Source organism: Micromys minutus, assembly GCF_963924665.1.
Source record: "Micromys minutus genome assembly, chromosome: 4".
Taxonomy (NCBI): domain Eukaryota; kingdom Metazoa; phylum Chordata; class Mammalia; order Rodentia; family Muridae; genus Micromys; species Micromys minutus.
In genome coordinates, this window is record NC_137973.1 from 45,068,269 (window position 1) to 45,140,357 (window position 72,089).

Below are 72,089 nucleotides of genomic sequence, written 5' to 3' on the forward strand. Positions count from 1 at the left end.
TGAAAAGCAACTATAAACGGTATAAAATCAATCAGGATCTGTGAAAGCAATAATTTGTGAATATACAAGCTTTGTTCATTTAAGAATAAATACTGAATGTTTGAAACATAAGATCATCTTGGTAAACCTCATTGTTGAAGCTTGATTTCTTGGGCTATGTTCCAGGTATACTGAATGAACTCATCACAAGAATTAGGTTTTTATAGAAGCTAGGCAAAATATAATATGATTCCACTATTCTCACTAATAATATTCATATTTCTAAAGATCAGTGATAATTTTAACTATGTTTAAAATTGTCTAATAGGTCAATTGTTTAAATTATCAAACAAATTATATAATCAAGTTTCAATATCTGTTTCTGATTAATTTATATTCTATAACCACAAGTGTGCTTTTGTTCTTATAATCATTAACAAATGGAGTAATATTAAGTACAAAGACATAGGATGTGTATGTAAGAGGACAAGCACAGGTATGATTCAGCATATATGTGGAGGTCAGGTAACAACATGCAGAAGTCTATTTTCTCCTTTCTCTATGAGCTCTAGGTATCACACTCAGAGTTCGATTTTGCCCAAATCATATATTTATCTGATAAGCTGTCTCTGTAGCTATGAGTGAATTTTTGTACAATAATAAAAAATATAATTTTACTATTTTGCTTAGGACTAGAAAAATGTATGGAATATACATATTATTGCTGACAGCATCATCATACATTAAAGCCAACAAATATATAATTTCCAGTGCTGTCTTCATTTGTGACAGTGGCCTAATTTTAATGAAGCCAGTTGCATGTGGAATGACAATGAAGTCTCCTTCCTTTTCCCAATAAAGTTCATAACAGGCAATACCTTTTGGGGTTGTCTGTAAGTAGAGATATCACATGAAATTTCAACAGCAATATGTGAGATTAAAATGAAAAAAGGGTAGTTTTGAAATTAACTTTAAAAATAGTCTTTGGTATGAATATTTGATGAAAACTGGTTCCGCCAATTAGCTCCTGGGCGTGCAAATTCCTGATAGCCGCATGCTGCCTGAGGCACACATGACTCTCAGACTAAGCAGCTCTGCAGGAGTCAGGAGACAGCATGTAACAGGAACACAGATGAAATTACAAGAGCTTACACAGTGAGTTCTTTTAAAAATTTGTCATAAGATTGTACACTCAATTCTCCATTGCTGGATCTGTGTAATTGCCTGGAAACCCATGTACAGGAAGACTAGCAACAGATGTTAGTATTTATTCTCACCCTATGGATTCTGTCATCTGAATTTATTATTTCTTCTTTCAAAAGTTCACTGGGGTTTAGATTAGAAAAGAAACTCAGAATTCTGTCATGGCTTTGAGTCTTAAGTTCACAGGATGTGGAAAATGACTGTCTCTGATTGGAACTTTCCTCAAATCAAGATATCTCAAAGGTCATGTGCAGGAAAGGTTTTGTTTATTTGTTTTGTTTTTGTTTTAACCCAGAAGCATTCTACAGTCAGAGAAACATTTCTGACCTTTTATATACATTTTCCTTGAGAAGTTTCATGCTTAATTAAAAACTTGGAATTTTGCAATATTTCAATGAAAACAGGAGAGCTGTCCTGTGTATTTTTTCAATTTTGTATAAAATTCATTCTCATATTTTAGAAACTCAGTTTAGTGAAAGTCAATAACACACTCAGACTACCTCCAGTGTTTAATCTTTCTTTTGTCATTAACTGTTACATATTATTAGAGATTTTTATTGTTTTATTTTAGGTAGTTCTCACTTACATACTATTTTGTTTAGAACTTAGGAATATAACCTTTATTTAATATACCTATCATTCTAAATGTAACATAAAATACTATGTTTTATTTTTTGAGATATTATCAGTGAATTAAATATAAAAAACTGTATTAAAATGGTAAATATTAAACCTCACATGACAAATATTTTGGATTTATGTATGTATCTGTAATAATTTATAATTCTTAATGTATAATTTTAATTTATTATTATCTGAGGAAACATTATGAAAATCATAACTCTACAATCATAAAACCTTAATTGCATCTAGGCATTCATCTTCTTTCAATAATTTTCATTTTTATTAATTTATTTTTTTACAACTCAATCACAGCAGCCCTTCCCTGTTTTCTTCCCAGTCCCTAGTTCCTTCCTTTTCTCTTCCAATTCTTTCTCCATTTCGCCTCAAAACAGTAGAGGACAAGAGGAGGATTCCCATGGATATCAAAGTCCTTAGCATATCAAGTTGCAGTAGGACTAGGTATATCTCCTGTTGAGGACAAACAAGATAGCCAAGGTGGGGGAAAAAACAGGGAGGCCCTGTCAGAGGAAGCACCTGTATTGCTATTAGGGGTTCGACAAGTAGACCAAGCTGTTCATCTATTTTGTATATGTAAGGGAGCTAGGTCCTTCCCATTCATGCTTTCTGGTTGACAGTTTAGTCTCAGTGAGGCCCTATGGGTCAAAGTTAATTGAGTTTGTAAGATGTTTTGTAGTGTCCTTGACATCTCTGGCTGTAATAACCCATTTTTCCTATTCCAAAAGTTTCACAGGGTTCTGCCTAATACTTGGCTATAGGTCTCTCATTCTGTTTTTATTAGCAGCTAAGTAATGACATTCATGATGACATTCATGCTCAGCTCCTCTCTGAAAATACAGCAGAATATATTTAATAGGGTCAGGGCATGTTCTTTGCTATTGTGTTAGTCTTAATTGGCCCAATATTTTCTGGCCTTATTCTAATTATCTGCTCTCTTTATCCTTCAACTATAGTTGGCAGGACAAATTGTAGGTCTAAGGTTTAGTAGCCCCATACCTCCACTGATAGTCTTACCTGCTTACAGGAGGTGAACATTTTAGGCTCTATATCCTTAGCTGGGGGAATCCTCATAGATTCCTGAGATTTTCCATTGTTAGGAGTTTCTAGCTCCTCCTAGAGACTCTCCCTCTCCAGTTCTCTCTCCCAGTGTTTGCTCCACAAATGATACCTCCTGTTTTTCTCCCCCATCATATTTGCAACACAAGATCCTTCTTCCTTCTACCTATGAAGTCTATTTTATTGCCTCTTCTAGTGAGATTTAACCATTTTCCCTTTAGCCATTCGTTTTACTTAGCTTCACTGTGTCTGTGAATTGTAGCATGTTTAATCTGGTAATTTGTTCTATTGAAAGCACCCTTCGCCTTAAAAAATCAGTTTTGTAAAATCCCATTTATTAATTGTTTATCTTAATATCTTCTTTCAGATTTATTGTATTGGGTTTTATGTTGAGGCATTAGATCTGCTTGGATTTGTATTTTGTGCATGGTGATGAATAGGGATCTATTTTCATTCTTCTACATGCAGACGTCCAGTTAGATGAGCACAATTTGTTGGAGATGCTTTCTTTATGCATTCTATACTTTTAAGTTCTTTGTCAAAAACAAAGTGTCCATATATGTGTGGGTTTACATCTGTGTCTTTAATTTGTTTCTATGGATCAATCTCTTTAACTTTATGCCAATAACATGTTACTTATATTGCTATTGCTCTGTAGTACATCTTGAGATCTAGAATGATAATCATAAACCCAGAACTCCTTTTATTGTACAAGCCTATTTTATTTATCCTTGGTTTTTTGTTTTCCCATATGTTTCCACTTTAACCCTGAGTAATTTTCTTTCATGGTCTGAAAAGAAATGTGTTGGAATTTCGATGGAAATTGCATGGAATCTGTAAATTGCTATTGATAAGATGGCCATTTTTACTATGTGAATAGTACTGAACCATGAACATGGAAATTCTTTCAATCTCCTGATATATTTTTCAATTGGTTTCTTCAAAGATTTGAAGTTCTTCTCATATAGGTCTTTTACTTGCTTGGATAGAGTTGTGCCAAGATATTTTGTCTTGTTATATATTGCCTCTATTATGTTTAGGAATGTGCTTTGTATATCTCTTTGAGATTGTTATCATGAAGTAGTCTATGATTCTGCACAGGGTCTTACAGCATCTAATGAAATTATAATGCTTTTTTTCCCTCACTTTACATGAATGGATTTTCATAAGTTCAGCCTCCTCTTCTTCTTGGGGTGAAGACTGCTTGATCAGGGTAAATAATATTTTTCATATGCTCTTGGGTTCATTTTGTTTAGTATTTCCACACCAAAGTTCATAAGTATACTTGGTCTGAAGTTTTCTTCTTCTTCTTTTTTATTTTTTTTTTGAATTTGTGTAGTTTAGATATCAGGGTGACAGTGGTCTTGTAGAATGTGTTTGGCAGTGTTTCTACTCCTTTTGTTTCCTGGCAAACTTATTGAGCATTAATATTAGTTCTTCTTTGCAGGTCTGACGAGTTCTGAAATAAAACCATTAGCCCTAGGCTTTATTTTGTATCTTGATGGAAGTATTTTAATTACTGCTTCTATTATTTAAGGCCTATAATTATTAAATTTGTTTTATAACTATAACTATTAAAATTGTTAAATTGTGTAAGTAGTACATGTTAAGAAAATTTATTTGTATTTTATAGATTTTCTATTTTTTTATCATAAAGTATTTTAAGGTAGACTAAAGTTACTTTTCTTTCTTTTTTTGTATTTCCTTGGTGTCTGTTGTCATGTCCTTTTTCTTTTCTCATTTTGTTAGTTTACATATTCTCACAATGCCTTTTAGGTAGTTTGTCTCTCTTGCTAATTTTCTTTTTAAAAATATGCTCTTGGTTTCATTGGTTCTGTATATTAATTTCTTTGTTTCTAATTTATTGATTTCAGCTCTGAGTTTATTCCCTTACTTGTAGTTCTTCAGCTTCATGTGTTCTGTGAATTGTTTGTTGTGTTTTTCAAACTTTTGGGCTAGTATTCTCTTGTTAGTGAGTGCATACCATGTGTGTTCTTTTGTGACTAGACTTCCTCAGTCAGGATCATATTTTGTACTTCTATCCACTTACCTAACAATTTCATACCGTCATTGTTTTTAATAGGTGGGTAGTACTCTGTTATGTAAATGTACCACATTTTCTGTATCCATTACTCTGATAAATGATATTTGGGTTCTTTCTAGATTCTGGCTATTATAAATATGGCTAATATAAATATAATGGATCATTTATCCTTATTATATATTAGAGCCTTTTTTGCATATATGTCCAGAAGTGGTATAACTGTGTCCTCAAGGATTACTATGTCCAATTTTCTGAGGAACTGCCAGAATGATTTTCACAGTGGTTGTATGAGTTTGCAATCAAACAACCAGTGAAGGAGTGTTTCTCTTTCTTGACATTCTCACCAGCATATGCTGTCACCTGAGTTTTGATCTTAGCCATTCTAACTGGTATGAAATGGAATCTCAGGTTTGTTTTGATCTGAAATTCCCTGATGACTAAGGATGTTAAACATTTTTTTATGTGTTACTCAGCTACTTGGTATTTCTCAGTTGAGAAGTCTTTTTTAGCTCTATACCCCATTTTAATAGGATTTTTGATTCTCTGAAGACTAGCTTCTTGAGTTCTTTGTATATATTTGATATTGGCCTTCTATCTGATATAGAATTGATAAAGATATTTTCCCAACTCTTTGTTGCTGTTTTGTCCTATTGACAGTGTTCTTTGCTTTACAGAAGCTTTTTAATTTGATGAGGTTCCATTTGTTGATTCTTGATCTTGGACCATAGGCAATTGGTTTTCTGTAAAGAAAATTTCCTTCTGTGCCTGTGTATTCTAAATTCCTTTCTACTTTACCTTTTGATAGTTTTAGTGTATCTTGTTTTATTTGGAAATTTTTGATCCACTTGGACTTCAGCTTTTTACAAAGAGATAAGAATGGGTTTAATTTACAATCTTTTACATGCCAACTGCCAGTTAAACCAGCACTGCTTGTTGAAAATGCCATCTTTTTTTTCCATTGATTTTTTTTTTTTAATTTCCTTTGGCAAGGGTCAAGAGAACATAGTACTCATTTCTGAGTCTTTAATTCTATTCCATTAATATACCTCCCTGTCTCTGTAGCTATACTAAGCAGTTTTTATCATGATTGGTCTATAATACAGCTTGAGGTCAGGGATGGTTATTCTCAAGAAGTGCTTTTATTGTTGAGGGTAGTTTTCACTATTTTGGTTTGTTTGTTTGTTATTCTATATGGATTTTCAAATTGCTCTTATTCACTCTAGGAAGAATTAAGTGAAATTTTAATGGGAATCGCATTGAATCTGTAGATTACTTTTGACAAGATGGCAATTTTTACTATATTAATCCTGCCAATCCAAGAGCATGGGATATCTTTCCATCTTCTGACATATCTTTTTGATTACTTTATCCAGAGACTTGATGTTCTTGTCATACAGGTCTTTCAATTGTTTGGATAGGGTGACACTAAGATATTTGATATTATTTGTGACTGTTGTGAAGGGTGTCCATTCACTAATTTCTTTCTTCACCTGTTTATCCTTTGAGTAAAGGAAAGCTACTCATTTGTTTGAGTTAATTTTATATACAGCCACTTTGCTGAAGTTCTTTATCATGTTTAGCAGTTTTATGGTGAAACTTTGTGGGTCACATAAGTATACTATCATATCATCTGCAAATAGTGATATTTTGCATATTTTCCTTTCCAAATTGTTTCCCTTTGACCTACTTTTGTTTTTTAAGTACTCTGGCTAGGACTTCCAGTATCATATTGAATTGGTGTGGAGTGAGTGGGCAGCCTTGTCTAGTGTCTATTCTTGAGTGATTGCTTCAATTTTCTCACCATTTAGTTTGATGTTGGCTACTAGTTTGCTGTATATTGCTTTCACTGTGTTTAGGTATGGGCTTGAATTCCTGATTTTTCCAAGACTTTTATCATAAAGGGTGTTGGATTTTTGTCAAATGCTTCCTCAGCCACTAATTAGATGATCATGTGTTTTCCTTAAATTTTATAGTGGATTCTGTTAGTGGATTGTTGTATATTGATCAGACCTAGAATCCTGGGATAAAGCCTACTTGTTGTTGGTGAATGATGGTTTTGTTGTGTTCTTGGAATCAGTTTGCAAAAATTTCATTGAGTATCTTTGCATCAATATTTATAGAATACATTATTCTGAAGTTCCTTTTTTGTGTCCTTGTGTGGTTTAGGTATTAGAGTAATTGGGGCTTAATTGCAGGGACAACAATGTAGAAGAGCCTGATAAAAATGAGATCCAATAACAGTCCCAAATTGGGATCCAGCTCAAGGGGAGGACCAAGACCAGACACTATTATTGAGGCTATGATATGTTCACAAAATTGTACCTATCATTATATACCCCCCCGAAAGATACAACAAACAGCTAAAGTGTTAGATGTAAATATTTATTCCCAACCACTGGACAGAACCTGATGACTCCAGTGGTTGAATTTGGAAAATACTGGAAGAAGCTGAGAAGAGAGACCCTCTATGAGCATCAGCAATATCAACTAACCCAAACCCCGAGATCTCTCAGACACTGGGCCACCAACCAGGCAGCATGCAGGAGCTGATATGAACTCATACCACAATACATATGCAGCAGAAGATTTCAAGGTTTGGGCTCAGTCAGAAAAGATGCGCCTAATTCTGAGGAGACTGCTGGATGGAGGGAATCGCTAGTTCAGGTATGGTGACAGCTAGGATAGTAGGAACATTCTCATGGTGATGTGTGTGGAGATGTGGAATGTGAAACTGTCAGAGGCTGGAAATCTGAAATAAAATTTGGACTGTATAAAAAATTAAATAAAAATAATTAAAATTAAAAAATTAAATAAATGAGCTATTATGCTACAAAAATGAAGGATAAAAATCATCTGAGCATATCTAATTTTAGAATTAAACCAATTTGTTACCTTTTATTAAAATATCTCAAACATATTCAATACAGGTAGAGCTTATTAATATAATAAAGGCTGCATATGACAAGTTACATTTTATATATTTTTCGAATTTCTGAAAAAATTTCATAAGTCTTAGCACTTAAATGATACCCATTCCTTAACATATTTTATAGCATATTACTCTAAACTTTGGTCCATGCAAGTAGGCAAGACTGAGGAAGAAGTTTTAACATCAGAAAAATAATTCAATGTTTATTGGTGTTTGTGACAAACCTTATCACCTAAATTCAATCTAAAGCACCATGTTGTAGAAGAATAAAACTCTTAAATCCTATGGTCTCTGCTGATATGATTAAGGTTCAAGGTAATAAATAAAAATACAAACACAAAAGCACTGGTTTTTCAAAGTTATTTTTTCCTAAAAGTTTTAATAGTTCATGAAAATTATTTCATAATAGTAATGCAACAAATATAGTATACAAAATAAAACCAAAAGTATTATAAAATACATACTACACAAAATTTTTCTTCTTGTGTGCTGTGTTCTAAATGTTTATCATTAAAAATGAGTTAGAAGACTAAGAGTAACATTTACTTTTAAGTTCACTACTTATCCTCAATGTTGACATGTTACATGTAAAATTTCAAGTAAAAATATCTATTAATGTCATTAGATAAAGATAAGTAAATGTAAATGTGTTGTGCTAAGAGTTATTTATGCTAATTTTTCAAGGTAATCATACTAGACAAAATTAGTAGAGCAAAAATATATAATATAAAATGTGGTATGTTGCATATTATTTGACAACAAGATTAATTATTATTGCGTATCACCTCATTCTATAGCAAAGACAAACAATACTTGAAATCAAATACATGACTAACAATATAATTTTAAATGTCCTGATGTCTAGATACAAGTATTCCTAAACTGAGGTAAACAAAATAATCAAATATTAGTATAGTCAAAGCCTAATTCTATGCATGCTATAAAACCTCTATAACAATTAAGTACTGACAAAATTATTCCTATAATGTTATGCCAAAATGTCTTTAAAAATCTGTAAATATATCCCTCTTTTTTAAAAATAAAGCAATAAAGAATAATTTAATAAATAAATAAATAAATTCTTTATAATTAGTGTTTTACTCAATACCTATGCAATAGATTTTTTAAATATGCTTTTGTAGCAGATTAGTAGATGACATATGTGTTGTTGAGAATTGACTTAGCACAACCATCCTAATTCCTTTTGCAGGAATGACTTGACTTCAGATTAAAGATATCTATTTTGCAATACATTATTTTATTTTCAAAAATAATAATGCATATGTACCAACACATGCAATAAATAGTCATTTAAAATATTTTCAAACAGTAATAGTTGTAAACAGCTTACATTTAAAGGTAAGTCTTTTTTTTTTTGGTTTCGTTTTTTAAAGGGTGTTATGTAGATTTATGTTAAGCTTATACATGATTGGACAGTGGAGAGGTAGTTGGAAAAAGTTTAGGAAAATGGAAGAGGAAGGGATTCAAGAGGAAGCAAGAAGGATCTGGAGAAAGCAGACCTAGATACAGGTAGATTTAATAGGCCATAGGTAGGTATGACTATTTTAAGGGTTTCTGCAGGTCACTTCATTTCATATAGAAGGGCAGTTTGTATCTTTGTCCATTAGATGTAATCTTATTTTATAGAGGGATTGTGGATTGAGAATTTGATATAAAACTGTATAAAAAGGTATTGGGTCTTGGAATATTGTTTGTCTCAGTTGGCAGAGTGAACTGCCTGGGAAAGAAATCACGTGGAGAGTACAGCTTGTGGACGCTATGATAGAGACTATCTGCTTGGCTTCACACTAGAGAGGCGTCTGTAGAGTGAGACCTCAGGGCCATATAAAGAGATAAGTCATTTATTTTAATATTTACTGCAACACAAAAAATATTATATATATTTATTTATGTTAATTTATGTTAGTATATCTTTGTTAATACATACCATGTGCATCAATTTGCTTGTAGAGGCCAGAGGTATCCTCTAAGGGTAGAGTTACAAGTAGTTGTGAGCTACCACTTGAGTCCTGGGTACTATACTCCCCTGCTGAAAGAGGATTCCATGTTTTTAAAAGCCCATTCTTCTTTCCATTCCCCATGCTAATATTTAAAAGTTTCTTAGTGGTTAAAAAGATATACTTCACAGCACCAATATCAAAATATGAATAATTATAATGACTAATATTTAAAATGTAGACAAGTTAAACTTAATTGACTAGTATTGTGGCTAATTTTTTAATACTTTTTGCTTTTTTAAAATTATTCATTTTACATCAAGCTCACTGCCCCCTCCTCCTCCACCCCTTCCACAATCTTTCCCTGTTCTCTCCCTTCACATCTCTTCTCAGCAGCAGGGAGCCACCTAGGTATCCTCTACTCTAGGACATCCCTTCAGCAAGGCTAGGCACATCTCCCACTAATAGAAGAACTTACTCAAAAACACTGACAATAAATTTTAGAACAGCTCCAACTCTAGCTGTTAAGAACCCACATGAGAACTGAGATTCACATCTGTTACATGTATATGGGGAGGCCTAGGTCTTTATTCTATGTTCAGTGGTTCAGAGTCTGACAGTCCCAAAGATACAGGTCAATTTACTCTGTTGGTCTTCCTGTGGAGTTCCTATCTCCTTTCACCCCTGCAATTCTTCTTATTCTTTAATGAGTCCCCAAGTTCCAACTGGTCTTTGGTGGTGAGTATGTTAATCTGTTCAAGTCAGCTGCTGGGTAAAGCTGAGGCCAGTTTTACTAGACCTGTGTCTGCATGCATAACAGACTAATAGTGTCAGAAATTGGTCCTTGTTCATGGGATAGGTCTCAAGTTCGGCCAGTTTTTTTTTGCTGGAAGTTCCCTCATTTTTTTCTCCATCCATTTTTCCCAGAATTTCTTGTAGTCAGGATAAATTTGGGGTTAAAAATTATTTTTAATTTATTTAAATTTAAATTTTAAAAGGTGAGTTGTTGTCCCTCTATTTCCACTGGGGTTCCTGCCTGGCTACAGAAGGTGGGATTTTCTGGTTCCATATTTCCAAAGATAAGAGTCACAGATAAGTTTGGCTCCACTGATTCTTGGGCACACCTCCTCTTATCCTAGATTTTTGTCATATCCTGGAGATGTCCCCATCTACCCTTCTCCAGTCAGTGACAGATTTTCATTTATTCTTGTGGTTAATGGCCATCTTTCCATCTCTCCTGTCCGTTTTCAATTCTTTTTTTATTTTTAAAATATTTTTTAATATCTGTAATGAACAGGAAAGTCCTGATTCATAGGTATTATATCACAAAACAAACATTTAAGGAAGAGCACGTAATAATGTTAACACAGAGAAGGAAAAACTAACCTTCTCACACACCAGATAAAAAATTTGTACTTTTGAGAAATGTGTGTCTATATGTGCTTGTTTGATCTTTAGTAATAATAATTTACAATTTCACAGCACATTATGGGGTACTGAACACTGCCTCCAATTTCCCATCCATACACTTTCCCACTTAATTCCCTCCCTACATTGACCTTTTATGATTAATTCCCACTTCTTTCAGGAAGTCCTCAATTAGGTCCTGCAGGATAAACTTTTGCAGCTACATAGACCCGAGTGTTTATATAGAGGTGGCCCTGCTATTCCTGCTACATGTCTTGAGGTATTCCCACATTTCTGAAAATATACCTCCTCCCACATAGAAGGGGAGACAAAATAATCATCATAGGAGACAGAGGTAGGGAGGGAAATGGATGACAGAGTGGAGAGGAAGGGTTAAAAGTAGGCAGAATGGGTATAGTGGTAGAGACAGGAGAGAAGCCCACTAGGCCAGAAGAGTTAATGGAAATGTGCAGCTGCAGGAGTTGGGTGTAACACCTAGTATATCTCAGAGACTATGGGTGTGAGAGGTTCCCAGTATTCAACTGGGATGACCTTATCCAAAATTGCTAACAGTAGGGAGATAGAATCTGAAGTGACCACCTCCAAACAAATAAACAGTGTCCACAATGGAGGGATAAGTCAACCTACCTATCTTCCTTTTTCACCCCAGAATTGTTTTATTCTGAAAGAAATGGAGGGACAAAAATATAGCAGAGACTGAACAAAAGGCCATCCATTGGCTGTCCTAACATGGAATCCATCCCATGCCCAAGTACCAACCTCTGACACTTACTGATGCCATGTTGTGCATTCTGACATGAGCCTATTTAACTGTACTCTGAGAGCCTATGCCAGCAGCTAACTTAGACAGTTATAGCTACTTACAACCAACCATTTTCCCGAGGTCTGGGACACCTATGGACACGTTAGGAGAAGAACTACCAGAGTAAATTGAAATTGCAACTCCACTGGAAGAGCAACAATGTCAACTAACCTGGATCCCTGGGAGCTCCCAGAGATGAAAACACCAACCAAAAATATACATGGACTAGACTGTGACCCCCCATCTCATATGTAGGAAATGATTGCCTTATCCGGTCTTATTTAGAGAGAAAGAACCTAATCCTGTAGAGATTTTATGTCTCAGGTAAGGGGTATGCTGGGGGGGGGGGTGATTGAAGTTTGGGTATATGCATGGGTGGTGGTGCATCCTCAGATAGGCAAAGGTGAGACGGAAATAGGTGAAGAACTCTAGAAGGGACTACTGAAAACAGAGCAGCATAAAGAATGTAAATAGATAAAATGTGTTAATATAGAAAACAAAAAGTACTAGAGAAAAGTCTAGAGAAGAATCAAATGCACCAGAACAAATAGAAGGAGAGAAATAATCGAAAGCCCAGATAAAATCAGTCAGTTACAAAAAAGAAAACAGACATAATATGCAGTCACTGATAATTGGATACTAACCCCAGAAAGCTCTGAACACCCCAGAAACAACTCACAGACTGTGTGAAGTTCAAGAAAAAAGAAAAGAAAAGAAAAACATTATGTTTACTCCTTAAACACCAAAAAAAACTTTGAGTAATTCCAGGTTGCATCCTGTTTTACATGTACTTTATGCTCATTGTAACTAGTAAGATATTAATGCACACTATCAAACCTTAAAAATAAGGCCAAGCAATGTCAAAAATGTATTCATATACTTTTATGCAAAAATGCTTAAAATTTATACATTTATCTTTATTTTTTTAAATAAAGTTCTTCAATTAAAAGAAGAAAACAATACAAAAAATTAAGGAAACTAAGTGCCTGCTTTTGAGAATCAACAAGATAGGGAAATCTTTAGTGAAACTTATTTAAAGACAAAGAGAGTATCCAAATAATCAAGATCATAAGTGAAAGTAGAGACATAATAAAAGACAACAAAGAAATTCAAAGAATCATTAGGTCTTACTCCCAAAGTGTATACTCCAAAACTGAATAATCTCTAAGAAATGGACAGTTTTTCTAGACACATACAATTTATTAAAATTAAAGCAATTAGGTAAACTATTCAGACAACCCTATAACTCCTAAGGAAAAAGAAGCAATCAGTAAAAGTCTCCCAACAAAAATAGTTAAGGGTCAGATGATTTTAGTGCAGAATTTTACCATAATTCCAAAGAAGAGCTGATGGAAATGTTCCTTAAACTAATCAACAATTAGAAACAAAAGTAAGATTACCAAACCCATCCCATTCAGCCATAATTGTTGACCCTCAAAGATTCAACAAAGAAAGAGAATTTCAGATCAATTTTTCTTATGAACATTGATGCAGAAAGTACTGTATAAATTACTGGCAAAAAATAAATAATCTACCATCATCAATTCAACTTCATCTTAGAGAAGCCAGTATGTTTCAATATAAGAAAATTAATTCAAGTAATCTATCATATAAACAAAATTTAAAAAATACAATGATGTTTTCATTAGATGCTTAAAAAGACTCTGACAAAATTTAACATCTATACATGTGAAAAGTTCTAAAGGTCATGGATACAAGGCACATGCCAAAACATAATATAATAATATACTGCAAGACAATAGCAAACATTAAATTAAAGGAAAAATTATTATAGCTATTCCACTAAAGACATGGACAAGACAAGCTTCCTATTCTCTCCCTATCTATTTAATAGAGGGCTTGAAATTCTATGCAGAGCAATAAGACATATTAGCAATAATGAAGGGAGATCACAGTATGCAACTTGGAAAAGAAACCAAAGTATCATTGCATGCAGATTATATGGTAGCATACATACATAAGCCATCCCAATAATTCAGCCTGAGCACTTCTACAGCTAATTAAAACCTTCTGCAAAATGGCTGGATAAAAAAATTTACTAAATAAAAATCAGTAGTCCTACTATATACAAATGATAAGTGGACCAAGGAAGAAATTAGAAAAATAACATAAATTATAATTTCCTTAATAATATAGAATTTCTTGATGTAAATATAACCAAGCAAGTAGAAGACCTATATGACAAGAACTTTAATTCCTAAAGAATTATATTGAGGAAAATATTAAATGATGGAAGGATCATCCATAGTCATGGATATTTAAGTTTAATGTAGTGGAAATGGTCTTCTTACCAAAATGAATTTATGGAATTAATGCATTTCCGATCAAAATTAGAACACAATTCTTTACAGACCTTGACTGAACAGTTATCAACTTCATATGGATAAACACACAAAAAACAAAACACTCAGGTTAACTAAAATGATTCTGAAGGATAAAGTAATATCTGGAGGTATATCATGGTATACTACAAAAATGTAATAAAAAATCTGCATGCTATTAGTATAGGGATAGAGAGGTGAATTAAGGTAATGTCAATGAAGACACTGAAATAAAACCAGATAACTATGGACATCTGATATTTGACAAAGAAGGCAAATGAATATATTGGGGAAAAAGTATCTTCGACAAATGGTGTTTAACTGGATGTCTGCATGTAGAAGAATACAAATAAATCCATATAGATCACCCTGCAAAAAACTCAAGTCCAAGGGAATCAAAGACCTCAACAAAAACTGTATACCCTGAATTTAGAAGAATTAATTTAATCCCTTGGTACCTGACACAAATTTCTGAACAGAATCAGTGGCTAGGGTTCTTAGATCAGCAATTGAAAACTGGGACCTCATGAACCTGAAAAACTTCTCTAAGAAAAAGGATATTATCAATTGGACAAAATGGCAGCCTATGAAATTGGAAAATGATCTTCACCAAACCTACACCAGACAGATGTTTAATATGCAAGTAATATAAAAACTCAAGAAGATAGACATCAACAACCCAAATAACCCAATCAAAAAATGGGATACAAAGCTAAACAGAGAGTTCCTTGAAACAGAATCTTGAATGGCCCTCATAGAAATGTTCAAAGTCCTTAGTCATCAGTGAAATGCAGATGAAAACCACTCTGAGATTCTATTGTACATCCATGAAAATGGCTAGTATTGATAACTCAGGCATCGGCAGATGCTGGTGAGGATGTGGAGAAGGACGAACACTCCTTTATTGCAGGTGGGTGTGCAAACTTGTATAATCAAGTTGGAAATCAATTTTCCACTCTCTCAGAAAACTAGGACCCAGCTCTATCAGTTTTTATCATGAAAAAAAAAAAGATTCTTGATTATATCACAGGAACACTTGTTCAACTATGTTCATAGCAGGGTTATTTATAGAGCCAGGAATTGGAAAAAAAAACAAAAACAAAACAAAACAGAGTTTCTCAACTGAAGAATGGATAAAGAAAATGTGGCACATCTACACAATGTAATACTCTTCAGCTATTTGCAGGCAAATGGATGGAAACTCTAGAATGCCCTAGACACTAAGAATGTGAGTCTCCCAGGATCTACTGGGGATAACATTAGCTGAAATATCCAACAGAGATAAGATGGAACCTAAAGAGACCACATCCAATAGATACACATGTCCTACTAGTTGAGGGATGGGGCCACTTACCCTTCTCAAAAATTTTGACCCAGAATTGTTCCTGTCTAAAATTAATGCATGAACAAAAATTGAGCAGAGACCTAAGGAAAGGCCATTCAGAGACTGCCCCAACTTGGAATCTATAGGTACCAAATGTGGACACTATTACTGATGCCTGGCATGGCTGTCTTATGAGAGGTTCTACCAGTACCTGACTGATAACATGTAGATACTTAAACAGACAACTATTGGACTGAGGTCAGAGACCCCTATTGAAAAATCAGGGGCAGGAACAAAGGGTCTGAAAAGTGAGAGGTATGGGATAAGGATCTTGTGGAACAGGGGGGGTTACAACACTTAATATTGGAAATATAAATAAATGAAGTCATTAATTAAAAAGTAAAGCCTAAAAAACTGATTATGTCTACATAATATATGAGATATAGTATTTTAATATTCTCATTTTTGTAATATATGCATAAAATTATATATTAAATTATAAGAAATAACAAATTTTTTCACAAACATAGATTAAAATTTCAAATCTGCAGAAAAATGCGTGGGTGACATTTTCAACAAACTCTATGTTAATAGATATTGGCTACTATCAGAAGATGTTTCTAATGTAAAGCAAACATTTTTATGTGTATATAATGCATTTGAGTTTTAAAAACTCATAAGGTTGTCTTTGTATATGCAGATGAGCAATAAAAAATTTTATATAGAAGCATAATTAATAGGGTGTGAAATCATGAATGTCACTTTTAATTTGTGACACTAACCTTATAATCTTAAAAAATGACAGTACTCTATATTTTGACATTGTTATATTCTAAAAAATTGTGCCAAAAGTATTGATTTTATAATATATTATTCAAACTGCTGTCAATAATACTAAGCACTTACAGATATTATTAGTCATCTTTATTAAATTATTTGATTTATTTTGTTAATAACAATAAAATAATGTCTAATTAAAAAATGTTTAACAACATATGGTTAATTATGAAAACAGGCTAAAGCAAACAGAAATATTTACATAGTGCCAAGATTTGTGATTCTGAAGAAGTCAAGCTAACACAAACAGTGGGGAATTCCAACAAATATAGTAAATAAAATAACAATTTTTCTCCTATATTAGCATGCATTTCAAAATGTAATAAATAAATTGATGTTGACAATGTATGATGAAACATTGCTAACAAGGAGCTGTTCTTTTGGTTTGCAAGGTTTTTTTCTGTGTACTGCTAATTGCACTGAACAGAAATTATTTACAGACTTCCATTCCATTCTTAAGACAGTCAAGTCTCTTCAATTCACACATTCCAATTTAATTAAAATACAGCTATACAAATATTTTACAGCATTCTCCAAACAATATTTCTCCATTTATTAATAGAGTTAGCAGGTTCATTAGGAAGACATTGTTATTTTCCAAGTGTGTTATTTTCCAAGTGTGTTTAATTGATGTTATTTGTTTCTTGCTGTCATGGTGTAAAAATATGCAAGATGAGCAAATGAAATGGAAGGAAGGTTTATCTTGTTCACTGTTTCAAAGGTTTCAAGTCATAGTTACACTGCCCTGTCACGACAGAATCTTGATGACACAAAATATTATGCCAGGAATCACTGAGGAAACCTGAACCCCTTACTTCGCAGTTTCCAAAAACATAATTACACAAAGGCAAAGGAACTAGAATCCCATATCTTCTCCAAAAGTATGCCTTTTATGGCCTTCATTCATTTTATTAGCTCCACAAATTGCTACCACCTGGACACTTAGCCTGTGACCCAGGTGACATCTGGAATTTTTGAAATGTATATAACATTCCGCTTCTATTTCTCGAAGGTTCATTATATCTCACACTGAAAACAATATTTTGTTTTTCTTTAAGATTACATGAAATTTTTAAGAAAATGGATGCATCCAGAGAATATTATCCTGAGTGGGATAACCCAGTCACAAAAGAACAGACATAATATGCAGTCACTGATAAATGGATACTAACTTCAGAAAGCTCTGAACACCCCAGAAACAACTCACAGACTGTGTGAAGTTCAACAACAACAAAAAAGAATATATTTTAATTAAAATAGAACTGTATCACATCCCCCTATCCTCCCAACAGCCCCTCCTAGTTTCTCTCCTATCCCCTCAAATTAATAGCCTCTTTTCCTATATTATTGTTACATATATATATATATGTATATATATATATATATACATATATATATTTGAAAAATAAATAAATAAAAATATTAAAACAAAAAAAAAAAAAGATTACATGAAGTTACCTTTTCTATTATTGCTAAAGCTCAAGATCCCAAATTTTCTTTCATAATCCATACTGGTTCTTTGAACAATGAATTATGGATGAATGGGAAGATTATGGGACCTGACTACTACCTGACATCAATTAGTGGCTTCTAATAAGTATAAGAGTCATTCATTACCTTTAGATTTTTTTAAACCAAGTTAACTCACCAATTGCTAATGTAGACTTCCTAACTCATGGTCATAGGCCTTGTTTAGCTCATTGGACAGAGAAAAAAACAAAGTTACCAGTGTTGAATTAAGAAAGATATGGATGACTGGGAAGTTAATATTCATTGGAGGTAAGAGAAGTTTGAATGCATGCTGTATTTGTTTAAAAATATCAAATAAAAATCATATGTAGTTATTTATATATACATATAGGTAAGTGTGTGTCTTAGTTAGGATTTTTCTGCTGTTAACAAACATCAAGACAACTCTTATAAAAGACAAAATTTAATTTGAACTTGCTTAAAAATTCAGAGGTTCAGTCCATTATCTTAAAGCTGGGGGAGTGGCAGCATTTAAGTATGCATGATCTGGTAATTGCTGAGAGTTCTACATCACATTCCATGATCAAACATGGGAAGACTGACTTCAAAGTACCATGGTCAAGGGTCATAAAACCCACTCCCACAGTGACACACTTCCTCCAAGGCCACACCTCCTAATAATGCCACTCCTTGGGCCAAGCTAATAAATCTTTAATTAATAAATGTTTAATTTATATATCTTCTGTGATTAGCATCATTTTATATATTAATTATATTATAAATATGTGGTATATAACAAGTTAATAAAATGGAAAGGTAGAAAAATAGATAAACAGCAAAATAAAAAATGTAACAAGATAATTAGCAAAAGCATTTTTTGGTGTGCATCAATAAACATACCTATATGAAATTAATTATGTTATACATCTTATTTCAATGAATTAAATTTATTACTAATTCTTTCAGAATTATAGGTCATCATTAGTTTTAATGATGCAATTCTGTACATCTAAAGACAAGGAAAATACATTTAAATTGAAAGGGGCAGAACCAACTCTGTGAAATGGTTTGCAATACCAAGTGTGTTAAAGATTGGTAGGTGCATTAATTCACTCCTTCCCTTTCAGTTTGAAATTTATGCAGGCATCCACTCATCTGTGGCTTCCTAATCACTGTTCTGTACTTGGCAAGTTCCACACTCATGGCTATAATATTGGAAAAGGAAAAAAAACACATCTCACATTTTGAAATTTTTCTTATGGTTGGGAAACATTGAAGGGAGCAATTACAAGAAATGAATAAAATGTATTATTTAGTGGAGATATTTATGAGAGTAAGAAAATAAAAATGACCTATAAGAAACGTGGGGGAGAACTTAAATAACATGATTCACACAGCCTTTAATGAAGATGATCTGAGCAGTGAATAGGGGTGATCAAGTGGGTAAAATAAAGGACAAAAGAAATAAGAAGTGTCTTGCTCCCTTTCCCAACTTCCATCTCCCACCTGAGAGAGCACCTTTATTGAGGCAGTGGGAGGGAAATGGGGAGGGGGATGGGGTTGACAGAAATGGGTAACACCTGAAATGTAAATACAGAGAATATCTAAGAAAAAATAGTGTCTTGTAGGAACATTTGTAATAGACTGCATGGTGAATGTGGGGATCTCCTGGTGAGGCAGCTTTGGAGTGATCTTTTCTTCAATCCTTGTTCCTCTATTTGACCTTGCATTTCTCCTATGAGTGCTTTGTTCTCTTTTCTAAGAAGGACTGAGGCATCCCCATTTTGACCATTTAACATGAAAGCTGTGAACAATCATATTTGGAGCTAGAAAAACAAAATTCCCCTTTATTTTGTTGATTTTTGTGCGATAGATTAGCTATTTAAGTATCAACTTTAGAATATTGTTGAATTCAAGAGGCTAGGATTTTTGAGTAGAGTCAGTGTTCTGTCTTCAGCATTAATGTCATTTTTAGATCTTCATTTCATTAGCAACCTCTGTTTAAGCCTACAAAAAGTGATATAATATTTAACTTAAAATATTCATGAAGTATCTCTATTTCTCCTAGACTCAGATACTTAGTCTGTCTATGTTATTTTCCAGAATGAATGAGGCTCATATCTTTAGCTTTAGAAGGTAAATCTTATTTTTTCTTTTTTAATGCTTAAATACCAATTTATGTTTGATATATTAAGTGTCAATATGACATAGTGGAATCCATCTGATGTACTAGGTGCCTCACCTGGGGATCCACCACATAGGCAGTAACCAAATTCAAGCACTATAATTGATCCCATAAAGTACTTACTGGCAGGAACCAGACAGAGATGCCCCCTCGGGGATTACCGCTAGATTCATATAGATACATCTGAGCATGCTTGCAGCTAGCTATTCTGAACTTGGGGATCCCAATGAGGTTGTTAAAGAAAGGACCTAAGGAGCTGAAACAGGTTACAACCTCGTGGGAAGAATAATATTATCAACCAAAGAAACCCTTCAAAACTGCCATGGAGTAAAACACCAAACTTTTGTGTACTTTGAGAGACCTATTGACCTAGTTGCTTATATAGCTGAAGATAGCAGTGTCTGGAATCAATGTAAAAAAAGAGACCTTTGTTCCAAAGAGACCACATTTTCCCAATGTAGGGAAATGCCAAGGCAATGGGGTGGAGAGGGGGATCAGAAAGGAGTGCACCTTTGTGAAGGCAAATGGAGAAGGGGATGGGAGTGAAGCAGGGTAAAGGGAGAACATCTCAAAAGTAAATACAGAGTATCTAATAAAAAAGAAAAAAAGGAAAAAAATAAATTAAATTAAATATCTACTGCAATATCTTCTAAAGAAAGAATCAAACATATGTTAATGGGGTAAAGTATATGACAGCAACAAAAAAGTCTTTAAATTTTCAGATGAGTGGCTACTAAAACAAAAAGACTGACCTTAACACAAGTGTTCTTTGAGTATAAAGTCAAATAAGACAGCTAAATAACCCCATGATGCTTTAGAAAGCTATTTTCTATGTTAATCTCTAGCTTCTATTATAATTATGGTATTAAGTTTTTCTTTTAAAATTTCAACACCATAAATTAAAATCAATAGCTATAAAATGAGAATAAATGGACTCAACCTGTTATGTATCTTAATCAACAAGTATTTAATGAATTGTGTAAAACATGAGAGGTACTATTAAATATTAATATTTTAGACTATTTCATAAAATCAGAATGTGTAAAGTGTTCCTTTAAGCATATTTGGAGACTGAGGAAGGGACATACTCCATAGACCACATGGAATTGTGTGAGTAGCTGATTTTAGCTTTGAACTTCTCCTCTTGCTTCAATCAAGTAAGTTCTATAATGACTGGCATGTACCACTTTTGCCATTTTTAAATACTACTGTTTAAGGAAATAAGGCCCAAAGGTATCATTAGAACATATAATCACAAGACAAAGTTATACAAATATATTAAATAATTAGTGCTGACATATCAGCCAAGTCAGTATTTATGAAATTAGTCTATAGTATTCCTTAAACACAAATAAGAGTCCCTTTTGGTTAAAATAATTATTTTTTGAAGCCTGTTTGGGCCTTCACTGGTTCTGTGTATATGTTATGGCTATTAGCCAGGTATCTTCATGGGATTCATAAGAGCTGGATGGACGGTATCCCTGAATATTTATTCTGCTCTTAAGGCCCTTTTCTCCTATTTAACATAGATTATTCATAAATGTTATATTGAAATTTTGTTTTTACAAAGGTTTTATATCCCCTTACTCTATTATACTAGGGTTAATGATATTCAAATATTAAAAGGCAATGTTTTTTATAACAGTTTGACACACGAAGTCTATCGTGAAATATTTTATTTTAATATTATGACTGAATCAAGAACTAATTTATCCACAACCATTTTCAGTTTGTGATGCCATTTATAACCACTTTTTTTTGGATGAATTTTGGTCTGCGGTGGTTTTTTAGTTAATAAAATATTTTATGAATTATTTGAGGTATGGTATCTACTTTTTAAATCCATTGCTTATTACTCGCAGGCCTTTTATTTTGATCCTTCCAGTTTCCTGAAAGTAGACTTATTAACAGTCCTCCTATGTTAGAGAAACAGTAACTGGATCCTCATTATTATTCTTTCCATGTTAAGTTGGGAGAATCCTCCCACTACTGAAGTGAGTTAACATGCAAATAGTTTTCCATCTTAACTAGGACACATATGACACAAGAAAGCAGGGCATGCTGAAGAATCTTCTTGAAAATGGATTTTCCTTTGCTAATATTAAGGGCCATTTAAAAAATATTTTTCCTTCCATGTTATAAAAGATTTCATTCCTTTATTGCAAACCTTTAAGTAGAGCTTAATATATTTTGATTTCATATAAGTCAATAAGTAAATTCATCCTACAAGACTGTTCATTGGTACTCAGACATGTATTCTAGAATGTGAAAGACTTTGTTAACTATAGGTGTTTTTATTGTAGTGACCAATTATAGTGTCCCTGCTTAAGACAGAATAGAATGGTTGAAACTAGCAAGAAGTTCTCATGAAGTATTGAATAAATACCAAGGTTTCCTATAGAAGTTCTCTCATCTAATAGCTAAGTAATGAGCAATAGTATTGTAAATACATGGTCATTACCATACTGTTTGAAGTATGAATATAAAGATTTATACATTCAGATAAGTCAATGTTTACACTCAGGTTTCACAGACAAATTTGAAGATCTGGGACATCTTAGAAAATAGGCCAAGTCTCATTCATTTTAGAGACTTGAAAATGAGAGTTCTCTTTTGTTCTTTATGCTGTTCTGATGTGTCTTTTGTTTATGCCTTTGGAGGATAGAAAGCAAGGTTTCAGGTCTGGGACAAAAGGAACTTGTTTGACTTCACTAAATGAAGCATTTGGAAGACAGGAGAGACTGCTCATTGGAAACATGAAAGGTTTATGTTAGTGGCCTCTGTAGGAGCAGGAGCGACAGACACCATGGAGTCCTGACAATAATCAGTTTCCTGGATGCTTACCTTAACTTGGAGTTTCAAAACAAAACTTCAGGCCTAAAAATATTCATGTGTACCTAGAATCATAGAAGGAAACAAAATTCAGTTCCTGTTTCCATTCCTGTCTGCAACTTTGGTGGCAGTTCACAACCTTAGGGCTGTCTTCAACTGGGTACTATACAGAGTTCTTGCATTTCTTGGTAATATAAACGTTTATTTTAAAAAAGAAGAAGAAAGAAGTAAAGAAAAGGATATGGAAGAGGGTGGTTGGGAGAGGGAACATCTTCATGGAAGCAAGGGGAAGTGGGGAGGGAGAGGGAGGGAAAGGGATAGCATTTGTAATGTAAATACAGAGAATACCCATAATTTTCTTCTAATTTAAAAAAAGGACAAAAAAAGGACGTCATGAATTTTGTAGTCAAATGAATGGAACTAGAAAACCCTGCATGAGTTAACACAGACAGAAAACTTTCATGGTGTGTACTCACTGATAAGTGGATAGCAACCAAGTAGTTCAGGTTCCCTGTCATATACCACAGAGATTGTAAGAAGTTAGTAAGAAGGGAGGCCCAAGTGAGGATGCTTAAAATAATTTAAAGCTAGAATAATTCCTTTAAATATAATTGCAAAAGTTGTTTAAAAATTAATCTTTAGAGCTAATTAAAAATATGACACACAAATATTTTTAACAGATTTTTCAAGTAAGAAAAATAACTTTAATTAAAATTGGACCATTCAGAAATATAGAAGTTTACATATAAGAAAATTAAAACAGTGACCCTATGAGCAACTCTCCACTATGTTCTAAAAGCATAGACTCAAAAAAATCACAGAAATAGTGTTCTATGTTTAATATAGATTATTAAAACAAATTTATATATATTTATATTTAAGCAGAAACTACTTTCACACATACATATATCACATATTTATGAAAAAATATTTTTTAAATTTTAAGAAAAGTAAAAGTGATATATAGTATAAAATTTTAAATGATTATAATTATAAAATATAAGTTCTCAAAATATATTTTAGCTATTTAAAAAGATCATGTCTAGTGACAACTATCACAGTGAGAACACATTTTAATGTTATCATGGTTATTTCTATAAATTTCTCTTTGAAGTACAGAATGATTTGTTTCTAATATATCCTTTTTCTAGCTCCAAGGTGATGAAAAGTTACAGCAAATATATTTAGGGACCTAAGATCCAATATTTGGTTTTAGTGTTGGGAATTTGACTTGGTTAAAATACAGGTACTTCCATAAAGTAGCAAAGCACTGAAAATGCAACATGTCAGGCGCATAAAACATTTCTTTTTTATCAGGGAATTATAAAAATTACTTTTTCCACAAATACAAACTTTCCCTCGATAAAGAGCTGCCACTGCGGTTCTCATGCAGGACATGCTCCAGAGAGAGAGAGAGAGAGAGAGAGAGAGAGAGAGAGAGAGAGAGAGAGAGAGAGAATTTAATATACAGCTTTTATTAAAAGACAACTGTGGTTTAATATCAAAGGTAATATATGGCTTCCGAGGAGGCAGGAAAAATCTTCATTTTCATGGAACTTTTCAGATATATTGTAAGGACATCCATCTCCCTCTGACTTCTACTGATGTCCAGTCCCATGTAGGAGAGACCAGTATGATGACATCACTTCTTTTAAAGCACAGTCAAGTAAAAGTGCTAATATTGTATTAATTTCTCCTACTGTTTCTAAATATCACCACTTTTTGTGCAGGAGAAATGATTCTAATTATCTATACCCCTTCATATATATCTCATTAATAGATAAAATACTTTACTATTTCCAAGTGAAAAAATGGACATTTTGAAACTTTTATAAAAGAAGTAGTTCATTGACAATCATATTAAAATATGAAAAACAATGTAAAAGCATACTTAGGATCATCATGTTTAGAAAACATTAAACTGAAAAAATTAACTGAATCAATTCTATGAAAATGCATGGTTTAAACAAAATTGAGATTATTAATAACTATTAAATAGTTGAAAGTTATAAAGTACATAGGTATTGTATATAATATGAACAACCATATGATCGATATTTAAGTATAGTATTTATTCAGTCAATATGAAAATACAAATTTTGATTTTATATTTGCTAAGGAATGCATATTATATATTTCATTCTTACTTGTTTATTTGTTTTATTATCAAAAGTATCCACTAACAAGAAAAACTTCATGCAAAACATTTAAAATTTATATATTATTTTTAAAGATAAAACATTTTAAATAAGTCGCAAATAAAATAGCAATCAGTCTGTAGCACAGTTCATATTTACCTCTACTATTCAAGAAATCTAAATAATATATACCCTGGTACAGAAAGACTGAGACCCATACAGAATGTGAATTGTGGATAAATCCAGGATTATAAAATAATCAAGAAAATATAATTATCATGCAGAACATGATTTCAGGCTCTTTTCTCCATTGAATTCTGAATGTGTTCATGAATCACAAATCATTTTAAGAAGAAGCACATGTGCAGATCAATTTGAAGAACTAATTTATAGTATCATTCTCCTCTGAGAAGGTCAAAGAATCTTGTAATATATGATACTGATTAACACTCCAACCATAGCAAACTAAAATTAAGAGTATTTTACAATTTAGTTTTCACTAGAGTTACACTTCCCAGCCTATAGTAAAATAATAAAAGAAAAACAGTGTCATAAAAGATGTTTAAAAATTAGGGAGGAAACTAATTAGTGCATCTTAGAGTCATTGGAGAAATATATCTATGGCAAGCATGTACACACACATGCACATATACACACAAGTGATTCATCTTAAAGGATTCCCTTCTGCAGGATTAATGAAAAAGCAATCCCAATACTTGCAGATGCAGATATAAAACCCAAGCAGGGTAGACTGCATAGTTGTATTCTTTGTGTTAAAATGTAAGAAAATGTAATAGAACTTCTGAGTTAACCTTGACTACCCAGATTTTATCTTTTGCCTTTTTATTTATTCCTCAATCTTACAATGCATCCCTACCACAACCTACTCTCCCTCCAGTCCTCTCATGTTTCCCCCTCATTGTCTTTCTGTCATATTCCTTTAGAAAAGACAAGATATCTCAGTGCTATTCACTGAACATACCATAACAAGACTCAGTAAGGCTGGGCACATCAACTGGATGATGTAACCCAGTAGAGGTGAAAGGTTCCCAAGAACAGGCTATCGACTCAGAGACAACTCCCACTGGTAGAATTCACACTCACACACACACACACACACACACACACACACATACACACACACACACACACACACACACACACACAACTCAAGCTGATAGTCAAAACATATATGGAGAGGACATGGTGCAGACTCATGCATTGCCTTTGTGATTATCACTTCAGTCTATGTAAGTACCTTTGAATCCAGCCTGATTATGTGGGCCAAGTTCTAATTGTTTCCTTTACCAATCTGGCTCCAACAATACTTTCTCCCCTTCTTCTGTGTGGTGTGTTAAGTATATCCGGTCTGGCTGTGAGTTTCTGCACCTGCTACCATCAGCTATCAGAGGACATCTCTTTGATGATTGGAGTAGGTACTGCTCTGAGTAAAGCAACATTTAGAAATCATTTCATTGATTTTTTTTTTTTTTTTTTTTTTTTTTTTTTTTTTTTTTTTGCAGTTTCCTGGTCCAGGCCATCTAGGCAGTGCAGACATGGGCTTCATCTTATGGTATGGGCATCCATATATACCAGTCATTAGTTGGTCACTCCCACAAATTCTGAGCCACTATTTACCCAGCACATATTGTAGAAAGGAGAGTTTGTAGGTTGAAAGTTTTGTGGCTAGGTTGCTGTCTTGGTCTTTTAACTTGGCTGGTAACAAAAGATGTCTAATTCATTCTCCAAAGCCTCAGTACTAGTAGTCATCCCTTGGGGAGCCACCTTAGGTTCCAAAATGTTTTCACTAATCTAGGTATGCATCTTGCCCACTAGATGTCCCCAATTTCAGTAATTTATGTACACTTTTCCTCTGTTCCTCCTGTACCCACCCTCACCTGCCAACAGTCCACCCTCAAAATCCACTCTATTCCTGTCCCAGAGCCCCTACCTATAGTACCCCTTGTCAATTAGCATGTTTGTGTCTCTGGATTATACCATGATTATGCTCTACTTAAAAGCTAATATTCACTTATAAGTACTTATTATGTTTGTCTTGTTTGATCTGGGTTCCCACTCCCAAAGTGATTTTTATTTTATTTTATTATTTTATTTTATTGGGTATTCTCTTCTAGTGTCATTAATTTACCTCCAAATTTTATGATTTCATTTTTTTCTCTAACAGGTAGGTTTTAACTCCGTTCAATAAATAAACCATCATTTATTTATTTATTTTTTGGTTGAGAGACATCTAAGTTGTTTCTAGTTTATGGCTCTTACAAATAAAGCTGCTATGAATGTAGTTGAGATAGTGTCTCCTTTTGTTAGGATGGAACATATTTTATGTATATACCCAAGAATTGTATAACTGAATCTTCAGAAAGACCTTTTCCCATTTTTTGAGAAGCCTCCAAATTGATTGTCATAGTGGTTGTACAAGATTGCACTCCAACAGTGGAGTTGTGTTTCCTTTGCTTGGTGATGCCTTTATAAAAGAGAAGGAAGCCCTCTTATGCATGGGGATCAAACTGTTTTACTTAACATACTGTTTGAAATAATTTCACTCATATACACTGTGGTGGTTTTAATATGCTCTGCTGTAGGAGTTGTACTATTAGAATGTGTAACTTTATTGGAGGAAATGTTTCACTCTGGAGGCTTGAAGACCCTCCTACTAATCACATGGGGGAGTGGCAGTCTTTTTCTGTTTGCCTTTGGAAGAAGAATCAGAATCCGAATTCTCAGCTTCTTCAGCACCATGTCTGACTGCATTCTGTGTTGTTTCCTGCCTTCTTAATAACGCACTGGACATATGAAGCTGTAAACCAGCAACAGTTAAATATGAGCTTTTATAAGAATTTTCTTAGTCATTTGGTCATGGTGTCTTTTTACAGGGAAAAAAAACTAACTATGATGTATTCCCATACAAACACACCCATAAAGTTGTCTACCCATTTAAGTGAGCACTCAGTAGTTCAATTAATTTGATAAAATCAACCCACACCTTCCAAGTAATATATCTGCTGAAATAAAATTAGCAGTAGAAAGATGGAATGGCAATCAGGCTATAAAATTGTTAGGAAGTACTTGAATACAAATCTAAAACATTTAAGAAATAAAAGAAAAATTACATTAGGCTTATTTGTAAAATAATATGGTATGTGAAAAGTGTTTCTCAGATGAAAAAATGTTCAATTTTTATTATATATGAAGGTATAAAATAGAAAACCTGTGAAAAATTACACAGAAAAAGCAAAGCCTTTGATATTAGCATGAAGGAAGGGTAATGATTCAGGAACATTACATGTTTGGCTTCCAACAGTGCATTTAAAAAAAAGACATCAAACAAACAAGACATTTAAATTTAAAATTACAAACATTTAAAAAGTCTCTGAAGTCTTAAACCATGTATATAAATTCATCCCTGCCATGGCACTCACAGCTGTGACAATATAAAGTACTACACATTAGGCAAAACTAAACATGTTTAATAAATAATAATATACAAAGGTAAGAATGGTTACTCAAAAAGCATCGAAAGACTAAGAATTTACTTCTTGAATTAGAGATAGAACTTAATAAAGTAAAATGGTTTTATATGCATATCAGGAGATATTCTCCTCGAATAATGAAAGAGTGAAATTCTGTTAAGCATGAAACATCAGAAGCCACATTACTATCTAATTTATAAAAACAAATTCTAAGTAATAATGAAGAATAGACTTAAGAAAGAATTTAGAAAATACAAAAGAATTATTTCCGATGAGTAAAAAGTAAAAAACACTTATGGCATAACCTTTAAATTCACACAGGTGGTCTTGGAATTGGAGATAACCTTCTATAATAAGAAATGACAGAAACAGAGAGAGAGAGAGAGAGAGAGAGAGAGAGAGAGAGAGAGAGAGAGAGAGAGAGAGAAACAGAGACACAGGGAGAGACAGAGACACAGATAGACAGAGAGAGACAAAGAAACAAAGAGAAATAATAAAATAGATTTCAAAATTAAAGCCTATCTGTTTCGTGGTGCACAATGCCAGTAGCCTCTCCCACCTCGTGATCCATCCCTTATGCAGTCACCAACCAAACCCAGTGACTATTGCTGATGCCAAGCAATGCTTGCTGACAGGAGCTTGCTATGGATGTCCGCTGAGAGGCCTTTCTGATACAGATGAGGATCCTAGCAGCTAATCTTTGGACTTGGGGACCTCAATAATGGAGTTAGAGAAAGGGCTGAAGGAGCTGAAGAAGTTTTCAACAATATAGGAAGAACAATAATATTAACAACCCAGGCCCTTAAGAGCTCCAGGGGAATAAACGACCAACCGAAGAGTAAATACACGTGGAGAGAAGCATGGCTCCAGTCTCATAATTAGCACAGGATGGCATTGTCTGGCATCAAAAGGAGGAGATGCTCTTGTTTCTGTGAAGGCTCAATTCCCAGTGTAGGGAAATTCGAGGGTGATAAAGTGGGAGTGGGTAAGAGGGGAGCATTCTCATAGAAACAGGGGAAAGGGGTATGGAAGTGGATGAAACTAGGATAAAGGATAATGTTTGAAACATAAATACATAAAATATACAATTATAAAACAACAAAAAGAATGATAAGCTTGCTATTGAATTAATAAAGTATTATATGAAGCCCAAACACCACCTGAAACTAAATATTGATGAACTCAATAGGACCATTTGAAAACCCAGTAAAAAAATTAGCACAATTGGACAGTAAATAGTTCAGACATGTTAAGAGCTATCTACTGCTATGTAGTTGGAATGACACATAATTTTGTGCCAGAGGTTAATTAATAATGTTCAAATATTAACCAGTGCTACTGATAACATAAGTAACATATATTTATATGTCACTAGTACATACAAGGTATACATGTTTCTCAACATGTTAGAATTCAAAACAACAATAGATTGGACTTACGTACTTAATAGAGTAGTAATGTATAATAACTGTTATCATTTGCATAAATGTTTTAACAATAAATGTTGATTATGGACACTGATAGGCACCATGTACATGTTGTGTACAAAGAGTATCTTTGATAAATGTTCTTCTTATGTAATAGACTTACCTCTGTTCTATGATACCAAGTGTTACTATCGACTACTCTCTATCTATCTATCTATCTATCTATCTATCATCTATCTATCTATCTATCTATCTATCTATCTATCTATCTATGCACACTTACATTCATCATATAATTTTTCTTTTCTCTAAGTATTTGTATGATAATATTTATCTGAGCTGAGATATTTTCAATTCCTCCAAATATACTTCAAATTAAATACAGATTTGTGCTTAAATTAGCACATGTAACAGAATATTGTATTTCTAAAAAAAAAAGTAGTCTTGATACAGGTTTCTCAAAAATTCAAATTATTTTGAATCACTACTACATATGTTTCAGAACAATGAAGAACAGGAATTTAAGTGCTAGTTGGATATATGGATGGGTGAATTCGGGTTTTCATCATTGCTGTGTTAGTAGAAAATGGTATCATCATATTAGACTCTTCCTTGGTATTTTCTTTTAAAAAGGTTTTTAAGGATCAAGAAAATTTCTTTCTTGATATTTACACAAAAGTTTTGGAAGTACTTAATCACATAGCTTCAACCAATGAGGTTTGCAGCAGAATTGATAATTGTTTTAATACCAAACTGTATAAAATTTTCTACTCCAGGTCTGCAAACTTTGTGTGCACCTTGGCTGATTCACACAATGATGGCCCATTTTATTGGCTAATTTTCAGTTGTAGAATGTAACTAAAAGAGTACCTTGACGTGGACATTTCTGTTTTTTTTTTTTTTTTTTTTTTTTTTTGGAAACTCAATTTGTTCCTAGAAACTGTCTTGTGAGAGGGTATTTTGTTAAAGTAAACAATTGAAAGGACATGTGATGTTTTGCTGGAGCAGACATTTAAGGCGACAATTGATGCTTGGAAACAGAATAAATGGAATGAAAAGATGTTCTTGCATGGACGTTCCATGCAACACTTTGCTGGTCTTTGCTGATCTCCGATGGCCTAAAACACTTCTCTGATCTTTGCTGATCTTCACTTCATAGAAAGAAAAGCACCAAAATCTTGGGGTATGATAGCTGATTCTTACTGCTTCTGCTGGCTCACGCTGATTTTGGAGTCTTGACGTTTATGCTGGATCTAAAAACTGCTACTGATACCTGTTTCTTATTTCCTATTGAATTGGACTGCCACTGATGGGTCCTGATTTGTATTTGGTGTTTGCTATTGGATTGAATTTCTGGTATCCTGATGATGGAGAGTGGAATTGCCCTATGTAACTACTTCTAAACCATTCCACAACTCCCTTTTCAATTAACCAGCTTTTGCTCCAACCCCCGGTCTGTGAGCTAGAATGGAGGTTGACAAAATTAAAAACCCTGAATAAGGCAGGTCTAGACAAATTTAAACCTATAGTAGCTAACCAAAAATTTGTCAAAACTGAACAAGTTTTAAGAAGTAATTGGGTCTATATTATTGTATAGTAGGGGAAATCAAATAATGACAAAGAAGTCATGTACATTAATATTGTGTTAGGCAATTTTTCCTAAGAAAATTTGTATATATTCAGTTGTAAAAAATAATGGAAAAGTTCTTTGTATATTTTGGATATTCATTATCAGATGTATGGTTAATAAATATATTTTGAGAATCTGCAGGTGGCAATTTTGTCCTATAGACAGTGTCCTTTGCTTTATAGAAATTTTTCAATTTCATGAGAATCTGTTTGTCAGTTAATGATCCTAGATTCTGAGTCATTGGTGTTCTGATCAGGAATTTCTCTCTTGTGCCAATGTGTTTGAGAAAATTTCCAAATTTCTTCTTTATTAGAATCACTGTCCGGTTCTTAGGTTCTTATGAAGAATCTTGATCTACTTGAACTTGAGCTTTGTACAAGGAAATGTTATAGATCAATTTGCATTCTTCTATAGTCAGATCACAAGTTAGGCCAGCAACATTTGTTGAAGATGTACTTCAACAGAGGCATGAGCACAGAAAATGGGGTACATTTGTAAAATAAAATACAATTAAGTTATTAAAAATGCAGGCATTATGAATTTTGCATAATAGATGGATCAAGATAATATTATCCTGATGTAACCCAGATGCAAAAGGACATACATGGTATTTACTCAATGATAATTGCATATTAGACAAAAAGTTCAGAATGCCCATGATAAAACTCACAGAACATATGAAGCTTAACAAGAGCGAAGGCCTAAGTGTGGATTCTTCAATCCTACTTAGAAGGGGAAACAAAATAATTACCAGAGGGAGCTGGAAGGAAGTATCTGAGTTGGAAAGAGGAGAGAGGGAGGGGGAAAAGGGAGGACAATATTGGGTATAAAGGAAGACAGGCAGGAAGTCCAGAGGGACAGAAGAATGAATAGAAATTGAATAGAAATATGCAGCACTATGTGGCAGAAAATAGGGGAACCACTAGAATATCCCAGACACCTGGGATTGGGGAGCGTCACAGGACCCAGTGGGTATAACAATAGCTGAAATGGCCAAGATCTGGGAGATAGAACCTGAAAAGGCCACTTCCAGTAGACATGGCCCCTCAGTTGGGGGATGGGCTCACCTACCCACTTCAAAACTTTTAATAAAAAATTGTTCCTTCCTAAAATAAATGCAGGGACAAAATGGGAAGGGGTGCACCCTTTTAGAGATGAAGGGGGAGGTTGTGGTATGCTTAGGGATAGAGCTGGGAAGGCAGTGCAGCATTTAAAATGTAAATTAACAAATAAAATAAATAATAATAATAATAAAAATAGTAGCAAAAGAAGTGTCATATATATGTAACAATTTTCAAAATTTTTATATGTTGAAGTTTATGAGATCATATTTTATTTGAAACAAAGTTGTTCATGGAGTCAGAATGTGTCGCACCCATCCTCGACCAGCAAGGAAGACATGACCCGGAGAAGATGTTCTTCAAGCAGTTCATTCAGGAACCTTGTACAAGCTTCTTCTTCTGCTTCTGCTTCTGACTTTGCCCCCAGGGAAGGCACCCACAGGTTTAAATCCCCTTGCACCTACCAGCCCCTCTAAGCCACGTGGGCCCTGCAGATAGGCTGCTTCAATGCGGAAGCAGGCAAGCTGAACAGGCACAGCCAAATAAGGAGGTGGGAGGCGAAAACCAACATCATTATTGGGGTGCAGCACCTTGCAGCTCTCTACAGTTCCCCCTTTTTTTATTTTTGGCCATATTTTTCGCTGAGAGAATGCCTGTCCTAGGTTGCCCCCTGAGGCAGTGCCCCTTACCCGTCTTTGGCATTGGTTCTATCCCTGTCTTAGGTTGGTGACAGGCCCAGGAAGTCTTACCTGTCACTGACTTCTTCTCTAGCATGCCAAGAGGCCTTTTATCCTTGGTGCATGACTGTAAGTCATGCTTGGAGGGACTGTCCTGCCTCAATGGCTATGAATGCCTGGACAACCAAAGCTGCATGCCATTTTTGAGCAAACCTTATCCTGCAAAAGCACCACAGGCCCACAAAGAAGGCAAGCAACAAGAGGCCAGCCATGGCTCCCATTCCTGCCCACTCTTTTAGATGATTTATGGGGCAGAAATCCAAAATGACAATACAGTAGCCAATCGCTAGAGCAATGGGGAGCCCATGTAGGCTGGTGGGGTACCGGCACCTCAAAGGTACTTTTAGCAGGGCACCATACACTCACCCAGGAAGCATTGACTTGTTAGCTGGTATTAGTAGTAGGGACATCAAACCAAGCCACAGATTGATTATACAAGTATATGCACTTACTACTATCTCTAATATTCCTTACCCTACAAAAACATAAGCTACCTGCCAAACTAAAACTTCTATTTTTATTAATGCTTGCAAGCTCTCTATCTAAAGACAAGAAGGACAAATCTAAACTCTTATTGGTACTAAAGAAGTGGGGATACACTTTTGTATCATGAAGTATCAGCATGGATCTCAAGAACACCAACAGAATCCCCCATAGGGGCTCCGCTTGAGTCTGCAGTTGGTTCATGCTGAGTAGCATCAGCCACAGTAGCATCTTCATTCTTGTTGCACCTCCTGGTTAGTCTCTTGGGAACCCACATTTGATCTTGTCAGTGCTGGGGAAACACACAAACAGACCCTCTTGCCCATGCCAACACAGGGTCTAGCCCGTGCCACAAACCTGTAATCACATCTTTCTATTTAATGTAGCCATTCAACATACTTGCTCAACATTGATGTCGATCAGCAGCAGTGAGGCCATGATCATCCAAAATTTTAAAAAATTGGGGTAAAAAGGGCTAAGGATAGTTGTTCCTTGGGTGACCTGCCATGGCATATTCCCCCTTTTTGTTTTATTAGGCACTCTTTTAATGTGTGATGAGCTCACTCAACAATACCTTGTCCTTGGGGATTATAAGGCAGGCCATGGTTTAACTGTATATCCATTTGTTTACAAAAGGATTTGAAAGAATGGGCAGTGTACACTGGGCCATTATCAGTTTTTAAGTGTTGGGGCTTTCCCCAGTCAGCCCAGGCTTCTAGGCAGTGTCCAATGACATTACGTGACTTTTCCTCACTCATGGGTGTAGCATGAATGATACCTGAGCAGGTATGTACAGAACCATGAACATATTTTAGAGTCCCAAAATTAGAAATACGAGTGATGACCATTTGCCATACTTTGAGTGGCAAGAGACCTCTGGGATTGACTCCTATTCCAGGAGGGTGATAGAAAGTAATACATTGTTGACATTCTAAGACAATTTGGTGAGCATCAGCTCTGGATAAATTAAATGTCTGCTGTAAAGTCCTGGATGGAACATGAAATTGTTGATGAAACTGTTTTGCCTGATCAAGAGATGAGCTAAGAAAAACATACTCCCTCCAGGTACATTTATCTACTTTATTATTTCCTACACTCAATGGTCCGGGCAGTCCAGTATGTGCTGTAACATGCTGAACAAAAAATTTTGATCCCTATGCCAAATCAAATTTTGTAATTCCTGCAAGAGGGCACTCACGGTGCTGCTCGGTTTAATTGGCCCAGCCACTCCCAATATTTTAACAGCATTAACAACATAGGCTGAATCTGAAATTGAATTGAAAGGAAAGGAACAATTCTTGAACACTTCTATTACAATCTTACACTCAACAACTTGCGGAGAACCTGGGTGATATTGGTATAACACAGGCTCTTCTTGGTCTACCATGCAGGCCCCACAGCCTGTCTTAGACCCATCAGTAAAGATATTAGGGACTGCACTAATGGGAATAGTGGAGGTAACCTTTAGAAAAACTACTGGATGTTCCTTAAGAAACATCAATAATGGATGTTTTGGATAATAGTTATCTATTTCTCCGGGGAATCCACAACGGCGAATGGCCCAGTAATCCACAGTGCCATGAAAAGGCTTTCACCTGCTGGCTGGTATAAGGCACTATAACGAAGGCAGGAGTTGTGCCAAAAAATTGTATGCACTGTTGAACTCAACTCTGAGTCAACTCTGCGACAGATGTAGGGTAGTGCTCTACTGAATTAGCTGGGGAAGTTTTTGGATATATCCAAAGTAGAGGGCCATCCTGCCATAACAGCCCTGTAGGTTGGAAATAAGTGGCTAATATGCAGAGCTTAATATCCGCACTCTCTTTCCATCAATTTAAGGTAGCATTTTGTAGCTCCTTTTCAACTTTCCTTAAAGTTTCCCTTACTTCTGCAGTCAATTCTCTGGGAAAATCTAGAGCCGAATCTCCAACCAAAATACTATACAATGGCTTTAATTCATAATTTGGTAATTTTAAATAACATCTAATCCAATTGATAGCTCCCAATAATTTTTGAAAATCATTAAGTGTTTTAAGTTTATCTTTTCTTATCTCCACCTTTCGCAAGCAAAATCCAGATCTTTCCCTAACTTATCCCAGCACTCCACTCTTAGGTTTCCTGAGACTATGAACCAGGGTGCAATGGTATCGCATTCGGTCAAAAACCTTTCTAGGGTTCTCTTCTTCATTTTGAGGTTTACATTGACAAGATTAGCTCTTGAAGAGCCAGAAAAATTCGATGAGACTGAGAAGTTCCGATCCTAAATCTTTTACTTTTGGTTTTCTGTTGCCGAAAAAGCTCTTTTACTTTCAATTTGCTACTGCCATGAGAGCCCTTTCACTTTCTGTTTGCTTCTGTTGCAAACTTCTTTGCTCAATACCCTAGCCTTTACTGCTGCTTTTCTCCATGGTCCTTATTTTCCCAACTTACCTTGGGAACTTTCCAGAGCTGCCCTGACTGCAAGAAGTTCTGATCTTGAGCAGAGAATCCCGGGTTTCGGCACCACTTGTCATGCCCAACCTCGACCAGCAAGGAAGACACGACCCGGGGAAGATCTTCTTTAAGCAGTATATTTAGGAATCTTGTACAAGCTTCTTCAGCTTCTGCTTATAACTGCTCCCCTGGGGGAAATGCTGGCACAGGCTTAAATCCCCTTGCCCCTACCAACCCCTGTAAGCCACTTGGGCCCTGCAGATAGGGGGCTTCAATGTGAAAGCAGGCCAGCTGAATAGGCAAGGCCAAATAAGGTCTTGTTTACTACTGAGAGCACTCATCACCAAGGAGGTGGAAGGCTGAAACCAGTGCCATGTTCAGAACCTCACAGCTCTCTACAAGAATATAGATCAATATAGGCATCTCTTCTTTCCACAGTAGTACCTGTCTTTTCATTCTGTTAAGAAGCACTGAAAATCATTTACTGCCTGTATTCTTCTCCAATTTTGTACTAAATCAATGTCCTAAATTATAAGTGGAATCCTAAAACATAAAAACTTTCAGAATCTACCTTGGTAACAGCCAGTTTGCTAAAATATCAACTAGAGTTTTGTATGTGGTAACAAATTGTTGGTTATATTTACCTTTTCTGATAGTTAAATTAGCAATCCATATTATGAATGTGTGACTATTAAATTATTAATTTATTTCCTGAAATATTAGTTTCTTTTTTTTTCTTTTAGGAATGATCTCATAGTATTATGCTCTTTTTTGATTGAAGAACTTTATTTTTAAAAAGCAAAGATAAATGTACAAATACGAAGAATTTTTGCATAAAAGTATACAAATACATTTTTGTCATTGCATTTTTTTTAAGGTTTAATAGTGTGGATTAAAATCTTACTAGTTACAATGAGCATAAAGTACAAGTAAAACAAGATTTAACCTAGAAATAGTCAAAGTTTTCTTGGTGTGTAAAGATTAAGCATAATGGTTTTTCATTTTCTTTCTTTTTCTTTTTTTAGCCTGTTTTCTCTTGAATTTCATATTTTCTGTGAGTTGTTTCTGGGGTGTTCAGAGCTTTCTCGGGTTAGTATCCAATTGTCAGTGACTGTATATTATGTCTGTTCTTTTGTGACTAGGTTGTCTCACTCAGGATGATATTCTCTAGATGGATCCATTTCTTAAGAATTTCATACAGTCATTGTTTCAGATAGCTGAGTAGTACTCCATTGTGTAAATATACCATGATATTTGTATCCATTCATCTACTAAATGACATTTGGGTTTTTTCTAGCTTCTGGCTATTATAAATATGGCTCCTATGGACATGGTGGCACATTTGTCCTTATTGTATGTTAGAGCATCATTGGGGTATATGCCCAGATGTGGAATAACTGTGTCTTCAGGTAGGACTATGTCCAATTTTCTGAGGAACCTTCAGACCAATTTCCAGAGTAGTTGTACCAGCTTACAACCTCACCAACAGTAGAGGAGTGTTCCTCTTTCTCCACATCCTTGCCAGTATGTGCTATTATCTGAAATTTTGATCTTAGCCATTCTGACTGGTGTGAGGTGGACTCTCAGGATTGTTTTGATTTGCATTTCACTGATGTCTAATGATGTCTACCACTTCCTTAGATGCTTCTCAGCCATTATATATTCCTCAATTGAGAACTTTTTGTTTAGCTCTGTACCCTATTTTTAATAGGGTTGTTTGATTCTCTGGTGTCTAGCTTCTTGTGTTCTTTGGGCTGGAGAGATGGATCAGCCATTATAGGCTAGGCTAACAACCAAAAGTACATCTTTTCTTAACTCCCTGTACAAAGTTTAAGTCCAAGTGAATCAAAGATCTCCACATTAAAGCAGGTACACTGAAACTATTAGAAGAGAAATTAGGAAAAACCTTAAAACACATAGGCATAGGGGAAATTTTCCTAAACAGAACAGCAAGGGCTTGTGCTCTAAGATGAAGAATCTATATATGGGACTTAATGATGATGCAAAGTTTCTGTAAGGCTAAGGACACTTTCAAGAAAACAAAACAACAGCCAACAGATTGTGAAAATATCTTTACCAATCCCACATCTGATAGAGGTTTAATATCCAATATATACAAAGAACTTAAGAAGTTTGACTCCAGAGAATCAAATCATCCTGTTAACAATGTGATACAAAGCTAAACAAAAAAACTCTCAATTAAGGAATATCTAATTAATGAGTATCACCAAAGGAAATTCTTGACATCCCTAGTCATCAAAGAAATGCAAATCAAAACAATTCTGAGAGTCCACCTCACACCAGTCAGAATAGCTAAGATCAAAATTTCAGATGATAGTACATGCTGGCAAGGATGTGGAGAAAGAGGAACACTCCTCTACTGTTGGTGAGGTTGTGAACTGGCACAACTATTCTGGAAATACGTCTGGAGGTTCCTCAGAAAATTGGACATAGTCCTACCTGAAGACACAGTTATTCCACATCTGGGCATATACCCCAATGATGCTCTAACATACAATAAGGACACATGAACCACCATGTTCATAGCAGCCTACAATAGCCAGAATCTGGAAAGAATCCACATGTTTTTCAATAGATGAATGGATACAGAAATTGTGGTATATTTACACAGTGCATTACTATTCAGCTATTAGAAACAATGACTTTATGAAATTCTTAGGAAAATGGATATCTCTAGAAAATATTAGCCTGAGTGAAGTAACCCAGTCACAGAATAATAGACATAATATGCAGTCACAGACAATTGTATACAAGCCCCAGAAAGCTCTTAATTTTCAAGAAATACCTCACAGACCATATGAAGCTCAAAAAAATATTAAAGGTCAAAAAAATGGAAGCATCAGTCCTTCTTAAAAACAGAAAAATATAGCACCTCTCAGAGTGGGATATACCTAGACCTTAAATCATTAACAACTCAAGAGGTAAGAAGATAGCCTTGTGGCAATTTTTGGCATTTAAAAGTCATTATGTTAATCTTTACACACCACGAAAACTTTGACTATTTTCATGTCATGTTTTGGTTTACATATACTTTAAGATCATTGTAAATAGTAAGATTTCAATGTATCCTATCAAACATTTATGAAATTCCTAGGAAAATGAATGCATCTAGAGAATATCATCTTGTGTGAGGTAACCTAGTTACAAAAAAAGCAGACATAATAAGCAGTCACTGATAATTGGGTACTAGCCCGAGAATGCTCTTAATACCTGAGAAACAACTCGCAGGCCATATGAAACTCAAGAATAACAAAATCCAAATAGTGAAAGTCTCAGTACTTCTTAGGAAAAATATAAGGGTATAAGCACCCTCAGAGTGTGGTACACCTAGACCTTAAATCATTAATAATCCAAGAGCTAGAAATATAGCCTTGTGGCAATTTTTGGTATTCAAAGATCATTATGTTTAATTTATACACACCAAGAAAAATCTGTCTCCATGTTACATTCGGTTCTACATGTATTTTATTCTTCTGTTAACTAGTGGGATTTCAATGTATGCTATCAAACCTCTAAAAGTATTGCCAAGATGCTTTTAAAAATCTGTACATGTATCTCTCTTCTTTAAATTAAGTTGTAAGGAAAGAAAGAAAAGAAACAATCAGTACAAGACTGATAAGGACAAAAAAATCATGTACTGACAAAAATATATTAATATAGTTTTATGCTAAAATGCTTTTGGAATCTGTATATGTATCTCTGATTTTTTAAAATAAAGTTGTAAGAGAAACATTTAAAAAAATAAAAAAATTCTGCATAAAATAGAGAAAGTACAAAGGAATCAAACTAACAAACTGTAAAATATGTATTAAAGTGTTTACTGTTTATTGTAAAAGAGACATAAAAATGAAGGAAATATAATTAAAACATAGGCTAAATCTACCTGTTATAAGTAGTAAATTTTATTTTTCTTTTACCTGTATATTAAGAAAAAAAGTATGTATACAGTCATCTTTTCTAGGAGATTCCACATCAAAAAAACAATTTTTCTAAATTGAAAATGTCAATGAAAGATATCTATATTAAATATTTGTATATTTTAAGTTGCTAAAGAACTGTCTATATATCACTTAAACTATCTTAATTATGTTTCATAGAAATAATTTTATGTATTACATTAGATATGTACATATTTTACGTAGATACAGCTTATGATTGAGCATGTGCTTATTTTTAATTCTAAATGACCTGGGTTTAGTCCTCCTTGTACACTGAAAGAATATTGCATATTTTATATGTAATAATGATATTTTTATAATATTTCAAAATAAGAATTATAGATTGAAAAATGTATGATGATTGGTATATGTCCTATCTCATCTTTCTATAATTTGTTTCTAAGGATATTTATAACTCCATTTATTAACAATTTTTAAAAATAAATTTATTTTATATTTTTTGCCATAGAGCTCCCATGTATGACCTTAGCCCAATACCTGTTAATTAGTAATTTATTACTCCTATTATCAGTCTAAAATTTCAGATTCTATATCTAAGTGAGATGATTAAGTGTTGTCTATATTATATGAGAAGTTGGTTTACACTAAATATACCAAGTAAATTCAAAAGGAAAATGAAAGTGTCTTTTAAAAATGGCCATGATAAAAATAGATTTGTACATTTCAAAAAGTGAAATGCAACAGTTTAATGCAATTTGTAAAAAACATCTCAAAATAGATTGAAAGCTTATTTAACAGAATAATTTGAAAAGATAAACTTTTTAATATAAAAGGATCTATAAAATAAATGTTGATACTAGTTTATAGAATAATTTCTTATATGCAACTCCCAAAATTTACATCTAAAATATCAAATATGTACAATCATGATTCAAATATCAAACATAATTGTGTTAAACTAAAATATTTATCACACTGAATAAATAATAACCATATGAAAAAACAACTTCTCATTATTAGAAGATTATTTTCAGGGTGCGTATGGCATTGACATTTTCATTTCTACGAAAAATGAAGAATTCCAACAAGACAAACAACTGAAAGCTATACAAGTTTTTAATATTTAAATATATTTCAATTTCTCTATACAATGGCAATGAAAATAATATCTCTCTTAAATAGATACATTGCAGCTGAGTGAGTTGATTTATGACGATTTTGGAAGCAGAGACTTACAGGGTTCAAGTTAATTAATAAAATGTCTTCATTAAGTAGCATTCAGAAGGGAAGCATTGGTGATTCAGGACCCAAAAGATATTATGAGTTTATGGATTTGGAAGGAGAACCTATCAGTGAAGTACAGATGTGACAGGAAAAGAGAAGGCCAGATATAAGGATTGTGAAGGACATCAGAAGTAAAGGACATTAAACAGACAAATAATTTCAAGTGCTATTTAGATAAGCCATGAAATCAGCACAATCCCTATGATAGCCAACAATATTGTTTATTTGGCTGTTAGTAAATATCAGTTATGGGATGGAAAGATGTTAAATTTTTCTCCTGTTGACATACACAAACTTACATGCACAATCCAACTAAATGAAATAGAATCCTACTGTGTGTAACCCTTGTTACTGAACTAAAAGCAAGTGGTAATAAAAAGTATATCTTTGTCCTGGTGATAGCATTGATAATGAGGTAATAGTAGATATACTACATCACATCGGAATGCACATATATGGAACATTATTCAGTATCCTCTATATTATTTTGGAATAGATAAGAGATAACCCAGAAACAACTCACAGACTATATAAAGTTCAAGAAAATGAAAAATCATTATGCTTAATTTTTACACACCAAGAAAACTTTGACTAATTCCAAGTTACATCTTGTTTTACATGTACTTTATGCTCATTGTAACTAGTAAGATATCAATGCACACTATCAAACCTTTAAAAAAACCAAGTACTGACAAAAATATATTCCTTTACTTTTATGCATAAATGCTTAAAATCTGCACATTTATCTTTGTTTTTTAAAGTAAAGTTTTTCAATTAAAAAAGGAGAGATAAGAAAAATATATTTTCTCTATAAACCTCTTTATTTGTATGCCACGTGGCAAAGATGTACTTCCACAGTTAATTTGGATAAAATACTTTTCCATGGGCTTGAGAAGCTATAGAAATGTATTTAAAAATCAACATATTTTCTCATCATTTTGTATACCTGAAGCACATAAAAAACATTTTACAAAAAATAATATTTATTTACCATTATAGAAAAATTGGTTTGCCTTTTTCATAATGCCTAGACAAATGTGATAACATATTTAAAAATTCCCATGAAATATTAATACACTTGTGCTATAAAGGTTATTCTTCAAGGACAGAATATAACTGCATATACTTATGCTTCACATGTATATCCAAACTGAGTGATATTACTGATGAACTCAGTATAATATAACACACAAGAAATTAGCATTAAAATCTAAAAAAATTATGGATAAACTGTGCCCAAATTGGTATACCCTGAAATTGCTGTAGACAAATCAAAAAGAAAAATGGATATATCAATTTTGAGATAGTGACAAATTCAGAAAATACTAACTTTTCTGAGGGAGACAGGGACTTTAAGAGTGTCTTGCAAGTCTTAGAGAGCTACATTATAAAGCTGCCATTCTATTCATAGAGCTATGCAAATATTTGGAAAAAACAATAATATTGTCCATATTTTTCTAAGTGAGTTTTACTAGAGCTTCTTATAACAATATACTGAGGTAAAACAAGAGCTGAAATGACTCAAAGACAGCTGAATCACCAAAAGCTCAGACCAGCATGTGTGACAGTTCATGTAAATGGAATCCTATAGTGAGCTACAAAACTGACAGGCAGTTCACAGAATCAAAAAACTCTTGCTTTCAAATAGCTTAGTTTTCTGAGCCATTTGCATATTACTTGGCTAATCTTCACTGCTTTTAGGTAGCTCACCTGATCTAGGTGGATCTACTGGTCTATATACTTTTAAAAAGTTCAGTATGTCTACGATTTTCTCTAAGCAGTTTTTATTTCTTGATTATATGTTTGAAGATATGGGGGCCTCGTAAATCTGTTCAGTGTGGGGGACTTCCTCCTTTAAAGATTTATACATTAAAGATTTGTTCCTATTGCTGCACACCACTAAAGGAGGAGAATAATGATGACAAGAAACTTTGATCAAAGCTATTTCATTCTCAAAATTCATGCTTGCATGATGGTGGTGGCACTTATAGTTAAATCTTTGATCAAGCAAACCGAAGCTTCCTTATTCCACATAAAGATGTGATATGTACTGTAGTTAATATTGGGCAATACGATTTCTGAGCTATATTAATCAGGAGAATATGGCAGCAATGAGTATCTTTTGAATCAAGAAAACTTGTTTTAAAATGTTTGGGGTTATCACTCATTGGCCATATGCATAAGCATTTTGCATTGTTCATGAAGGCTTTTTGAAGCACGAAGTGAAGAATCATTTAAAGAGAATTTGAAAAATGGGTATATAAGCTTTAGAAAATGAGTTGTGACTTCTATGGACACAAGACGTTTGACAAAGAAGCCAAAACATACCATGCAAATGGTGCTGGTCTAATTGGATGTCTGTGTGTAGAACAATACAAACAGAACCATATTCATCTCCTTGCACAAAATTCAAATTAAAAATTCAAGTTGACCATAGATCTCAACATACAAGTAGGTACAATAAATCTAATAAAGGAAGAAAAGGGGAATAGCCTTGAATACACTGGCACAGGAGAGACAAGTTCATATACTGAATATTAATAACTCAGATACTAAAACCAACAATTAAGAAAAGGAACCTCATGAAACCGAAAAGGCTTTCATAAGGCAAAGGAAATTGTCAACAAGACTAATAGCAGCCTACAGGATGAGAAAAGATCTTTACCAATGTAACGAAAAATCTATTAATTTCCCACTAGCCTCAGTGTGCTGAGTGACTCTCCTCCCCAGGAGGGACTGTTCCAGTCTTATCTAGGCACAGTTCTTGGAGTGCCTCCAAGGCTTTGGGTGGCTCTTCCTCCAAGGAAGAAGTGTCCCAATCTTATCCAACTCCAGCCTCTGGAGTGTGGGTCAAGAGCCCCAATGAGTCTCAGGTTGACAACAATCAACTTAAATGTCAAATGACCCTACCAATGCTTGTATGCCTAATTACCATCGATGTAACCTACCCTCTATGAAGTCTATAAAAACTGTACTAAAGGGGAGTTCAGAGTTCAAGGTTGCCTTTCCTTTAGATGTACATCAGCCCCAGTGCGCTAGATTAATAAACATTTTCTTTTGCATTGAAAAAAGAAAGAAAGAAAGAAAGAAAGAAAGAAAGAAAGAAAGAAAGAAAGAAAGAAAGAAAGAAAATGAGTTGTGCTACTAGAACTATAGAATCAATGATGGATGTGTGTCTATGTAGCTATACACTGTGATAAAGGATTTTACATTCACCTCCTAAAATCACATGTATAAATATGATCACAGTACATATGTTTAAAAGAATACTATCTAGAACAGAAAGATATTTTTCTTATGTATAATATGTTAAGTAGTCAAATTCTATGTATAGCTTCAAATGACTGTGATCATATTTTTTAAATATATTTACTTTTTTAGTTTTACATTTTTATTTTCAAGGAAAATAAACGAAATGTAAACATCATGAGATTTGGTTCTGCAGCTTGTAGGTGCATAATCCTATTTATTCTGAGGAATAATAACATGATATATGGACATATCTTGGAAATTAGTTTATATGGGATGAAAAGCTGATTTTTTTTTAACAGAATATAACAGTCAGATCTAAAGTTATGACAATAAAATATTTAAAAAATATGTGCAAGCATTTTCTGTCAATTTCAATGAATTTCCTTCTGTATTTTCCTTGTAATGTTATATTTATTTCTCTTATGGTATATAAACAACACTAACTATATATATTTAGGTTATTATAGTTGTATATTTTCATTGTATTGCAATAGATGTGAGAGTATTAAGAATAATAAAATATAAGTCTAAACAGCTTTATTTTATCAGTTATACTTCAAAATATTATGTATAGGTAAAGAATGACAAAGTGATTATTTTATCTTCTTGATTTATATTTATTTGTGGAATATAAACAATTTCTCCCTAATTGTTAAGTTTTTTTAAAAAACATTATTTTATAAAACAAAGATAAATGTACAGATTTTAAATATTTTTTGCTTAAAATTATACATTTTTGTCAGTACTTTATTCAGATTTTAAAATAATTTTTACATAAAAATATATGGATGTATTTTTTTAGTCAGTACTTGATTTTTTTCAAAGGCTTGATAGTATGCATTGAAAACCTAATAGTTACAATGAGTGTAAAGTACATGCAAAACAAAACGCAACATGGAAATAGTCAAAGTCTTCTTGTTCTGTAAATATTTTTTTTCTGTTTTGTTTTCTATATTTCTTGGACTTCATACAGTCTGTGAGTTGTTTCTGGGGGAGTGTAAGCCTCTGGGGTTAGCATCCCACTATCAGTGACTGCATATTATGTCTGTTCTTTTGTGACTGGGTTATCTCACTCAAGATGATATTCTCTAGATGCAGCCATTTTCTTAAGAACTTGGTTAAGTCATTGTTTCTGGTGGCTGAGTAGTATTCCATTGTGTAAATGTACCACAATTTTTGTATCCATTCACCTTCTGAAGGACATCTGGGTTCTTTCCAGCTTCTGGCTATTATAAATGAAGCTGCTATGAACATTGTGGTGCATATATCTTTGTTGTGTTTTTAAAGTGTCTTTGGGGTATATGCCCAGAAGTAGAATAGCTGGGTCTTCAGGTAGTACAATATCCAATTTACTGAGGTATTGCCAGACTGATTTCCAGAGTGGTTGTAGTAGTTTGCAACCCCAACAACAGTGGAGAAGTATTCCTCTTTCTCCGCAGCCTCACCAGCATCTGCTGTCATCTGAGTTTTGGCTCTTGGGCAATCTGACTGGTGTGAGGTGGAATCTCAGGGTTGTTTTGATTTGCATTTCCCTGATGGCTAAGGATGTCCAGCACTTCCTCAGATGTTTCTCGGCCATTCAGTGTTCCTCAACTGAGAACGTTTTGTTTAGCTCTGTACCCCATTTTTTAATAGGGTTACTTGATTCTCTGGTGTCTAACTTTTTGAGTTCCTTGTATACCTTAGATATTAGGCCTCTATCTGATGTGGTGTTGGTAAAGATCTTTTCCCATTCTGTTGGTTGCCATTTTGTTTTCTTGACAATGTCCTTAGTCTTACAGAAACTTTGCTATCTCATTAAGTCCCATTTGTTAATCTTTGACCTTAGAGCTTGAGCCATTGGTGTTTTGTTCAGGAAATATTCTCCTGTGCCTATGTGTTCTAAGGTTTTACCTACTTTCTCATCTAATAGTTTCAGTGTATCTGGTTGAATGTGGAGATCTTTGATCCACTTACACTTGGCTTTGTACAAGGAGATCAGAAAGCGTCTATTTTTATTCTTTTGCATGCTAAGTGCCAGTTGGACCAGCACCATTTGCTGAATAGGCTGTCCTTTTTCCATTGAATGTTTACAGCTCCTTTGTCAAAAATCAGGTGACAATATACATGAGGGCTCATTTCTGGATCTTCTATTCTATATCATTGATACACATGCCTATTTCTGTACCAGTACCATGCAGTTTTCAGCACAATTGCCTTGTAATATAGCTTGAGGTCAGAAATAGTGATTCCGAAAGATGTTTTTTTGTTGGTAATGATGGATTTCGCTATTCTATGTCTTTTGTTATGCCAAATGAAGTTGCACATTGATCTTTCCAGTTCCTTGAAGAACTGAGTTTGAATTTTGATGGGGAGTGCATTGAATCTGTAGATTGCTTTTGGTAGGATGGCCATTTTTAGGATGTTGAACTTTCCAATCCATGAGCATGGGAGGTCTTTGCATTTTCTGAGATCCTGCTCAATTTCTTTCTTTAGAGGTTTGAAGTTCTTGTCCTACAGGTCCTTCACTTGCTTAGTTAGAGTCACACCAAGGTATTTCATAGTTTTGTGACGATTGTGAAAGATAACTTTTCCCTAATTTTTTTTTTCTCCACATGTTTGTCCTTTGAGTATAGGAAGGCTACTGATTTATTTGAGTTAATTTTGTATCCAGCCACTTTGCTGAACTTTGCTGAACTCCTATCAGCTATAGGAGTTCTCTGGTGGAATTTTTGGGGTCACTCAAGTACACTATCATGTCATCGGCAAAGAGTGATGTTTTTATCTTTTCCCTTCAGATTTGTATCCCTTTGATCTCCTTTTGCTATCTAATTGCTCCAGCCAGGACTTCCAGTAGTATGTTGAATAGGTAGGGGAAGAGTGGGCAGCCTTGTCCAGTCCCTGATTTTAGTGGGATTGCTTCAAGTTTCTTGCCATTAAGTTTGATGTTCGCTGTTGGTTTGCTGTATATTGCTTTTATTATGTTTAGGTATGCACCTTGGATTCCTGTTCTTTCCAGGACTTTTAACATGAAGGGGTGTTGAATTTTGTCAAATACTTTCTCAGCATCTAGTGATATGACCATGTGATTTTGATCTTTGAGTTTGTATATATGGTGGATTACGTTGATGGATTTCCTAATATTAAACCATCCCTGCACCCCGGGATGAAGCGGACTTGCTCATGATGAATGATCTTTTTGATGTGTTCTTGGATTTGATTTGCAAGGATTTTGTTGAGTAATTTTGCATCAATGTTCATAAGTGAGATTGGTCTGAAATTCTCTTTCCTTGTAGGGTCTTTGTGTGGTTTAGGTATGAGGGTTATTTTAGCCTCAAAAAAAATGAGTTAGGTAGCATTCCATCTGATTCAATCTTTTGTAATAGTTTGGAGAGTATTGGTGTTATATCCTTAATAAATGTCTGATAAAATTCTGTACTGAACCCGTCTGGACCTGGGCTTTTTTTGTTTGGGAGACTGTTGATGACTTCTTCTATTTCTTAGGTGTTATGGGGTAATTTAGATTGTTTACTTGGTCCTGGGTTAACTTTAGGATCTTGTATCTGTCTAGGAATTTGTCCATTTCCTCCAGATTTTCCAATTTTGTCGTGTATAAGTTTTTGTAGTAGGATCTGATGATTTCTTGAATTTCCTCAGTTTCAGTTTTTAAGTCCCCACTTTCCTTTCTGATTTTGTTTATTTGTAAACTCTCTCTTTGCCCTCTACTTAGTCTGGATAGGGGTTTATCAATCTTGTTGATTTTCTCAAAGATCCAACACTTGGTTTTGTTGATTTTTTCAATGGTTCTTTTTTATTCTATTTAGTCTATTTATGCCCTAATTTTGATTATTTCTTGCTGTCTACTCTTTTTGGGTATATCTGCTTCCTTTTGTTCTAGGGCTTTTAGCTGTGCTGTCAGGTTGCTGATGTGAGCTCTCTCCAGTTTCTTTTTGGAAGCACCTAGGGCTATAAGTTTTCCTCTCAGTACTGCTTTCATTGCATTCCATAAGATTGGGTATGTTGTGTTTTTGTTTTCGTTGAATTCTAGAAAATCCTTAATTTCTTTCTTTATTTCTTCTTTGACCCTGCTATTGTTTAACAGAGCATTGTTCAGTTTCCATGTGTATGTGGGCTTTTTGTTGTCTTTGTTGTTGTTAAAGACCAGCTGTAGACCATGGTGATCTGATAGGATGCATGGGAGTATTTCAATCTTCTTATATTGATTGAGGCTCGCTCTTTGTAAAATTATGTGGTCAATTTTCAAGAAGGTGCCATGGGGTGGTGAGAAGAAAGTGTATTATTTTACTTTAGGGTAATATGTTCTGTATATATCCATTAATTCTAGCTGGTTCAAAGTCTCTGCTAGTTTTGCAGTGTCCTTGATCATTTTCTGTTTCCATGATCTGTCCATTGGTGAGAATGGGTATTAAAGTCTCCCACTATTATTGTGTGGGGTGAAATGTATTTTTTGAGCTTTAGTAGGGTTTGTTTTATGAATGTGGGTGATTTTTTATTTGGAGCATATATGTTAAGGATTGAGAGTTCCTCCTGATAGATTTCCCCGGTAATGAATAAAAAGTGTCCTTCCTTATCTTTTTTGATAACTTTTGGTTAGAAATTTACTTTATTCGATATTAGAATAGCCACTCCAGCTTGCTTCTTGGAGCTGTTTGCTTGTAAGTTTTTTTCCCACCCTTTTACTCTGAGATAGTGTCTGTCTTTCTCTCTGAGATGAGTTTCCTGTATGCAGCAAAAGGCTGGATTTTGTTTATGTATCCAGTCTGATAGCCTATGTCTCTTTATTGGGGAGTTGTCTCCATTTATGTTAATAAATATCAAGGAATAGTTTTTCTGTTTTCTGCCATTATTGCTTTTGTGGGTTGAGTTGTGTATGTGTATTTTTCTTCTTTTAGTTTTCTTGTTTAGGAGTTTTCTTGTTTTTACTAGGCTGTATTTTCCCTCATTGTATTGGGTTTTTCACCTATAATTCGTTGTAGTGCTGGGTTTGTGGTCAGATATTGTGTAAATTTTGATTTGTCTTGAAATATCTTCATCTCTCCATTTATGGTAATTGATAGTTTTGCTGGGTATAGCAGCTTGGGCTGGCACTTGTGCTCTCTTAGGGTGTGTATGATGTCTGTCCAGGTTCTTCTAGCTTTCATAGTCTTTGTTGAGAAATAGGGTGTGAGTGTGTTTGGCCTGCCTTTATATGTTACCTGACCTTTTTCCCTTACTGCTTTTAGTATTCTTTCTTTGCTTTGGGCACTTGATGTTTTTACTATTATGTGTCGGGAGGTATTTCTTTTCTGGTCCAACCTATTTGGAGTTCTGATGGCTTCTTTTATTTTCGTGGTCATCTCATTCTTGAGGGTAGGGAAGTTTTCTTCTATGATTTTGTTGAAGATATTACTGTGCCTCTTAGTTAATACTCTTCTCCCTCTTCTATTCCTATTATCCTTAGGTTTGGTCTTGTAATTGCTTCTTAGATTTCCTGGACATTTTGGGTTAGGAGCTTTTTGTTTTTTACGTCTTCTCTTGCTGTTTTGTCTATGTTTACAATGTTATCTTCTTGTGTCAATTTCCGTTTTAAATTCTCTTTTCCATTACTTTATCTCTTTGTTTGTGTTTTCTTGTAGTTCCTTGAGTTTTTTTGTTTCCTCTTTAAAAGCTTCTGAATCTTTTTGCTTTTCCTCCTGTTCTTGTTTAATTATCTCTATCAGCATCTTGAGGTATGATTTCAGGTCTGTGTCTTCCTTTTCTTGAGTGTTTAGAATTATAATGTTTGCTGTTATGGGAGAGCTGGGTTCTGGTGTTGCCAGGTTGTCTTGGTTTTCTTGGAATATTCTCTTTCTCTTTCCTCTTGCCATTATGTTGTCAGTGATATGTTCTTGCCTGTCCCTTGTATCTGGTCTGTGTCCCTGGATCTCCACTGGTCCAGGTGGCAGATGGCCGAGCCATGTTCTATGCCTCAGAGTCGCAGGGTGGGAACAGAAGTTCTAAAGTTCTGTTCCTGGTTGCTGGATCAGGCAGGGCAGGGCAGGGCAAGGCAGGCGGTCCACTTTCCGTGTGCACTCCACAGAGATCTCTCTGCTCCCTGGCAGTCCAGGTCTCCCACACAGCAGTTGCTCAGCCTCTATGAGCCACTGTTCTGGGTGCCAGATGGGCCAGGCTTCGCTCTGTGTCCTGAAGTCACTGCCGGGTTGAAACAGAAGTTCCAAAATTCTGTTCCTGGTCGCTGGATCAGGCAGGGCAGGGAAGGGCAAGGCAGGGGTGCACTTTCCCTGTGCACTCCGCAGAGATCTCTCTGCTCCCTGGCAGCCTAGGTCTCCCACCTACCAGTTGGTCGGCCTCTACGAGCTGTAGTCCACTAATTGTTAAGTTTAAATGTTAATATTTTGCATGCTCAAGACAGTAGAAACTGGTGTAAAAAATCATAGTTTCAATCATATTTTAAAATTTATTCTACCTTGATTTTCATTTAAGGATATCTAAACCTCCACTACCAGTGTCTTAGTTAGGGTTTTGGTGCTGTGAACAGACACCATGACCAAGGAAACTCTCATAAGGACATCATTTAATTGGAGCTGGTTTACAGGTTCAGAGGTTCAGTCAATTATCATCAAGGCAGGAACATAACAGCATATCATAATACTCTTCTATTTAGCTAGTAAAGCATTATTAGTCTTACTCTTTGAACTTAAGTACTACACAAGAATTACTCTCAATGGTTTTCCCATAGTGATAGTCTACTAAATGGTTACAGATTTGTTAATTTATATGTACTTTCTCAATAAGGCTTATTTCAGACTGCGTATAAAGTTTCAACATTTATAGAAAACTGTACTTTCCAAATCTGTATCTTAGAGAGAGTGGTGACAGGCAAGAATTATTGTAAAGTTTGCTTTAGTCACAGTCATTCACTTAACATGAAAAGACATGAAAACTTTTATCTCATATGACACTACTTTGATTTTTATATGTAGATGACAGAAGACAAACATAATTTTTCTCAACATAAACTTTTTAGCTGTTTCCATGTTCAAACCTCTAGATACATTTAGTCATTAATATTTAATTTAGCCCAGAGCCACAGGCAGACCCAGCAAACAGCCATAAGGACTGATGGCCTGTACTCAGAGAGCTGAGCATCCAGAGGAGAAGCAGGATTGAGCTCCTTCCAGAGTCCACAGCCCACAGATGCACAGGAGAGATAAGTTCCACTCAGAGACAAAAAGATCAAACGATATCAAAGAGAAGAAAATGGTAAGAACCAACCAAGTGCAAGAATCTAAGCAAAGGAAACCAAGACAACCTGGCAACAGCAGAACCCAGATCTTCTACTACAAAAGTAGTATGTATATCAACACACTAGAAAAAAACTAGGTTTGGACTTAAAATCTTGCTTCATGTTGATGATAGCAGGCCTCAAGAAGTGCATAAATAACTCACTTAAAGAAATACAGTAAAACACAGATAAACAAATACAAGTCCTTAGAGAAGCACAGGAATACACAAGCAAACAGTTGAAGGATCTAAAAATGAAAATGGAATCAAAATAGGAAACACGAAGAAAGACAAGCCTAGAGGTAGAAAACCTGAAAAGAGGCCAGGAACCATAAACACAAGCATCACCAAAAGAATACAAGAGATAAAAGAGAGAATCTCAGAGGCAGAAGATAAAATAGAATGCATTGAAACAACAGTCAGAGAAAATGTAAAAATTAAAAATGTTCTAACCCAAAACATTAGGGAAATCTAGCACACAATGAAAATACCAAACCTAAGGATAATAGGAGTAGAAGAAAGGGAAGACTCCCAACTAAAAGGCCCAGTTAATATCTTCAACAAAATTTTAGAAGAAAACATTCCTAAACTATATAAAAAAATAACCAAAACAATTCAAGATACCTACAGAATTACAAATAGATTGGATGAGAAAAGAAATTCTTTCCTACATATAAATGTCAAAACACCAAATGTTCAAAACAAAAAACGTATATTAACTTAAGTAAGGAACAAATGATAAGTAACATATAAAGGTAGACTGATCAAAATTACCAAAAGCAATCTACACATTCAATGCAATTCCCATCAAAGTACCAACTCAATTCTTCATAAAGATAGAAAGAAGAACTTCAAAATTCATCTGGAATAAAAAAACCTAGGTTATCGAATTCTATTATCAAAAAAAGGGAAAAAAAATTCTGCAGGAATATACCAGACTTCTCATCAGAAACTATAAAAGCTAAACAGTCCTGAACAGACCTCATACAGAGACCCTAGGAGAACACAAATACCAGCCCAGGTTACTATATCCAACAAAACTCTCAGTTACTATAGATGTAGAAACCAAGATATTCCAGGACAAATGCAAATTTACAAAATATCTGGTCACAAATCCAGCACTGCAGAGAATAATTGATGGAAAACTGAACCACAAAGAAGGAAACTTCATTCTAGGAAAAGCAAGAAAATTATACTCTTACAACAAACCAAAAGAAGAGAGGCACACACACAAAAAAATCTACCTTAAAAAACAAAAATAACAAGAAACAATAATTATAATTCCTTAATATCTATTAAAATTTATGGACTCAATTCCCCAATAAGAAGACATGAAGTATCAGATTGGATACATAAACAGGATCCAGCATTTTGCTGCATGAGTAAACTCATGTCAGCAACAAAAACAGGCACTTCCTCAGAGTAAAAGGTTGGAAAAAAGCCTTCCAAGCAAATGGTCCCAAGAAAATGCTGGACTAGCTACCCTAATATTGGATAACATAGATTTGCAATAAAAAGTTGATCAATAAAAGAAGTAAAAACAGTTTTTACTCATCAAAGGATACATCTACCAAGACAAACTCTCAATCCTGAAAATCTGTGCGCCAACTATAAGGGTACCCAATTTCATAAAAGAAACACTACTAAAAGCTCAAAGAATATATTGCACTACACACTAATAATGGAAAACTCAAACACCCTACACTCATCAAGAGATATAACATGGTAGCAGAAATTAAACAGAGACACAGTGAAACTATCAGAAGTTATAAAAAATGGATTTAACAGACATATACAGGATATTTCATCCTAAAAATAAAGAATATATATTCATTTGAGCACCAGATGACAACTTCTCCAAAAACTGACCATATAGTCTGTCAGAAAACATGCCTCAACATATACAAGAACATCAAAATAATCCCATGAATCCTATCAGATCACCATGGACAAATAGGTTGGTCTTCAGTAACAAATAAAACAACAAGAAGCCTACAAACACATGTAATCTGAGTGTTCTAATGAAAGACAGCTTGGTCAAGGAAGAAATAAAGAAAAAAAATCAAAGGATTTTTAGAATATAATAAAAATGAAGGAACAACATGCCCATGCTTATGGAATATGATGAAAGAAGCACTAAGAGGAAAACTCATTGTTCTGACTTCCTCCAAAATGAAACTGGAAAGAACATACACTGACAGCTTGACAGTACACCTGAAATCTCTAGGTGAAAAAGAAGCAGATACACCCTAGTGGAGTAGATGGCAGGAACTAATCAAACTCACAGCTGAAAGCCAACAAATATAAACAAAAAGAACTATACAAAGAATCAACAAATTCAGGAGCTGGTGCTTTGAGAAAATCAAGCAGATTTATAAACCCTTTGCCAGCCTAATGCAGGGTAGAGAGAGAATATCTAAATTAACAAAATCAGAAATGAAAGTTTGGACATAACAACAGAAACTGAAGAAATTCAAGAAGTCATCATATCCTATTACAAAAGCCTATACGCAACAAACCAGGAAATTCCAGAGGAAATAAATAATTTTCTAGAAAGACTCAATGCACCAAAGTCAAATCAGGATCAGATAAACAATATAAACAGCGCTGTAACACTTAAAGTAATAGAAGCAGTCATCAAAAGCTTCTTAACCCCCCCACCAAAAAAAAAAAAAAAAAAAGAAAGAAAGAAAAGCTCAGGACCAGATGAGTTTAGTGCATAATTCTATTAGACCTTTAGAGACGACCTAATATCAATACTTTTCAAACTCTTCCACAAATTAGAAACTGAGAGAACATTACCTAACTCATTCTTTGAAGCCACAATCAAGCTTATACCTAATCTACACAAAGACCCTACAAAAAAGAGAAATTCAGACCAATATATCTCATGGTCATTGATGTAAAAATACTCAATAAAATTCTTGCAAACTGAATCCAAGAACACATCACAATGATCACTACCCATGATCAAGTAAGCTTTATTCTGGGGATGTAAGGATTGTTCAATATACAAAAATCTATCAAAGTAATCAACTATATAAACAAACTCAAAGAAAGTCAACATACCTTCATGTAAAATGTCTTGGAAAAAATCATTAATTCAAGGTCCATACTAAAACATATTACAAGCAATATGCAGCAAACCAGTAGCAAATATCAAACTAAATGGTGAGAAACCTGAAACAATGCCACTAAAATCAGGGACTATACAAGGATGCCTACTCTCCCCATCCCTATTCTATATACTACTGGAAGAATTAGTCAGAGCAATCTGACAGCAAAAATAAGTCAAAAGGATAAAAATTGAAAACAAAGAAGTCAATATATCACTATTTGCAAATAATATGATAGTATATATCAGTGAAGACAAAAATTCCACCACAGAATGCCTACAGCTGATCAACAACTTCAGCAAAGTGGCTGGATTTAAAATGAACTCAAACAAATCATTAGACTTTCTCTACTCAAAGGATAAATAGGCTGAGAAAGAAATCAGAGAATCGACACCCTTTAAAATAGTCAGAAATAATATAAAATACTTTGGTGTGACCCTAACCAAGCAAGTAAAGGATCTGTACGACAAGAACTTCAATCTTTGTTGAAGGAAATTGAAGAGGACCTCAGAGGTGGAAAGATCACACATGCTTATGGATTGGCAGGATCAAAATAATAAAAATGGCCATTTGCTTAAAGAAATCAACAGATTCCACCTAATCTCCACTAAAACTCCAACTAATTCTTGATAGTTAGAAAAGATAATTTAGAAATTCATTTATAATAATAAAAACCCAGGTTAGCAAATATTATTCATAACAATGAAAAAAAAATACAAAAAACATCCAGGGGAATCACCATCCCTGACCTCATGCTGTATTTCATATCAGTTGAGATAAAAACAACATTGTATTGGTACAGAGACAGGAAGATATATTAATGGAATAGAAATGAAGACCAAGTAATGAACCCACACATGTATCATGTATGGTCACTTGATATTTGACAGAGAAGCTAAAAACATTCAATGGAAAAAGGACAGCCTCTTTAAAAAATGGTGCCAATTCAACTGACATTTAGCATGCAGAAGAGTGCAATTCGATCCATTCTTACCTCCTGGTACCAAGCTCAAGTCTAAGTGGATCAAAGACCTCCACATAAAACCAGGAACACTGAAACTAATAGAACATCATACTTCATTTTGATCAATTTCTAAATTATTTAGAATCAGGATTAAGAATACAACTAAGTACATTTAGGAGTCTCCAGATTGAATAGGCATCATGTGAAATAATCTGAAGAAAAATAAGTTGTTATTGAAACTAGAGTCATTCACAGATCTTATGAAGCACAAAAAGAAGGAAGACCAGAATGTGGATGCCTCAGTCGTTCTTAGAAGGGGGGGAAAAAAAACACTCACAGGAGGAAATATAATGTCAAATATAGGATCAGAGATTGAAGAAAATCTCTTTCAGAGACTGTCTCACCTGTGGATCAATCCCATATGCAGCCACCAAACCCATGCACTATTGCTGATGCCAAGTAGTGCTTACTGGCAGGAACCAGATATGAATGCCTCCTCAGAGGTTCTCCCAAAGTCATACAGATAAAATTGAGTATGTTTGCAGCTAACCATCAAACTGAACACTGGGACCACAATGAAAGAGAAGAACAGAAGGCACTGAAAGGCTTTGCAACATCATTGGAAGAACAACATTAGAAACCAATCAAACCCTTTCAAACTGACATGGACTAAAAGACCAACCATTGAAGACACATGGAGAGACCCATGGTTCCATTAGCATGTGCAGCAGAGGATAGCATTGTCTGGCATCAATAGGAGAAGAGTCCTTTGGTCCAGTGAAGGCCTGTTTTCCCAGTGTAGGAGAATTTCAAAGCACTGAGGTAGAGAGGGTGATTGGGAGGGGGAGCACCTTTATAAAAACAAGTGAAAGGGGAGGGTAAGTGATGGTGGGTGAAAAGAAGATAAAATTTAAAATGTAAATACAGAGAAAATCCAATAAAATAATTTAAAAAAGAAAAAAAAGAAAGAAAATGGCTAGTTCTTGGGCTTTCAATCTTAGCTTGACTATAATCATTTAGATAAAAATATACCAAAATGATCACTTGTCATATATATTATATTGCATGATATTTTTGAGGCTTTACATTAACCAGTTGAAATGACATAAAGTGTCAGAAATTTGAAATTTAAAATTTTAAAAATAGTACTAACTCTCAGGAATACCACATGGTAAAATCAAACTAAGCTATATTTAACAAAGGAACAGATTAACAATATGAAATGGATTTAATAAAACTTTATTTATACTGTATAAGAGATTAAAATTGAAAGTATTATCTTAATAAATATTCATTTGGAAATGAAGATAAGGAGTTCTATATCATTTTTAATGGAATGATTTTTCTGATAAGTAAGTCCTTATTGTATTGTAATGTATATCACTTAGCAACATTCTATTTTATATAGCTTGTTTTGAACACACAATGCTAGGAGGTGATTAAAGTAAAGGTGACTGAAAAGTTATATATATTTTATAATACTAAGCTAATATTGCCACCAGTATCTATGAAGTTAATGGTATACTAAAATAGCAGTGGTTGAAGAAGTTATTTTCTTGTACACATTTGTCCTGCTAAAAGTGTGATATTCCTGGTTGAAAAGCACTTGTGCAAAAGTAGTTGAGCAGCCAATACTATATGTCATGGTTAAAATAGAGAACATGGTTAAAATAGAGAACAAATATTGGCTGGTGAAATGTGGATCTAGTGAGAGTTGGAAATATGATTCAACATTTACTTCTAATAAAAATTAAAAAAATATAAATTTAACTCAGTGAAAATTTCACAAAGCAGTTATAAGTAACATTTTATTTACTGATATTCATGTTTAAACACATCAGTATAGGAGTTGAGGAATGTCTTAAGTGAAGAGGGCATAAGGATTATCGGATTGTAATACTCCACAGCAATCACATGAGTGCCCAGGCATTGCTAATGTTAGATCAAGGCAAAAAGATTATAAAAATTAAGTGTTCAGACACTTTCAGCAAGCTCTAATCATCCATTTCATTGTGAAACCTTTCTCACGGCAGTGAAGATGAAAGCAGTATATTAAGGCATCAGGCATCAGGAAGCTCAGGTTATCTCTCTCAGTCCTTCTATCTCTCCCTCTTCCTCTCTCTTCCTCCCTGTATCTATTATACACACACATACATATTCTCTCACACATAGACAAACAGACAGACAGACAGACAGACAAACACCCACATCCACATACATACACACACACACACACACACACACACACACACACACACACACACACACACTCATACCAATTAACCACAATATTGTGAGAAACTTGGGATATATATATTTGTCACTACAAAAAACAAACAAACAAACAAACAAACAACTCCAATTGTTTAAAAAAATGAAAAGTCAAATAGAGAAATATGGATTGAAGAAAAGATCACTCAGATGCCTTCTCACATGGGGATCCAACACATATACAGCTACCAAATCCATGCACTATAACTGATCCTCAAAAGTACTTACTGGCAGAAACCAGACAGAGATGGCCCCCTCGGGGACTAAGCAAGAGTCATATAGATACAGTTGAGCATGCTTGCAGCTAACCACCCTTCTGGATTACAGTGAGTTTGCTAAAGAAAGGACCTAAGGAGCTGAAAGGGGTTGAAACCTTATGGGAAGATAACATTACCAACCAAACAAAACCTCCAAAACTCCCATGGAGTAAAACATCAAACTTTATGCGCACTTGGAGAGATCTATTTATCCAGCTGCATAAGTAGCTGAAGCTATCAGTGTCTGGCATCAATATGAGAAGAAGCTTTTGTTCCAGAGAGATCATGTTTTCCCAATGTAGGGGAATGCAAGGCAATGGGGTGGAGAGGGGGATCAGAAGAGTAACACCTTTGTAAAGGCAAATGAAGGGGGAGGAGGGATGAAAGCAGGGCAGGGGAAAGGGATAACATCTCAAATGTAAATACAGAGTATCTTATAAAAAAGGAGATAAAAATAGTCACTTTTATGCCTTTAGATATTCAAAGATAACTAGAGTATAAATTACATTCAAATTTCATTTTTATACATAATATTTTTATTGTTTGATATCCAAATTTGCCATACCATGACCAAATAAAGGTTTCAGAAAAATATTTTAGCTTTGTTATACAATGAAATAAAAAGCAAAATAATATTAAAATCAAATATCATGTTAATATATACAAAATATCTTTAGCAATACGGCCTTCACTTACACTTCTGGTGAGAAACTAGAGAAAATGCCAATAGTCTGTAATGTGTTGAGCATTTCCTGGACAGTTGTGATCAACAACTTATTATAGGGCTCTTCATTTACTATATTTAGTTAAATGTACTTTGGCTTTATAGGGAACTTTATAATCTCTGGTAAAAATTCAGCTAAAGATAAATGCACAGGTTTACACAGATATACATGTATTCTATTTGGGGAACACATAGTATTATGTATGACTCTTTGCCAATATTTCAGATGTTATTTCAGTTACAATTTCATCATACCCCTATCTTCTGTATTTATTTTAAACATTCTTCCCTAATTACTTCTGCTATTTTATATCTCTAATATCAATTTAAAATCCAGATGAGACAGAAGAGTCTATACAGCTCATTGGATAACTTTTTCAGCCTTCAAAGTGCTAAGTCATCAAGAGTCCTAGTCTCAGAAAACAGCTACAAGAGTCACTAGGAAAGATGCTTGATATCAAATCCCTGATCTTCACAAATATAAGTAAAGGTGCACTTACTGAGACAAACATGAGGCATACCACACAACTTCATATATGAATATTCCTGAGAAAGCAAATATTGTGTCTCGTACTTACCCACATATTTCACTGTCCTAATCCAGGTTAAAAATTTTCTCTTAACACAATGTGTCTGTACAGTATATTATGAGAAAATAGTAAACAAAGCTTTGTCAATTTTTGAAGGAAAGTTCAATAGGGCTCATTTTTCAATTTAAATTATTTCTGAAGTTTTAGTAAAAATGGGACACGGCAACAGTCAAATTTATAAAAGGTAGCATTGCCTAGGTATGTTGTAAGATATTTTATATTTATTAAATCCAATTTCTTATACTTTGTCTTCTCAAGAGAAAAGTAGAATGTGTTCTTCTATTATGAAAACTGTAACTTTAATATATTTTGCATATCCCAGGTTTTCCAGCATTATGACATTTGTTTAATTATTTGATATTTTATATTATGTCCTTTGACTCAAAGCCTCGGGAAAAGAATGGATAAAACCTTTCATTAAATATTTAAATAAAGAGAAGAAACAATCAAACAGCAACACAATAACCAAATAAAAGAGCTCACAGCATAAAACCACAGATCTCATTTATTGAAACAGAATCCTTATTTACAAGAAAATAGCTTGCATGTGGTTTCCTTAGTACTATGTATTATTAATGCTTAAATTGAGTACAATAAAATATGTATTTTGTAGAAGGAGGTTTATTTTAAATAATTTAAAAGGTTGATCAGTTTGTCATTCCTGGGCTTACTCTTTACTCAATTTGTTAAATAATTTAAACCTTTTATTAACAAAAGATGATTTTTCTTAGATAATTTATACAACTCAGTTTTATATAATGAGCTTATAAGAGCAATAAACCTCATGAGGTAGTTTAAGACATGATATTACTCATTGGTTTGTTTATGTAAAGAACAAATATATTATTGTAAGAAAATATAATAGTGAAACACACTCAACAGTATAAGCACAAAGTTCTGCTCAAATGACATTTACACCAATGAAGTCGATTGCTGAATCAGTTCTTTGAAGTTTTACATGAAGAAAACCTAGTTCCTTCATGACACTTCAACATGCAGACTGATGCACTTTAGATATTCAATAAATGTTAACTTCTTTACAAGAACAATCAAGAAGACAATTTGCAAAAAGAAGATGCCATTATTTTGTTTGTGAATACATATTTTCATTGTAGTGTTTGGTTTCTTTTTGTATAAATTACTTTTCTATGTGTGGAAATTTCAATACATATTTAGTCCCATGACAGATGTTTGCTTATTTTATTAACAATTATAATTACACTGAATTATCTTTTTGTGTCCAAAAGTAAGATGTGTATGCAATAGTGGGTACCTTGATTTGAGTTTTACACAGGGACACTGTAAAGTATAAAATTATAAAAGTTTTGTTCCTGGTGATATAAAAGTAATGTAGCCTTGAACATGAAGTATGTCATTGTTTGATCTCTAGACTCTATGAATGTTTTTACATAGAAGAAATTAGCTTCTGAATCTCCCACCCTTTAGAAACAATATTGTTACACCTTTTAAAATAGCCAGTTTTCCTTCTTGTAATAATAAAATATTTCATGCTAAGTTGGTAAAAATAATATATCTTTCTTTTTAAAGAGCAAGGTTTACAAATGCTTATTCAAAAAATATTGTAGAAATCATAAGTCATCAGGAGGAAATTGACATAAATTTTTTCAAATAGGTTTGTAGAAAATGGCATTCTCCAAACTGTTGTTTTGTATGCTAGAAAGTAAGAAAGAAAGAAAGAAAGAAAGAAAGAAAGAAAGAAAGAAAGAAAGAAAGAAAGAAAGAAAGAAGGAAGGAAGGAAGGAAGGAAGGAAGGAAGGAAGGAAGAAAGGAAGAAAGGAAGAAAAGATGAAAGGAAGGAAGAAAAAGAAAAGGGAAAAAAGAAAAAAGTTAACTTTCAAAGTGTTCAATATCAATCAATGTTTGAAACAGGTTAGTGAGGTAGCTTGTGTGAAAAATTATCTATTCACTCCTTAGAAATTTATCTTTAGAATGTGTCTTTTGCAATAGCTAATTACACTGACACCTGACACAACCTCTCTCAGTATTCAATGTATGACACATAAATTCACAAGGACCTAATACATTTAACTACCATTGAGATAACTATATTATGTTTCATACATTTCATTTAAATTAAAAATTCAGAAGAAATATGTGCCCTAACATCACTGATGAATATAACTCCAAATAACAATTTTAACAATTTATATGGTTATATAAGTACAATAATAGCATGAGCAGAATTTTGTTTTATGAATTCAGTTCTTCAAGTAGACTTAAAAATTAAATGTCATTGAAAAACTATAATTAATACTTTCAGTTGATTTTATATTAATGTAGCTATTGATTCCCACCCTATCCTGAAGTAAAAGAGACAGTTCCCTATTTTACATGCTTTCCCTTAAGATTGGAGTAGTTGGAGATATTTTTAATATTTATTTATTTATTTTTGCAATGAAAGAAACTTCCTTAATGAACAGTGATAGCTACATTGATCTGTGGGAATGTAGTCAGTATTTAGAAGTCATTTAAAAATTAAGCTTTTGCGGGAAAAATTGCACTAAATCATTTTTCAGGTCTATAACCTCTGTATCAGAGTTTCCTGAAGTAGTTTGTAGACACAAGTTCCCTCATATTGAATGGACCTAATGTACAAGTAGACAGTGGTTTCATTCCCCTAAAGCTATTGTTTTGTTAGTAGTTCTTTCTACTTTAATCCTGTTGTAGTTTGCAAGGTATATAATTCACTATGTTTGTTGAGTTTTTTTTTTTTTTTCCTTGATACTTTACTTAGTATGTTCTGAAAGTATGAGATCTAGTTATCAGGGGAGAAGTTTCTGGACTAGTTACTTCTGAATTTCTCTAAAAATCTGTATCAAAATTTTATCAGTGACAACCAGGTTAACATGAAAATTCAGAAGCCTGTTGACATCAGGGACAAGCAGCTTTACCTGCAACCCTAGAGGCTAGCATAAGAACACAATCAATAAAAGCCAGAACAGTCTGGCACAGACAGAATCCAGCAACCCTACAATAGTAAGGTCTTATATTCTAACACACATGAATCATAAGAAAATGACCTTAAGTCTAATATTACAAAGATGATCGAGTACTTTAAAGAGAAAATAGATAAAAAGATTAAAAAATATAAAAAGCCACAATAAAAAGGTAAAGGCCCTTAAAGAGAAAACAAATATAAAAAAATACATAAAAATACAAACTGGTAAAAAAAAAAGTTAAATAAGATTGTGTAAGTCCTGAAACAAGATATAGAGGCAATAAATAAAAAAAACAAACTGAAGCGAACTTGGAGATGGAAATCCTAGGCAAAAGAACAGGAACTACTGACACAACCATCACCAGCAGAATAAAAGGTGGAAGAGAGAATTTCAGGTACAAAAGACTAAATATAATGACCTTAAATCTAATCTTTAATTTAGAAGAAGAAATAAAAAAGAAAATAGAAAAACTGATACCTTGTACAAAGAAAATTCTAAAATTAAAAAGTTTTAATAGAAAAATCCAGGAAATATGGGACACTATGAAAAGACAAAACCTAAGAATGATAGAAAAAGAAGAAGAGCCTCAATTCAAAGGCCCAGAAATTATCTTTAACAAAATCATTGAAGAAAAAATTTATAACGTAAACAAAGACATGCCTCTAAACTCACAAGAAACTTCCAAAGTACCAAATAGAATGGACTAAGAAGCAAAATATGCTGCCACATAGTAATCAAAATATTAAATGTACAAACAAAGCAAGAATACTAAAGGCACAAAAAATAAAAGCCAAGTAACATATAAAGGTAGACCTATGAGATATTACACAAGATATTTTAGCAGAGATACTAAAAACCAGAAGGGCCTGGAAAGAAATCTGTCTCTAGGAGATCACGGATATCAGCCCATACTACTATACTCACCAAAATTTCTAATCACTGTAGACAGAGAAATCAAGCTATTCTATAACAAAACCAAATTTGAAAAATATCTTTCCACAGAACTAGGCTGTGAAGGATAATAGAAGGAAGATTCCAAAGGTAACTATACCCAAGAACACCCCAAAAATAAATATTTTATATGTTAGTCCTACAAATTCATGAACATGAGAAATTTTTACATGTTCAGGAATCTTTTTTCATGTCTTTTTTCAATAACTTTAAGTACTTGAAATGTTTAATTTACTAGCTTAGAGTAATAGCAAGCTATATTATATTATATGTGGCTATTCTGAAGGGAGTTGTTTCCCTGATTGCTTCCTTAATTTATCATCTATATGTGTGAGGGGCATTAATTTTCATTCAATTTTATATCCACCCACTTTGCTAAATGTGTTTATCTGCTATAGGTGTTCCTTAATAACATTCTTGCATTGGCAAATGTACACTGTAATATCTGCAAATAATGACTTTTTGATTCCCTTCTTTCCTATTTATCTCCCCATGATCTCCTTTAGCAATCATTTTGCTCCAGTTAAAACTACAAATACTATATTGAGTACATACAGAAAGAGTGGAAAGCTTCATATTTTTCTTCAGTTATTAATTTATTTATATTGAAAACAGTTATTACAACAAAAATGTCAGAGCTATGTGACTGTATCACCATTTCATCACTGAGTTGATGAGTCTACTCAAGGTATTGTAGGGCAGGTGCTATGTGACTGAGAACCTACCTGTGGACCAAGGGCTTCGATCATGCCAGGAGGAACATTGGCAAACCCCAGCAGCAGTAAACAGATAAACAGTTTGCCCTCATGGATATTGGTGACGAAGTTAGGTGTCTTTCTTTTATTATTACAGTGCCTTCCAATTGAGTTCTGTTAGGGGCAGAGATTTGGCTGTCCTGTGGTTGATAGTGATGCTGCTTTTGGTGATTTATGGTTGTACCATCCATTCCAGAACTAGGTGCCCCTGTTCCCATATTGAAAAGAGATGTAGGGCTAGTATCCAATATATACAAAGAACTCAAAAAGTTAGACTACAGAGAATCAAATAATTGTATTAAAATATGGGGTGGAGAGCTGCACAGAAACTTCTCAACAGATGAATATCAAATGACTGAAAAGAAACCTAAAGAAATGCACAGCATCCCTAGTCATCAGGGAAATGCAAATCAAAAATCCCTGAAATTCCACCTCATACCTGTTAAAATGTCTAAGATAAAAATCTCAGGTGATAGCAGATGCTGTCTAGGATGCAGAGAAAGAGGAACACTCCTACACTTTTGATGGGCTTGTAAGCAAGTACAACCACTCTGAAAACTGCATGGTACTGGTACAGAAATAGACTCGTGCATCAATGGAATAGAATAGAAGATCCAGAAATTAGCCCTCACATATATGGCCACCTGATTTTTGACAAAGAAGCTGTAAACATTCTATGGAAAAAGGACAGCCTATTCAACAAATGGCGTTAGTACAACTGGCACTCAGCATGCAGAAGAATGAAAATAGACCCTTTCTTATCTCCTTGTACAAAGCTCAAGTGTAAGTGGATAAAAGATCTCCACATTAAACAAGATACACAGAAACTATTAGATGAGAAAGTAGGGTAAACCTTAGAACACATAGGCACATGAGAAATTTTCTGAACAAAACACCAATGGCTCGAGCTCTAAGGTCAAAGATTAACAAATGGGACTTAATGAGATTGCAAAGTTTCTGTAAGGCTAAGGACATTGTCAAGCAAACAAAACGGCAGCCAACAGAATGGGAAAAGATTTTTACCAACTCCACATCAGATAGAGGCCTAATATCCAAGGTATACAAAGAACTCAAAAAGCTAGACACCAGAGAATCAAACACCCTATTAAAAAATGGGGTAAGAGCTAAACAAAACATTCTCAGTTAGGAATATGGAATGGCTGAGAAACATCTAAAGAAGTGCTCGACATCCTCAGACATTAGAGAAATGCAAACCAAAACAACCCTGAGATTCCACCTCACACCAGTCAGATTGGCCAAGATCAAAAATTCAGATGGCAGCAGATACTGGCAAGGATGTGGAGAAAGACATCTGTTGGTGGGGTTGTAAACTGGTACAACCACTCTGGAAATCAGTTTGGCTATTCCTCAGAAAATTGGACATAGTACTACCTGAAGATCCAGTTATTCCACTTCTGGGCATATGTCCAAGAGAAGCTCCAACATAAATGCCTTTTTCCAATTTTCATTCAACATATTCTGATATAAGTTTGCCTTCATTCACTCATCTGAGATTTTCCCAACTTTCCCTACTATTTGATCCAACTCATTTCTATTTCTCCTTAGGAAAAAAAAAAGGTATATAAAGAAAACAAATGAATTAAACTAAAGCAAAGAAATGAAAATTGAGGTGGAAAGCCAAATAAACAGAAAGGGCCAAAGAGAAAAAACAAAAAGTGTGAGAAACACACAAGGATGCAAAGATGTTTGTACACATGGAATTCCCTAAAATTACAAAACTAGAAGCCATGATAAGACAAAGGATATATGAAGTTAAAATAATGCCATAACTTCATGACCCATGCTCCCACTGACTCTAAAATGTAAGGAATCTACTTTGGCATTAGTACCGATGCCTGCAGATTCAAAGATGAGAAACGGGGATATAGAAGGCTTCTGTGAGAATCTCTATTCTCCCATCCACACACCAGCCCCCCAAAATAACATCATAGACAGTATCATTCTAACATTCTATGAAAGAGAACTACTTAAAATGTGATAAGGATGTTAACATGTAGTGCTTATCAATCAATGGCTTCGGGAAGAGGTACAGGTGGGCAAAGACTCAGCTTTCTTCCCAGGTTTACCAGTGGGAGTTTGATCATGTTCCTGTGAGTATGTGGATAACACATATTAAAGCAGTGCCACCTTCTCCTTCTTCCTCCTCCTCTTACTCCTCCTCCTCTTCTTTTTGCTCTTGCTCTTCTTATACCTCTTTCTCTTTCTTCTTCCTCTTGATTTTTTTCTTCTCTTCATCTTCCTCCTTCTTATTTTTTCTTTTTTGCCTTATTCTCCTCCTCCTTCTTCCTTTTCCTCCTTGTCCTTATTATTATTTTTTCTTCTTCTTCTTATCCTTCTTCCAGGAATTTATAATTCTAATTGTAATGAGTGGACTTGCAAGGACTAAGAAATCATTGTTCCTGGGGTACATGATGTGAAATTCTAAAATAACCATTTAAATATAAGTTGGAAAAGGAGACTCATAAAGGTTCTTCACATGTTAACACACTCTCTGTGAGTTTATTTTATTTTATTTTTTGTGGGTGCCACTCCATTTAGAGGGTTTATATTCTTGTTGCCTCCCCTCCTCTCTGGCTCTTAGAATCTTTATGGCTTCCATTTTTTCAGTGTTCCATGGGCCCTGAGGGCATGAACTGAATGAAGACATCCCATTTAGGACTAAATGTTCCAACTGACACATTGAATTGTTTTGGGTAACTGTATCTGTTACTGCATTTGGAAGTTTTTCTTGTGATGGTTGAACAAGGCACAGATGACTATAGAACAATATCATTAGAAATAAATTTATTTCTGTGTTTCTTTAACAGAAGGAAGGTTTGTTTTCACGGCACTGCAAGGTACTTTGTATGCTGTGAAAGGAAGATGTAAATAGCAACCCAGCTACAAACCCTTTCCTACAGCAGTAATCTGGGTCTGCAAGATGTGTTATTGTAGTAGAAGAGTGGGGTATGTGGCAGTCTGAAAACAAAATATGATACAATTTAAAGTCCAGTCTATAAATGGGATCAATTCTGTTCCTGCTGAGGTGCCCAAGTTTCTGAGAATAGGAAAAAATTGGCAGCCACTAGGAGCTCAGAAGAGTGGCAAGAGGGCTTTCCATTCTAAGCAAAAAGGTGAGTCAACTTCTTCTGCTCACTGTCTACCCTGGAAGAGGCCACCCGGAACTCTCACAGCATAAGCACTGGTGCTACCTGGGAGTGCACACCTCCAGCCCAAGGACAGAACTGGCTCTGCTACATTAGGGCTGGGTACAGCAATCAGAACTCAGAGCCTACCCAAAGAGACAAACACACAGGAACAATCTCCCTCTGGAGACCACGGTCCCACAGACACAGAAGATAGACAAGCTCCAGTAAGAAACAAGGAGATCACGTAGTATCACCTATGACAAGATGGCAAGAGGAAAGTGCAAGACTCTAAGAAACAGAAAAAAATACAAGCTGGCAACCTCACAATCTAGTTTTCCTACCACTGCAAATAGTGGATATCCCAACTCACTGTAAAAACAAGATTTAGACTTACAATCATACTTCATGATAATGATGAAGATCTTTGAGAAGCACGTAATTAACACACTTAAAGAAGTACAGAAAAACCAGAACACATGCGAGAAAGTTGAAGCCCTTAAAGAGGAAACACACAAATCATTTAAAAAGATAAAGGAAAGAACAAACACCCAGGTGAATAAACTGAAATCAGATATAGAAACAATGAAGAAATCATAAAAGAAGACAACCCTTAAGCTGGAAAACCTAGGAAAGACATTGGGAGTGATAGATGCTAGCATCAACAACAGAATACAAAAGATGGAGAAGAAAATCTCAGGAACAGAAAATACCATAGAAATCATTGACATGTCATCAGAGAAAATACAAAAATCAAAAATATTCTACCCAAAACATCCAGGAAATCTAGGACACAATGAGAAGCCCAAACCTAATGATAATAACTAAAGAAGAGGGCTAAGACTCTAGGACCAGTAAATATCTTCAACAAAATTTTAGAAGAAAACATTTCTAACCTAAGAAGTGATTCTACCTCTCCGATTCTATCTCTAAAAGCAAAAATAGCAGGAAACAGCAACCACTATTCCTTATTATCTGTTAACATAAATGGACTCAATTCACCAATAAAAAATACATAGGCTATCAGACTGGATATATAAACAAAATCCAGCATTTTGCTGCATACAGGAAACTCATCTCAAGGACAAAGACAGACACTATCTCAGAGTAAAAGGTTGGGAAAAAAAAAAAAAAAAAAACCTTCCAAGCAAATAGCCCCAAGAAGCAAGCTGGAGTGGCCATTCTAATATTGAATAAAGTAGATTTTCAATGAAAAGTAATCAAAAAAGATAAGGAAGGACACTTTTGTCTCATTACAGGGAAAATTTGTTAGCTGTTTCTTTTGTCAGTAATGTTTTTTCAGACATTGAAATAATTTTTACATAAAACCAAGTGAATATATTTTTTTCGTCAGAACTTGATTTTTTTCAAGGGCTTGACAGTATGCATTGAAAACCTAATAGTTACAATAAGCTTAAAGTACATGAAAAACAAAACGGAACATGGAAATAGTCAAAGTCTACTTGTTTTGTAAATATATGTATATTTTTTTTGTTTTCTTTATTTCTTGGACTTCATACAGTCTGTGAGTTGTTTCTGGGGGAGTGCAAGCCTCTGGGGTTAGCATCCCACTATCAGTGACTGCATATTATGTCTGTTCTTTTGTGACTGGGTTATCTCACTCAGGATGATATTCTCTAGATGCAGCCATTTTCTTAAGAATTTGGTTAAGTCATTGTTTCTGGTGGCTTCCAATAGTTGCTTGTTTATTTTTGTTTGTTTGTTGTTGTTGTTTTGAATGAAGAAGTTGCCTTTTGCTTTTCTTACATCAAGGATATTTAAGACTTTTTAGTAGCAATATGTTTTTCTTCATGTTTCTCAATTGTAAATGCAATGTTTTCAATCCAATTTACTGCAATACTTTCCAATAATGGCATCATTTTATCTTCATAATTGTTATTTAAATAATGTTATACATATAACAAATGATGCTATATTTTCAAATCTTTAAAATTCAATTAGACAAATTAATTGTATTGAATGTGTGTTTGAACATATTTTCCATAAAGAATATCATAAGTGTTGCATAGTTTTCTTAACATTTTGACCTAACACTATTCTTTTATTCATTTCTCATAACATTTATTTGGAAGCTGCCATATTAGCTACAATACAGTCAGATTAAATAAAAAATTAGACATAATGTGCCACAAGGCATACCATTTTTCAAAATGAAATTTGGTATCCATTGAATTATTTACTTTAGCTTCATAGATGAAACTTAAGTAAACAAGAAATCTTTCATCTTATTATATATTATCTATATATATACATATATACATGTATATATATATATGCACATACATTGTTTCGCAAAAAGCAGATTTGGTTTTATGTATGTAAGTTCATATTGCTGTTTCACAGTTCTACTAGAAGCAGGACAAACATTGCATTTAAAGAAATTAGGGCTAATTTATAGTGTAGGGCAGGCAAACACTTGAACTTATCAGCTAAATTTCATGTTTTTCATTTCAGCAATGGTGCCTAACACAATAATATCAGGCCAACAAATCTTCAGTATGAGTTAAGCTAACATTATCCATTGCTTTATACAGCATGAGTACCCGAAGGAGTCCTTCTGAATATGCCAAGTGATTTTTCAAAATTTAATCATCCTGAATGTCAGATAAAGGTGCATGTGCTGCCATTCTTTCAAGCACAAGAGAAAATACTGGGCATCTGCCAGTCATTGAGAAAACCTCATCTTAATTTTCAAATTAAATAAATCATACTTTATATAACCACTATTTATTCTCCTAGTCATAGTAAATATAAATGTGTAAAAATAGAATGAAGCAAGTTCAAGATAGATATGTAATTTACACAGGTAAAAATGCAGTCATCTTTCCTGCAAAACAACAATGTCCTTTAGCAACTAGTTGAATTTGAATTTTGTTTTTGTCTTACGTTTTGTTCTGATAATTGAAAGATGGCATCCTTAGGAATGACTGTTTATTGGCAAAATAAATGGTATTTTATAAAGTGTTTTATTTAATAAATTTTTTTTCTTTCAATTAGTGCAGTTTCCTGCATAAGTTGTTTTGAAAGAAAAGCAAACATAATTTTAGTAATTATTTAATGAATATTATCATATATGGTGTGTGTAATATTAGTGTAACTGGTGTGTGTGTGTGTGTGTGTGTGTGTGTGTGTTTGTGTGGGTGTGGTGTATGATTAGGACAGAATTACTGAATATTTCATTGTGTGTATGAGGAGAAGAGAAGTGCATGTCTGAGGTCTTACTAATTCTCTCTTTCATGTCTTTCAATGGTCTCTCAATGAAACTCCTGTTTTAACCACACCTAGCTGTCTAGGAAAGGCTCACGATCCTCCTGTTTCTACTCCCCACAATTCATGTTACAGGCACTGGCAGCTATGCCCAGATAAGGTACACTTAAAATTGATACTTGCAATCCGAAAATATTAAAGATTTCATAAATCATCAAAAAATGTCAACTATTCTGTCTTTAGTGTGTGAAATACTAACTAAAATATTACTTTAAATGTATATGTGAATAGTTAATATTTTAAAAATTATTCTCAGATATTTTATGAGTATATATATATAAAAGGAAAACTAAATCACTCTAGTTCAAATAAAAATACACCACAATAAATATAAGCCTATTTTAAAAGTAATTACCAAATTATTTATTTCCAGTAATAATTTTCATATAAAAATTATTACTTCTGTGAGTGCCACCTTATATTAAACTTCAATAAAACATCATTATGACTACTTTTTAAAAATTTATATAGTCAATTTTACTGAACTGTTATATATAATAAATAATATGATATATTATTTGAGTCATATAAGTCAGCAACTTGCATGTGCGTCAGCAACTGTAAAGAAACATATGGAACCTAAGAGGAAATCCGTTAATTCACAGTAATGGTTTGTCTTTATCTTAGCCTTCTGAAAAAAAAAATTAAAATGGCTTGCCACAGACAAATGTTCTACAACCATACATTTGCATATTAATACCAATGAATAGGCCAATTGGCTGACATCTATCATTAGCTCTTATATCAAAATATCCTTGATGTAATAATCAAATTTTGTATATACTTTGATAAATTTTGAATAAGATTTAAATAAATACTGAAAAATCAGGTCAAAAACATCATTTAATTTTATATTGTTATTAAAACATTCTAAAGATAGAACAATAAAACACTTTGTGATTACTGTCTACCAACAA